Source organism: Microcebus murinus, chromosome 14 (genome assembly GCF_040939455.1).
Source record: "Microcebus murinus isolate Inina chromosome 14, M.murinus_Inina_mat1.0, whole genome shotgun sequence".
In the NCBI taxonomy this organism is placed as follows: Eukaryota; Metazoa; Chordata; class Mammalia; order Primates; family Cheirogaleidae; genus Microcebus; species Microcebus murinus.
This window is the reverse complement of record NC_134117.1, coordinates 65,473,771-65,543,514: the sequence shown is the minus strand read 5'-3', so window position 1 is coordinate 65,543,514 and position 69,744 is coordinate 65,473,771. Positions and strand designations below refer to the sequence as shown.

At 47.7% G+C, this 69,744-nt stretch overlaps 3 protein-coding genes and 1 non-coding gene across 5 annotated transcripts; 2 read left to right on the top strand and 2 right to left on the bottom strand.

Annotated features, from left to right (window-relative positions):
- Positions 1-7,113: 7,113 nt before the first annotated feature.
- On the bottom strand, positions 7,114-7,217 carry LOC142875830 (small nucleolar RNA U13). The gene has a single exon (XR_012923110.1). It is a non-coding gene; the product is annotated as a small nucleolar RNA U13 (small nucleolar RNA).
- A 29,366-nt stretch (positions 7,218-36,583) lies between these two features.
- On the bottom strand, positions 36,584-44,834 carry RGR (retinal G protein coupled receptor). Of its 2 annotated transcripts, XM_012764714.3 has the most exons (7): positions 44,719-44,834; positions 42,986-43,142; positions 41,855-41,976; positions 40,229-40,382; positions 38,753-38,870; positions 37,544-37,657; positions 36,584-37,075 (listed from the first exon to the last, which is right to left on the bottom strand). In XM_012764714.3, exons 1-7 carry the CDS (start codon positions 44,795-44,797, stop codon positions 36,944-36,946), a joined length of 876 nt encoding a protein of 291 aa, XP_012620168.2. In that variant the 5' UTR covers positions 44,798-44,834; the 3' UTR covers positions 36,584-36,943. The 2 variants fall into 2 exon arrangements, with proteins under 2 accessions (XP_012620168.2, XP_075866505.1); XM_076010390.1 differs by having other exon boundaries at positions 36,994-37,657.
- A 1,895-nt stretch (positions 44,835-46,729) lies between these two features.
- Positions 46,730-57,152, top strand: LRIT1 (leucine rich repeat, Ig-like and transmembrane domains 1). The gene is made up of 4 exons (XM_012764715.3): positions 46,730-46,934; positions 50,593-51,059; positions 53,341-53,646; positions 55,241-57,152. The coding sequence occupies exons 1-4, from the start codon at positions 46,813-46,815 to the stop codon at positions 56,215-56,217; spliced, it is 1,872 nt and encodes a 623-aa protein (XP_012620169.1). The 5' UTR covers positions 46,730-46,812; the 3' UTR covers positions 56,218-57,152.
- An 894-nt stretch (positions 57,153-58,046) lies between these two features.
- Positions 58,047-65,923, top strand: LRIT2 (leucine rich repeat, Ig-like and transmembrane domains 2). The gene is made up of 5 exons (XM_076009661.1): positions 58,047-58,105; positions 59,486-59,627; positions 59,738-59,838; positions 62,504-63,285; positions 64,859-65,923. The coding sequence occupies exons 1-5, from the start codon at positions 58,047-58,049 to the stop codon at positions 65,605-65,607; spliced, it is 1,833 nt and encodes a 610-aa protein (XP_075865776.1). The 3' UTR covers positions 65,608-65,923.
- Positions 65,924-69,744: the final 3,821 nt, after the last annotated feature.

Here is a 69,744-nt window from a genome sequence, read left to right as displayed (position 1 = left end):
AACGATGCTCATAAGATAAAGCCACACACAGAGCTGTGTGGACACGAGAGTCAACCTTACCTTCCCCAGTGAGGGCCGGCTTCTCCTCACCTGTGGAGGGAGAGAGAAGGTCCCAACCTGTGGTTCAGGAGGGGCCCTCTCGGCAGGGGGGTCCTCAGCATCAGGAGCTCTTCCCTGGCCATGACCTGCTGGACATCTGGTCTCTGCCAGGTCACCCGGGTCCTGGCTGCTGCTTGTCCTCCAAGGCAGCGTAGGGACAGTGGGGCAGTGCCGGAGGCCCCTTTCCTCCAACCCCTCTGCAATCCCCAGACTACGCACGAATATCACATAGTCTACCTGCAGCGGCCATGCAGGAAGACATGTTTTCATTTTTCAAATGGTTGGGTCAGGGATGTTTTCTTAGATTTACATTTTTTAAAAAAATGTTTTGCTTTTAGAGACAGGGTCTTGCTCTGTCACCCAGGCTGGAGCGCAGTGGTGTAATCATGATTTTCTGTAACTTCGAATTTCTGGGCTTAAGGGATCCGCTTGTATCAGCCTCCAAAGTAGCTGGGACTACAGGTGCACAGCACCATACCTGGATAATTTTTTAATTTTTTTGTAGAGACAGGGTCTCCTTGTGTTGCCCTGGCTGGTCTTAAACTCCTGGCCTCAAACAATCCTGCCTTGGCCTCCCAAAGTGCTGGGATTATAGGCGTGAGCCGCCATAGCTGGCTGATTTAAAATTTTTTAATAAAAATTGTACACAAACATGGCTAAGAGTACTAAGAGGATACATGATGATAATAATAAAGCATACCACCTCTGACCATACTCCTCATACCACCTCTGACCATACTCCATCTTTCTCAAAGTGACCACTTATAATTTATTAACTTTAGACACTGCTTCTTTACCTCCTAGAGATCATGGTTTAGCTCTCTTAAATCACCGCCCTTCCTTCACTCTCAGTATGGCTCTATTATTACTCTTGGTTACATTAATAAAAAAAGCTTTTTATGTCTGCACTGACAATGTTCTTTGTAGAGCAGGGGGAGTGTTTTGACTGCATTTCCTGTCTTGTAAAGCTTTGTGTTTTTCTTTCCTAGAACCCTAACAATCTTTCATTTCCTCCATTAAACAATAACCACAAAAACAAGGTGTCTGTGCTATCAAGTATAGGATTATCCACTTTTTTTCTGGGAAACAAAGCCCCTCTTCCCGTGGCATCTGTCTGCCTACTCTGAGCTGGGCCTGCTGCACTCCTGGCATCTCAGGGCTTTGAGCACAGCAGCTGAGGAAGATTTGCCTTGCAGAAGGTCGCAATTAGCACTTCTCCCCAGACTCCAAAGGGACTGCAGCGAGGAGACGGACCCCTCACGGAGGGGGCACCTGAGCGCACATCCCAGGTCCTGCCTCCCGGTGCTGATGCCTCTGCCTTTAACCCTCCACCCACCTTTTGGGCAGTAGAGCTGCCGCCTTGGAAACAGGATCTCATGCCCCACCCTCATATGGCTCCGGTGCCTTTCCCGAAGCCTGAGTCTTTCCTCCCAAGCAGCCCCCAGGCTTTGGCAGGATGGTGGGAGGCCTTCCGGGGACAAAGTCCCCTGTGCATCTGGGCCAGGAGGGGCTCCGGCGCTCAGACACACTGGTCCGGGTGGACACTGTCGTTGGCTCAGCTTCTGTTGGCAGCATCCCCGTCAATGTGAGCCTGGGGCTCTTCTGCTTCCTTAAATTATGCATCTGCTAAACCAAGCATAGACAGCCACCTCTCCCAAGGACAAACACTGATACTAATTGCCAGGGACCGTGCCCAAACCCACAATGAGGAAGGAGCTCTTTCCTTAACAACATCATAATTAGGAGCGCACCTCCCCTTGTCCTGGGAGTCAGTACACTGCATTGTTATGCTGTGTGTGTGTGTCCCGTTTGGCTTATTTCCTGCTTCTCCTGGGGGCCAGCCGGGAAAATAAAGGAGTCACATTACACTCGGGAGGAGGCTCCCTTGGTTACCCTGAAAGGGGCTGGGAAACGACCCTTCTAAAAAGACCTTCATTTCATCTTCAGCCAAGAGCCTTCATTCTCCCAAGCCCGTCTGAAGGAAAGGGAGGTAATGGCCAAGGACGTGTGGTGTGTTTCCAATTTTACATATATCGGGGAAAAAAAGAGGAAATATACCGGTATGTTAGCACTGGTTATCTCTGGATATGAGTGTAGAAATGGTCATTTTTCTTTTTTATACTTTTCTGCATTTTCCAATTTTTTTGGAAACTGTATCTACGTGAGATGCTATTTAGCAAATGTTTAAAAATATTTACATATTTTACATAGCAGGGGTAGGAGAGCCCATCTTGGGTCTGAACTGGAGCCAGGCCTTGGGGATGCCTGTGGCAGCTGCTGGGGGAAGCAGGGGCCTCCTTGGCAAGGATGGGCCCTCCAGGGTGGCACAGGCCACGCAGTCACCGCTGTGTCCCCAGCACCTGCAGCAGTGAACACCCCAAATATGTTTTTAAAATACACTTGTGAATGAATGAGGGGGAAGGAATTCCTGCAGGTTGAGCCTGATCCGGTCAGGAGCTTGGTGGTCAGGGAGGAGGCCAGACCAGGCGTCTCTGGGCTCTGACTCCCAGCCAGCCTTTAATGTGCTGGGAGAACAGGATGTTTTAAGTGAAAACGGAAACCGCTGTCATTCTAGCAACAAGCAATCTTGCTTTAGAACTGCACCAAGAAAATGCAGCCCAGAAGGTGGGGAGAGTATATTCACCACTCCTCTGCCTCTTTGTAGACCACCCACCGTCTTTGGCCCAGGAGACTTCCCCGTGGGACAGGAGAGGAAGCCCGTCGCCGTGGCCGTGGTGGCACTGAGGTGCCTCCCCAAGCAGCAGCAGCATCACCAGTTTACACGGAGCCTGCGGGAGGCAGCCACTCGCACTAAAATTCATCAGAGCACAAGATGCTCTCTTAAAATTTCGTATTTGGGAAGAAAGAGGATAGCGGCAGTTTCTATCGGTGTTTCTTCCCCACTCTGTCAAGTCTAAGACTAACTCTTGAGAGGCAGGAGACAGCAGCACAGTGGGAAGTGGGACTCTCCAGGGACCCTTGAGCGTCAGGTCTGTGGCACAGTCCTTCCTTGTTCTTGCCTCCAAATTAGCCTCGCAGTGCCCATGGCGGGTGTTCCTAGCATTTTTGCCAAACCCTAGTTTCTCTGGGACTGAGACGCTCCTTCCCGGTCCAGGTGACTGTTGTTTTCTCTCTTTGCTGATGCACACGTGTGGAATGCTGCAACGCACCCTTGCTAGCAGTCAGAAACCGAGGGAGGCGGCTGTTCCCAGTCCAGTGGGTCTCTGGGTAGAAGTTGTTCACTCGGAGTACAGGATCAAATGTTTTCTACCTCATTTTTGTCTCTTGGTTAGAATAAGAGGAGTTGTATGGTGGGGGGGGGTTCTCTGCATTGTCTCCCCTAACAATGGGATCGGGCGGGGAGGGCTGTGAGCATCCCTCAGAAATGAAAGTGGACTGAACATGTCCCGCTGGGCTTTCACACACTCTCCTCGGATCCTGTGATGGCTGATTTTGCGCGTCAACTCGGCTAGACTCTGGTGACTGGTTGTCTGGTCAAACACCAGTCTAGATATTGTTAGGAAGGTATTTTGTAGATGTGATTAACATTTACAGTTGGTGGACTTTAAGTAGATTACCCTCTGGGAGATGGGTGGGCCTCATCCAATCAGTTGAAGGCCTGAAGAGCAAAAACTGAGATCTTCCAGAGGAGAAGACATCCATTCTGCCTCAAGCCTGTAACATAGAAATCTAGTCTAGATTTCCAGCCTGCTGGACTCGTGTCTGAAATCCCAGCTCATGGTCCTGCCCTGTGGATTTCAGACTTGCCAACTTCCACAATGATATGAGTTAATTCCTTGAGATCTCTCTCTCTCTCTCTCTCATTGCTTCTGTTTCTCTGGGGAACCCTGAATGATGGTGACAAAGACTCCCTCCTTGACCAGACTTCAGTCAGGCTCCTCTGAGCCCTCTTCTTGACTAGGCCTCATCCTTGGCCAGCTGAGACCAGTTTTAGCAAAGAATTCTGCTGAGGTAGTTTATTGAGAATTCCTCCCACCCTTGATATGTAATAAAATTCTTCTCCCTGACCCCAAGTTCCTCTTAGTAATCTTCTGTCCTCTCCCTTACTGGGCCCACTGGCTATAAATCTCACTAGTCCCTGTTTGTATTTGGAGTTGAATTCAGTCTCTCTCCCTGTCTTAGTCTGTTCAGGCTGCTGTAACAAGTTGCCATCAACTGGGTAGCTTGTAAACAAAAGAAATTTATTCCTCACAGTCCTGGAGGCTGGGAAGTCCATGATCAAGACACCAGCAGATTCAGTGTCTGGTGAGGGCTGATTTTCTGGTTCATGGCTGATACCTCCACACCGCATCCTCACATGGTGGAAGGGGTGTGGGGACTCTCCCAAGGCCTCTTTTGTAAGGGCACTAACCCCATTCATGAGGCCTCTAGCCTCATGACCTAATCACGCCCCAAGGGCCCCACCTCCCAATACCATAATCTTGGAAGTTGAGTTTCAACATATGAATTTTGGGGGTACACAACATTTAGTGCTTCCCTATTGCAACAGTCTTGAATAAAATCTGCCTTGTCATTTTTAGCAATGTCTGGTGAATAATTTCTTTTTAACAATACAGACCTTATATCTAAGGCCAGAAACTAAAAGGTCTTTATAATATTCTGGAGTCAAATTCAATGTCTCATGTGGCTTCTGTTTCCTGTGTTCCTATAGCAATCAGAAATGCTGAAATCAAGAATAATAGTACGTGGGCTTTCCTGGGGTGCAGCAAGAGGGGGGAGGGAAGAGATTGCCTTTTACTGTGTTCCACTTGGGGGTGTGGTACGGAACGGAGGGTGCAGCTCTAATGGGTGAGAAAGCTTCGGAATCCCTATGGCCTGAGTGGGGAAACCAGAGAGCTGGCAGCAGTCTGGGGTGAGCGGGGCCCAGGAGCTGAAGAGCAGGATGGTTCCATGACAAGGAGCTTCTTTTGTCATAGGAGGCCCTTAGCAAGTTTATCTGCAAGATCCATAAGGACCTCAGCAATACCAAATTGTGCGGTAGATTGGGGAGCCAGATTAGCCATCACAGGGCTGGAGTGTCTCTCTAAGAAGCAGCTGGTGCTCCATGGGGGTGTGACAAGTGCTCATCTGGGTGAGAAAGGCACAGTGACAACTGGCACATTAAACAGATTGCACTGTCATTTTCCTGACAGCACACTCACAAAGGACTGAGCTCAGCTGTCATTTCAGAGCATGGGGGCGGCTTGCCCCCAACTCTGGGCATTAGGTCGCAAGATCCAGGTAGGGATCCAGCCCCAGACAAGTCTCTGCAGAGGAAACTAGTCAGAAACCAGGTCAGATGGGTAAGGACAACAGGGCAGAGGAGGGGAGGCCTGGTGGATACCCAAAAGAGGCTTGACTGTGGCACCGCGTGTGGGCTGAGGTCACGCTGTCCCCTGTCCAGGCGAGGAGTGGTTCAGGACGTGGGTGGAGCTGCTTCTGCAGAGGAATGTCTCTGGGACTCAACAAGGAGAGCCTGGGGCAGTGAGGTCAAGTCTGTCCTGTCTTTCCAGCTCCCACTTAGGGAAGATGGAGATATCCTAAGGACTGTCTCCCTTTTATTGTGGAAAATCTTCCCCTTTTCCTTCAGTGACCTGCATCACTGCACAGTAATGATAATGATAATAATAAAACTAGCTAAACTCTGTTGCATATTTTCCTTAGGCCAAGCACATGACATGCATAATTGCATACAATCAATCCTATAATTCCTATTTTGAAGATGGGAAAACTGAGGTTTATGGAGCTAAGTAAATGCCACCAAATTACACAGTTATTGGAAACTTAATGTGAACACCGACAATCTGAGTCAACACCTAACCACCATGCTACTCTCTCAGTATAAAAGTTCATTCCAAAGTATGGTTATTGCTGACCTGATGGTATCTCAGGCATAGCCTCAGGAGGAGCTCCTAGTCTTAGTGTGGGAGGCCCATGCTGTTCATTTGGGACCAGATCACACACTAGGCCATCTGTAGGTTGCTGTCATGTTTTGGGACTCTTTGGCATAGTCACTGACTCAGTGCATTGCCAGCCCAAGTCCTCATCTTCTGGGATTGTCTCACTTTCCCCCACTGAGAAGAAATGTAGCAACATGCAATGAAGAGAAGGTATGGAGGCATCAGCATTACTTGGATTCGAGAAGAGCACCTACAATAATAAATCACAAAAATTTGTATTACCTATAAATGCTTTCTTAGATAGGTTGAGGGTCTGGAAATAGCAGCACCCAAAGTGTAAAGATCTGGGGCTTTGGACAGAGAGATCTGAAATTAAATTAATTAAATTATTTCCCCACTGTTGATTAGCTGGGTGACCTTCAGTGAGTTACTTAAATTCTCTGTGCTTCAGTTTCTTCATCAACAGGGTCGTGCTGTATATGGCTGTGAGGACTAAAAGAAATAATGTTTATAAAGCCACCAGCCAAGTGATGAACATAGAGTATAAATTCTACCAATGCCCATTCTTTTCTTTCTCATTGTTAAAAAGGTGTGTGGGTGTAAAGGCAGCTCCCATCAGGCTAGAAGGCCTTGGCTGATGTCAGGTGCATTTCATTTTGTTTTAACAAACTTCTTGTTCCTAGGATGTCTCTCTCCACTAGACAGTGTTCCCTGTGGTCCCTAGGAGGGAGCTGAGTCCACATGCTGCTAGTGGGCATAAGTCAGCCCCCTTTTAAGGGGACCAGTGGCATCATTCAGCACTGAGGACCGGGACAGCACCCACTCCATGGGTTACTTTATTCCAATTCGGAGTACAGCTTCTGGCCATGGTGCTGAAGGACACCGTTCTTGATTCCCTGCCTACTGTCCCTTCTCTCCACTTCCTTCAGTCCCATGGTGGCTCATTGTCTTGTGGGCAGCCTGGGCCTGGCCCCTGGTCAGTCCCCATAGGTAGATAAGCTTCACAGCTCTTCACTGGAGGCATTTGCCCAACTCAGGAATATGCTGAATCAGGTTGGAAATTAGGATACAGGCCATTTCCAACACCTTCCTTTTTTTTTTTTTTTAAAGTTCACATCAGATGGGTAATGTGCTGACATCGTAACAAAGATTGAGGGAGGCACATCTCACATATGTGCATGAAAACCCAATCATCATGCTTTCCAACACTTTCTGGTTTAGTCTTCATCCTAATGAACAGCTCTCTGCCCAGAAATGAAATAAGAATAACAATGCTGCTAACTAGCATTTGCTGAGCCCTGACTACTTTGCCTGTGTTATTAAATTAGGTAATGACATATTATAAGCAACCTGGGCCTGATACACAGTAAGCACTCAACAGCTTTGCTTTTGCTATTGTTATTTTCATTTAAGCCTCTAAAAACTCTGATGAGCAGATATTGCCATCTTCATTTTCCAGATAAAGAAATCTGACACTTACAATCAATAAATAGTACATATTGAGCCACTCAGTCAGAAAAAAGCAGAGTCAAAATTAGACCCCAGGTCATTTGGTCCTAAAGCTATTTTCAAAACATTACTCTACATCTTAAGATGCCCCTGGCTGCATGGACAGAGGTCAGCATGACTACTTGATCCAATCCATTTCTTCTGGGTTCAATCCAGTGGTGCTTGGGAGTTGGCTCATATGAGCTTGCAAGAGCCGACTGTCTGCATCTCTTCTCAACTCCATGTTCAGTAACAGCACATGGGTAGTGTGAGATTAGCCATGGTGTGAAAATTTGCACATAACTAGTAAACGCTACAAATCAGGGCTTTCCAAATTTTTCTAGAGATGTGGCTTACCAGTACCCCACTGGCCCACTGTGTTAGGATAAGATATGGGCAATGTCAAGTACCATCCTTTATGCCTGTGGGGTTTTTTTTGCTACATACATTCTGTGAAAAAGAAATAGGAATGAACACACCTGGTGTATTAATTATCATATCTAATTACCCTGGGCTGGTCCAAAGGTAGAGAGTTATCTCAATTGATGGTTCACCTTCAGGTACAGATCTAGCTCCTTTTTTTTTTTTTTTTTTTTTTGGTGACAGAATCTCACTCTGTTGCCTGGGCTAGAGTGCCATGGCATCAGCTTAGCTCACAGCAACCTCAAACTCCTGGGCTCAAGCGATCCTCCTGCCTCAGCCTCCTGAGTAGCTGGGACTACAGGCATGTGCCACCGTGCCCGGCTAAATTTTTCTAGATATTTTTAGTTGTCCAGCTAATTTCTTTTTTTTTTTTTTTTTTTTTTTGAGACAGAGTCTCACTTTGTTGCCTAGGCTAGAGTGAGTGCCGTGGCGTCAGCCTAGCTCACAGCAACCTCAGACTCCTGGGCTCAAGCGATCCTTCTGTCTCAGCCTCCCAAGTAGCTGGGACTACAGGCATGCGCCACCATGCCCGGCTAATTTTTTCTATATATATTAGTTGGCCAATTAGTTTCTTTCTATTTATAGTAGAGACGGGGTCTCGCTCTTGCTCAGGCTGGTTTTGAACTCCCGACCTCGAGCAATCCGCCCGCCTCGGCCTCCCAGAGAGCTAGGATTACAGGCGTGAGCCACCGCGCCCGGCCTGTCCAGCTAATTTCTTTCTATTTTTAGTAGAGACGGTGTCTCGCTTTTGCTCAGGCTGGTCTCAAACTCCTGAGCTCAAACGATCCGCCTGCCTCGGCCTCCCTGAGTGCTAGGATTACAGGCATGAGCCACCATGCCCAGCCTGCAATGTCTTTTGTGACCTTGCTTCATAAGTCAAATTCTGCTATTTCCACAAGGGCATGAATAGCAGGAGGTGGGGATCGTGGGAGGGATCGTAAAAGCTGGCTACCAGAGTTACACAGAGAAATTGTCATTTGTTCATCCTTCAGGGCTGGTAGCAAATCGTTTTCTCCTAAATCCCTTGGCCACCTGCCTGATATCTGTGGCGAACAGTGTTTCCTAAGCAACAAAGACGGATGGCTGCTGGGTAAGCAAACAAACGGTAGTGTCTGCCCCAACATTACTCACTCCCCAGACAAGAAACTCCTCTTGTGTTCAGCATACAATTAGCCTCTACATGTTTTCTCCCAGTTTATTAAGCAGAATAAATTGCTCTTGTATCTTTTATGCTTGGTTTGCACAAGCCAACTTTGTGTCTCTCCGAATAGACAGCCTTTTCACGGGGTGGGGCTGAAACCAAGAATCGATCTCTTGGGCAGTGAGTGAGGGGAGAAAAACAAGGCTGATGTGGAAAACAGAGTTACTTCCTTTGGCTCGGAGGAGACAAGGGTAGATAATGCCTCTATGCCACTTGGCCTGATCGCAGGTGCATAACTCTGAAGCTGCTACTTGCTGGGTTAATATCCAGGTTGAAGGAGAGTGTTGTGCGACTGCTCCCAAGGCAGTTGGTTTTGGAAGCACATGAAACATTTTCATAGCAGGGCACAAAGAAGGAAAGAGAGGGGAAAGCAGTTTTTGTAACAACGTGTTTATGATTATTAACATTCAACTCCTTTACAATATAAATGGCACAACAAATGAGTTCAAGGAAGGAAGATCTTGTTGCCTTGACATAACAGACTGTGGTTTTCATTCAAAACCTTAAGATGAACAGGGCAAAACAATAAGTAGTTAACACATCTTCACTTTGTGAAAAGGTTGAATAAAGCAGACACCAGAAACTCCTCTTTTCATTCTCTCCTAATTGAAGGCTTAAATCCAAGGGCTCTAAAATAGGAAATGTATTTTCCTCCTAACTGAGATAGGTGGATCTGGACTGAATGCTTTGAATGTAGCTTTCCTTACTAATTAGACCAACTGTGCTGACCACCTGCATTATGTGTTCTGTGTAGAAACTCACAACAAGCCCGAGGCATGCCAGACTCAACTGAGCCGCTTGTGAGGGGCTCACTAGACTGGCAGATTAAAGAACTACTTAGACAGTGTATCTGGACTTCGGCAAGGCACACGCTGAAAACCTTAATTACCATGAGGACAAAAGTAAAGGATGGAGGCTGGATGGCAATAGTGTACAGAGTCAGAGCTGGGTGTTTTGGAGGGGTGTAGCAATGTAATAGAGTGTAGTTTTACATTTTACATTTATATCCATGGTCTATTTTGAGTTAAATTTTTTATAAGGTATAAGACTTGGCCGGGTGCGGTGGCTCATGGCTGTAACCCTAGCACCCTGGGAGGCTGAGGTGGATGGATTGTTTGAGCACAGGAGTTCGAGACCAGCCTGAGCAAGAGCGAGACCCCGTCTCTACTAAATATAGAAAAAATTAATTGGCCAACTAAAAATAGGAAAAAAATAAAGAAACTATATATATATATATATGTATATATATATATATAATGAGACTTAAGTCAAAGTTCATTTTTCTTTGATTTATTCATTTGTTTATTTATTTGTGCCTATGTGTGTACAATTATGTCATTTGCCGAAAAGGTTATCCTTCCTCCATTGAATTGCTTCTGTATCTTTGTCAAAAATTACTTGGGTATTTTGTTATAGGTTTACTTCTGGGTTCTCTGCATTGTTCCACTGATCTATGTGACTGTCCGGCCAATACTACACAGTCTTGATTGCTATAGCTCTATAAGTCTTGAAATCAGGTAGAGAGATTCCTTCTTCTTAATTTTTCTTGTTCAAAAATTTTAAGGTATTCTAGCAACTTTGCCTTTCTGTATATATTTTAGAATAATCTATAGCTACAAAAGTTTTGCTAGGATTTAATAGTAATTGCTTTATACCTGTATATCAATTTGGGGAGAACGGACATCTACTGTGTTGGGTGTTCCAATTCATGAACATAATTTGTCTTTCTGTTTACTTATACCTTTGATTTATTTTATCAGCATTGCATAGTTTTCAGCATACAAGTCCTGTAGCTCTTATTTTAGATTTGTACCTAGGTATTTAATTTTCTTTGAACAATTGTAAATGGTATTGTATTTTTTTTTATTTTTTGAGACAGAGTCTCATTTTGTTGCCCAGGCTAGAGTGAGTGCCATGGCGGCAGCCTAGCTCACAGCAACCTCAAACTCCTGGGCTCAAGCGATCCTTCTGCCTCAGCCTCCCGAGTAGCTGGGACTACAGGCATGCGCCACCATGCCCGGCTAGTTTTTTCTATATATATAGTTGGCCAATTAATTTCTTTCTATTTATAGTAGAGTCTTGCTCTCGCTCAGGCTGGTTTCAAACTCCTGACCTTGAGCAATCCGCCGGCCTCGGCCTCCCAGTGAGCTGGGATTACAGGTGTGAGCCACCGTGCCCGGCCTGTATTTTTAATTCTGGTTTCTATATGTTAGTTGCTAGTATACAGAAAAACAATTACTTTTTATATGTTTATCTTATATCTTGCATTGATGAATTAGTCCTAGGAGCTAGATTTGTATGCAAGATTATTGGGATTTTCTATGTAGACGATCATTTCATCTTCAAATAAAGGGAGTTTTATTTATTCTTTTCAAATCTGTATGCATTTTATTTCTGTTCTTTGCCTTAGTTACACTGGCTAGAACTTCCAGCACATATTGAATAAGATTGGCAAGACATGACATTCTGCTTTGCTCCTGATCTCAGGGGAAAGCATTCGGTTTTTTACCATTAAATACAATGTTAACTTTAAGTTTTTGTAGATGCTCTTTATCAAGTTAAGGAAGTTTCCTTCTATTTGTATATTTCTGAGAGCTTTTATTATGAATGGGTGCTGAATTTTGCCAAATGCTATTTTTACATCTATTAATATGATCATGTGATTTTGATAATATGTCAGTATGGTGCATTACACTAATTGATTTTCCCATATTGAATCAGCCTTGTATCCCTGGGAATAATTCCTACTTGATAATGGTATATAATTCTTTTTCTTCTTATATATTATTGATTTATTTTCTTTTTCTTTTTTTGAAACAGAGTCTTGCTCTGTCACCTGGGCTAGAGTGCTGTGGCATCAGCCTAGCTCACAGTGACCTCAAACTCCTGGGCTCAAGAGATCCTCCTTCCTCAGCCTTCCTAGTAGCTGGGACTATAAGCATGCACCAGCATGTCCAGCTAATTTTTCTATTTTTAGTAGAGATAGATCATGCTCTTCCTCATGCTGGATATATTGTTGATTTCTATTTGATAATATTCTGTGAAGGGTTTTTGTATTTTCATTCATGAAGCATATTAGTCTGTAGTTTTATTTTCTTGTCATATTTGGTTTGGTATCAGGGCAATACTAACTTCATAAAATGAATTAAGAAGTATTTCCTTCTCTTCTATTTTCTAGAAGAGATAGTGCAGAATGTGTGTTAATTCTTCTTTAAACATTTGATAGAATTCTCTAGTGAAACCGTCTGAGGTCTGGAGATATCTTTTTCAGGAGTTCTGAAAATATAAGTTCAATTTCCTTAATAGTTGTTGGACTATTTAAATCATCTATTTCATATTGGGTGAGTCATGGTAGTTGGTACTTTTTGAGGAATTCATCCATTTCATCTAAGCTGTGAAATTTATGTGTGTAGGGTTGTTTGTAGTTTATCTATGTTATTCTTTTCTTGTTTGAAGGATCTGTAAAGATATCTCAGTTTCATTCTGATATTGGTCATTTGTGTCTTCTCTCTTTTTTCTTTGTCCTTTTTTTTTCTTTTACTATTATTATTTTTTTAAGCAGGAATGGAACATGAATCTTTGTCCTTTTTACAAGAGTTTTGTCAATTTTATTTACCTTTTCAAAAAAATAACTGTTTTATTGATTTTCTGTATATTTTGTTTTCAATTTCATTGATTTTTGCTTTTATCTTTATTTTCCTTTTCTTCTGCTTGCTTTGAGTTTATTTTGCTCTTGTTTTGTAGAGCCTTGAGATGTGAGAGCTTAGATAATTGAGTTTTGATCTTTCCCATTTTCTTTTTCTTTCTTTTTTAATGGTGGGGTCGTGCATGCTCACACACACCTACGCTGTGGCCCATGCTCCCTCCTCTTTTCTAATGAATAGCTTTCGTGCTATCAATTTCTCTCTCAGTGGTGCTTTAGCTGTGTCTCATACATTTTCATTCATTTTTATTTTAATTCAGTTAGATGCATTTTGAAAGTTTCTCTTTCACTCATGAATCATTTAGAAGTATTTTGTTTGGTTTCCAAGTATTCGGAGGTTTTCCTGTTATCTTTTAGCTATTGATTTCTAGTTTGATTCCATTGTGATTAGAGAACATACTGTATACCATTTTAGTTATTTTAAACTTATCAGGCTTGTTTTATGGCTCAAGGTATGATCTATCTCGGTATATGTTCTGTTGGCACTCAGAAAGAATACGTATTCTGCTGTTGGTGGATGGGAGGTTAAGATAGGTTGATTAGATATGGTTGGTTGCTGGTATTGCTGAGTTCTTCCATGTCCTGGATGATTTTTTGTCTAGTTGTTCTCACAATTACAGAGAAGAAGGTGTTGAAGTTTCCAACTATAGTTGTGTATTTGTTTAGTTCTCTTTTCAATTCTATCAGTTTTTGCTTCACATATTTTATAGCTCCTGTGCTTGGTGCATACACATTGAGGATTACTGTGTCCTCCTGAAGGATTTATGCTTCATCATTGTATAAGGTTCTTCTGTTTCTGGCAGCTTTTCTTGCTGTGAAGTCTCATTTTTCTGACATTAATATAGCTACTTCTGATCTCCTGTGTTTAATGTTTGCTCTGTCCCCTCTGTGTGGAGTACAACCACTGCGCATTTTATTTTGGTTATTGTACTTTTCAGTTCTAAAATTTCCATTTGTTTTTTCTTTCTATCATTTATTTTTTTTGACAAGTTTTTCTAACTCTTTTAATTTGTTTCGACCATGTTCGAAATTGCTCGTTAAAATATTTTTTATCATGGCTGCTTTAAAGTCTTTTTCAGATCATTCTAAACTCTTTCTCGTCCTGGGTGTTGGCATCTATTAATTGTCTTTTTTATTCAGTTTGAGATCTTCCTGGTTCTTCGTATGATGAGTTATTTTTCAACTGAAACCTGGACATTTTCATATAATATGAGTCGGTGGATCTTATTTAAATCTTCAGTTTTAGCTGGCAGTCCCTGGCACTGCTCTGGCAAGGGAAGGGGGTCACTTCCTTGTTACTTCCTGGTGCAGGTAGAAGTCCAGGTTCTCTACCTGGCCCCTGTTGACATCTGAGACACAGGAGGGCCTGTCATTACTGCCAGGGAGAAAGGGAAGTCCAATTTCTGCATGTGGTACCCATTGACAATCTGGGACAGGCTCGATTACTGGTTGTGAGGATGAAAGTCTCAGGTCCCTGCTTGAACTTGCCTGACACCATCTCAGCCAGGGTTTTGGGGTCCCTTGTTACAGCCTGGCAAGAGTAGAGGTCTAGTCTCCTCATTCAGTCCTTGCTGCGTGGTGGGTGTTGGGGCAACAGTCTTTCCCGTGGCGTTTGGCTGGAGTCGGGGAGATTTATTGTCTAAAATAACTTGCTTGCTAGCCTTGCTAGGCTGCTCCTTTCCTGTACATTTGGCTAAAGACATCAGGCTTTTATGGGGCTACATTTCTTTTTTTGTCTCAATGGCTTTTTCAGTTTCCCATGTGGAATATATGAGGCAAAAAGAAAACCCAGGGAGCTCACCACTGTGCCATTCCTCTGTCCTGAGGTCTCCAGGAAGTCTTCCTTCTCTCTACTTTTTAGTTTGCTATGTTTGTTTTAAATATAAAATGACTGGGGATTTTAGTTGCACTTAGCAGGAAGAATAGGGAAAAGCACATCCATTCCTTTCTCCTGGAAGCAGTTCTCTAGAGATGGTTTTAATTTGCATTTCCCTGATGCCTAATGATGTTGAATATCTTTTCATGTGCTTATGTTCCATCTGTATCCTCTTCAGTAAAATTCAATTATTATTTGAAATCTTTATTCTTCTCAACCTCCTGACCCATATTACTTCCTCCCTTGCTAACAGCAGATTTTCTTCTTCTCAAAAAAATTGAAATCATCAAATGGGAATTTCCTCAAATTTCTGCCACAAAATTCCTCAAATTTCTGCCTCAAAATTCCACCAACAAATTCAAACCTGTCTTCTCCTTCTCCATCCCTTCTCTCCTCCAGCATGGGGTCAGGTCTTAATCCCTCCTCTCTCAGGACCCTATACCATTAAGTATTGCTTTTCTTTATTTTTTTATTTTTTATCATTTTTTTTATTTCGGCATATTATGGGGGTACAGATTTTAAAGTTTCAATAAATGCCCATTTCTCCCCCTAAGTATTGCTTTTCTTCTTCGTATATTCAGTTGCTCCTTCTCAGAGATCTTTCCCATTAACAGTGAAACTTACTCAAGGTTCACTTTGTTAGACAAAAGCACACAGGCTGGGTGCGGTGGCTCATGCCTGTAATCCTAGCACTCTGGGAGGCCGAGGTGGATTGTTTGAGCTCATGAGTTCAAGACCAGCCTGAGCAAGAGCGAGACGCCATCTATACCAAAAATAGAAAAAAATTAGCCGGGCATGGTGGCGCATGCCTATAGTCCCAGCTCCTCAGGAGGCTGAGACAGAAGGATTGCTCGAGCCCAGGAGTTTGAGGTTGCTGTGAGCCAGGCTGATGCCACGGCACTCAGCATTCTAGCTGGGGCAACAGAGTGAGGCTCTGTCTCAAAAAACAAACAAACAAACAAACAAACAAACAAACAAACAAACAAACAACACACAGAAATCCCCCCTCCCTTATATTACCTTATTTCTTTCCAATCTCACAGTCAAAATTCCTAAAACAATCACTTTTACTTCCAGTCTGGCTTCTACTCTCTTTCCTTCACTGAAGTAGCCCTTGTTCAGGTCAGCAGTGGCCGTCCAGCCACCAAGTCCAGGGGGAACTTTCCCATTCTTACCTCACTCCACCATCCTTTCCTTCTTGAAATCCCCTCTTCTCTGTACTTCTGAACACCCCCACCCCAGGTTTTCTTCCCACTGCTCTGGGTGACTCCTTCTTTGTCTCCTTTGCTGACTCTTCCTCCCAGTCTGGTCATTGAGTATGTTGGAGTTCCTCAAGGCTCAGCCCAGACTCCCTTCTCTCCTCATCTATAACTTCTCCCTGGGGAATCTCATTAACCAAAGCTTCAGCTGTCAACTCTACAGCCAAGACTTGCATATCCACATCCCTCTCCAGGCTTCTCTGAGCTCCAAACTCTTATTCGAGTACCTTCTCTAAATCTCCACTAGGCTGTCACAAAGACACATTGACCACAGCCATCTCAGACCCCTGTCTTCCCCCATAAACCCAGTCACCTCCAAGTGCTCTTTTCTTCATTCCCACCGCCACCACTGCAGCCCGAGCGACCACCACCTTTCCCCCAGATGTTACTGATCTCCCCGCATCCACTCTACTTAACTAAGACTGTTCTTCGTGCCAGAATGCCAGAACGTTAGTTGGATTATTTCTCTGCTTAAACCCCTTTGATGCTTTCTGATTGTGCTTAGCATCAAGCCCCAAATCCTCAACCTGGCCTCTGAGGGTTTATGTGGTCTGGCCCCTGCCTCCTGTCTAGTCTCAGCTCATACCATTCCCTCCCTTTCATTTATTATGGAAGCCCCAGTGGCCTTCAATCTGTGCTTTTACCCTTATCTCGAAAGCATCCCAGCTAAACAGGTACTGCGACCCTAGCGGTACCAAGGTCCATCAAGCCAGAGGGGGCCACTTCCCGTTCTCAAGATGAGTGCTCGAAACTCCAGGACCTTGAATTAGGACCCTGCTCCTCCCAGCACTGCCTGTTGGCAAATCTGTCCCTCTGTCCCTTTTCCATGGTGTCCCTTGAATGCTTCTACCACTGCTTACCTCTGTCTGCTACTTAGAGCAATACACAATCTAATGGACCCTGGCATTGGGCCATGGCTTCCTTATCAGCAGCTTCTACAGCACAATCATGCTGAAGCACAGTGCTTGGTAAAACATGATACAAGTCACAGGATACTGCCCCTTACACCCGACATTCAGCCCCGAGCACCCGCCTGCCCTGCAGCCCCATGGGCAGCCTCTCTCCCACGCAGCTCCAACCTTGAACACAGGGAAGATGTGGGCATTTTCATGCAAGATTTCCACTAGAAATTGAAATTCCACAACTAGGAAAAAATGTATTTAGGTGTAGGAGAAGCTTCTAGTGAGAGATGGGTAGACAGATGGGCCTTGGAAGATTTTGTGAATATTATATAAAACCTGCACAGGGGAGAGGAAGGCACTAGAAAGGAGTATCAGGGTGTGAGGTGGGACCTTCCTGTTTGGCTGATACATTACTTTGGAAGATGATCGCAAGCTCACTTTGTTTCAGAGCCTTGAGGACTAGGAAGAGGAACTAGTATCAGCTCCTCAGAGAAACCTTTCTGAATCTCCCCGTTACTTTAAAATTTTACATCCCTGAGTTCCTAGTGCACTTTGAATTAATTATTAATAATTTTATTGAGATATTTCAATACATGCAGAATTCACCCTTTTAAAATGTACCAGCCAGTGTTTTTTAGTATATTCACAAAGTTGTGCAATCATTACCACCACTTAATTTCAGAACATTTTTAATATCCCAAAAAGAAGCCTGATACCCACTAGCAGTCACCTCCCAGTGCCCTCTTCCCCTCAGCCCCTACTCTACTTTCTGTCTCTCTGGATTTTCCTATTCTAAACATTTCATATACATGGAATCACACATGTAATCTTTTCTGTCTGGCTTCTTAGCATAATGTTTCAAGATTTGTCCATTTGGTAGCATATGTCAGCACTTCATTCCTTTTTATGGCTGAATAATATTTCATTGTATGAATAAGCTATGTTTTGTTTATCCATTCATTCATCAGTTGATTGGCGTTTGGGTTGTTACATTTTTTCCTATTACAAATAATGTTGCTATGAACATTGATGTGCAAGATTTTGTGTAGAAATATGTTTTCAATTCTCTTGAGAATATACCTAGGAGTGTAATTTCTGGGCACATGATAACTAAATTTTTAATCTTTGGAAGAACTTCCAAATTGCTTTCCAAAGTGCTATACCATTTAACATTCCCGCTAGCAATGTATGACGGTTCCAATATCTCCACATCCTTGCCAGTGTTGTTATTATTGATCTTTTTTGTTGATTTATTGATCCTTTATTATTATTGATCTTTTTGATTCCAGCCATCCTAGTGGCTTTGATTTGCATTTTGCTAATAACTAATGATGTTGAACATTTTTCATGGGCTTTTTGGCTACTTGTATAACCTCTCTGAAGAAATGTCTACACAAATTCTTTGACTATTTTTAAAAATTGGATTATTTGTTCTTTTACTGTTGAATTACAAGAGTTTTAAAATATATTCTGGATACTCATGATTTATGAGATATATGATTTGCAAATGTTTCTCCCAGTCTCTGAGTTGTCTTTTCACTTTATTATGTGTTCTTTGAAGCAGAAATGTTTTCAGTTTTGAAAAAGTTCAATTTAACCATTTTTGTTGTTATTGCTTTAGCTTTTGTTGTTCTAAGAAACCACTGCCTAATCCAAGGACATAGAGATTTATGCCTATGGTTTCTTGTTGAGAGAGTTTTATAGATTTAGTTCTTCATTTAGGTCTACAACCAATTTCAACTTATTTTTTGTATATAAAGTAGAGGCCCAGCTTTATTCTTTTGCACATGGGTATCCAGCTGTCCCAACACCATCTGTTGAAGAGACTGTTCTTCCCTTGTTCAATTGTCTTGGCATCCTTGCAGAAAATCATTTGGTCACAATTGTAGGAGCTTATTTCTATACTCTTAATTCCATTTGTTGATTTATATGCATATCTTTATGCCAGTAGCACACTGTTCCAGTTATCATAGGTCTGCATGAGAAGTTTGAGTCACTCGACTTTGTTCTTTTTCAAGATCATTTTGGTTATTCTGTATCCTTTGCATTTCCATATACATTATAGAATCAAATTGTCAGTTTCTGCAAAAAATCCAGCTGGGATTTTGACAGGAATTACATTGAATCTATAGATCAATTTGGGGCCAGTTTAACAATATTAAGTTTTTCAATCAAGGATCAGGAGTTGTCTTTTTCTTTATTTAGGTCTTTAATTTCTTTCAACAATGTTTTATAGTTTTTAGTTTTCCGTGTACAAATCTTGCACTTATTTTGATAAATTATTTCTAACTTAAAAATTTTTTTGATGATATTATAAATAAAATTGTTTTCTTAATTTCATTTCCAGACTACTCATTGTTATTGTTCAGAAACACAATTGTTATTGATAGTTTGACTTTTATGCTACAATCTTCCTGTTCGCTTAATACCTCTAATAGTTCTTTGTGGACTCCTTAAAATTTTTTTATATATAAGATTATGTCATTTACAAATAGAGAATTTTACTTTTCCCTTTCTAATCTTTTTCCTGCCTAATTTCCCTCCTGTGCAATGTTTAGAAAAGTGGCAAGAGTGCACATCCTTGTCTTGTTCTCGATCATAGATGGAAAACTTCCAGCTTTTTACCATTAAATATGATGTTAGCTGTGGGTTTCTCACAGATTCCCTTTATCAGTTTGAGGAAGTTCCTGTGTATTCCTAGTTCCTTGAGTGCTTTTGTCATGATAGGATGTTGGCTTTTGTTAAATGCTTTTTAAATGTATATTAAGATTATAATGTGGGTTTTGTCTTATATTCTATAAAGATGGTATGTTACATTGATTTTCATGTGTTGAACCAAACTTGCATTCCTGGGATAAATCCAATTTAGTCGTGGTGTATAATTCATTACATATGTGAGTAGACTCAGTTTGCTAGTATTTTGTTGAGATTTTTGCATCTATGTCATAAAAATATTGGTCTGTAGTTTTGTTTTCTTGTGATGTCTTTGTTTGGTTTTGCTTATTGTTTGAGGGTAATTCTGGCCTTATAGAATGAGTTGAAAAGTGCTCCCTCTTATTTTGGGGGGAGAGTTTGTAAAGGAGTGGTGTTAATTATCCTTTAAATGTTTGATAGAATTAGTCAGTGAAACTATCTGGGCCTGGGCTTTTTATGGTGGGTTTCGATTATCAATTTAATTTATTATAGTATATTCAGATTTTCCATTTTTTATTAAATTACTTTCAGTAGTTTGTGTCTTTCTTAGAATTTGTCCAGTTTATCTAAATTATCTAATTTGTTGACACCTAATTATTAATAATATTTCCTTATCACCCTTTTATTCCTGTAAGGTCAATAGTAATGTTCCTGTCTTTCATTCTTGGTTTTAGTCATTTGAATCTTCTCTTTTTTTCCTTGACCAATTCAAGTAAAGTCATTCCAATTTGATGATATTTTTAAAGGAACAATTTTTGGTTTCCTTGATTCTCTCTACTGCTTTTAATTCTCAATTTGGTGTATTTCCTCCATAATCATCATTACTTTCTTCTCTCTTCTTGCTTTGAGTTTATTTTTGCTCCTCTTTTTTTAGTTTCTTAAGGTAGAAGGTTAGGTAATTAATATGAGATCTTTCTTTTTTCATATAGGTGTTTGTAGATATAAATTCTCTCTGAACATTGCTTTTACCACATTCCATGAATTTTATAATTTTTTGTTTTCATTTTCATTTATCTCAAAGTATTTTTTTATTCTTTTATTTATTTATTTATTTACTTTTTAGCTCTCAAGTCTGAGGGATTCTGTGATACTGTGATATCAAAGTTTTTTTTTTTTTTTTTTGAGACAAGGTCTTAGTATGGTATTCCGGTTGGACTCATACTCCTGAGCTCAAGCACTCCTACCACCTTAGCTTCCAAAGTAGCTTGGATTACAAGTGTGCACTACCAGGCCTGGCTCTTCAAAGTATTTTTAAATATATCATTGTAATTTCTTGTTTGACCCATTGTTTATTTAAGAATATGTTGTTTATTTTCCACATATTTGTGAATTTCCCAAATTTATTCATGCCGTCAATTTTTCATTTCATTTTGTTGTGATCAGAGAACGCACTGTATAATTTCATCCTTTTAAATTTATTGAGACTTGTTTTATGGCCTAACATAAAGTCTATCATAGAGAATGGTCCATGTGCACTAGGGAAGAATGTCTATTTTACTGTTCTTAGGTGGACTATTCTATAGATGCCTATTAGGTTTAGTTAGTTTGTGGTGTTGTTCAAATCATCGATTTCCCTAATCTTCTCTCTAGTTATTTTATCTGTTCTCAAAAGCAGAGTCTTGAAGTCTCTAACTATTATTGTTGAATTGTCTATTTCTCTCTCCAATTATGCTAGTTTTTACTTTCTCTATTTGGTAACTTTGTTGTTAGATATATATATTTATAATTGTTATATCTTCTTGATGGATTAACACTTTTATCATTATAAGTGTTTTCATTGTGTCTAGAAAAGATTTTTGCCATAAAATCTATTTTCTCTGTTATTAGTACATTCATGCCAGTTCTCTTTGATTACTGTTTTTTATGGTATACCTTTTTCCATCATTTTACCTTCAATCCTCATTGTAAAGTGTGTCTGTTGTGATATTAAATAGTTGTCATGTTTTTTTAATCCATTCTACAATCCCTACCTTTTGATTGGATTACTTAATTCATTTATATTTAATGTAGGATTTACAATTTATTATCCTACTAATCCTACTAATACTATAGGATTTACAACTTCCATTTTGTTATTTGTTTTCTATATGTGCTGCATCTTTTTTGTTCCTTTTTTCCTTTCTTGTTGCCTTCTTTTGTGCTAAGTATGTATTTTCTGGTGTGTCATTCTCATTCCCTTGTCATTTCTTTTGCTATGTATTTTTAAGTTATTTTCTAAATAGTTGCCAAGGGGTCACAATTAACATCTAATTTATAATGAGTACTTCAGATTAATGTCAACTTAATTTTATAGTTTGTAAAATTTTTGCTTCTACATAGCTCCCTCCTCTACCTCCTCCATTGTGCTATTATTGTTTTAAAAATAGCATATCTTGGATATCCATCAACACAGATTTACTATTATTTCTCTATGCAATTGCCTTTTAAATCACATAGAATAAAAAGTTACAAACACAACACACATTTACATTGTTTTTTATATTTGTTTATGTAGTTGCATTTATTGGTTGCTATGGACTGATTGCAATACTCCTGCATCCAAATTCATATGTTGAAGCTCTAACTCTCAGTGTGACAGTATTTGGAGATAAGACCTTTAGGAGGTAATTAAGGTTAAATGAGGTCATAAATGTGAAGTCCTAATCTGATAGTATTGTTGGCCTTATAAGAAGAGAGAGGAAGGGAGGGAGGGAGGGAAGGAGGGAGGGAGGGAAGGAGAGAGAGAGAGAAAGAGAGAGAGAGGCCATTCTTTCTTTCTGCCATGTGAGGACATAGCAAGAAGGTAGTAGCCATCTGCAAACCAGGAAGAGAGTCCTCACCAGAAACCAAACCTGACCATGCTGACACCCCAATCTTGAAATTCCAGCCTCCAGAACCATGAGAAAATAAATTTCAATTGCTTAAGCACCTAGTTTGTGGGATTCTACTGGCAGTCCAAGCCAAGTAAGATATCTGTGCTCCTTTTGTGTTTCTGTGGATTCTGGTCACTGTGTCATGTCCTTTTATTTCTGCCTGAAGAACTCCTTTAACATTTCTTGTAGGGAAGTTGTAGGGAAGGTCAGCTGGCAATGAATTCTGGTTTTTTGTTTGTTTTTTCTTTCTAATTTTGTAATGTCTTAATTTCTCCTTTATTTTTTTTTTATTTTTTTTTTTTTGAGACAGAGTCTCGCTTTGTTGCCCAGGCTAGAGTGAGTGCCGTGGCGTCAGCCTAGCTCACAGCAACCTCAATCTCCTGGGCTCAAGCGATCCTCCTGCCTCAGCCTCCCGAGTAGCTGGGACTACAGGCACAAGCCACCATGCCCGGCTGATTTACATATATATATATATATATATATATATATATATATATTAGTTGGCCAATTTGTTTTTTTCTATTTTTATGGTAGAGACGGGGTCTCTCTCAGGCTGGTTTTGAACTCCTGACCTTGAGCAATCCGCCCGCCTCGGCCTCCCAGAGTGCTAGGATTACAGGCGTGAGCCACCGCGCCCGGCCTCTCCTTTATTTTTGAAGGATAATTTTGCTGGATATAGATATCTTGGTTGATAACCTTTTTTTCCATCACTTTGAGTATGTCATTTCACTATCTTATGGTCTCCATAGTTTTCATTGAGACATCAGCTCCTAATATAATCGAGGATCCCTTTTATGTGACAAGTTGTTTATCTCTTGCTTCTGTCAAGATTCTTTTTCTTTGGACTTTGACAAAGAATGGTTTGATTTGTTTAGATGTGAATCTCTCAGTTTTCCCTACTTGGGTGTTCACTGAGCTTTTTGGATGTGAAGATTAGTGTTTCTTATCAAAGTTGGAAAATTGTCAGTCATTACAGTCAGACTCCCATATCTGTGGGCTCCACATCCATGGATTTAACCAACCACAGATTAAAAGTATTTGGGAAAAAAATTGTGTCTGAACTGAATATGTACAGACTTTTTTCCTTGTCATTATTTCCTAAACAATACAGTATGACAACTATTACATAGCATTTACATTGTGTTGGGTTTTATAAATAATCTAGAGATGATTTGAAGTATATGGAAGAATATGTGTTGGTTATATGCAAATACCATGTCATTTTTTATCAGGCGCTTGAGCATCCATGGGTTTTGGTATCTGTGGAAGGTCCTAGAACCAGCCCCCCATGGATACTAGGGACAAATGTTGTTTTTTCAAATATTCTTTCTGCTTTCCTATCTTCTGTCTTTTGGGACTCTGATTATGTGTATGTTGGTATGCTTGATGGTGTTCCACAGGTCTCTGAGGCTCTGTTAATTCTTTTCATTTTCTTTCTTTCTGTTCTTCACACTGGAAAGTCTCCAATGACCTGTCTTCAAGTTCATTGATTTCTTTTTTCTGCCTGATCTGTTTTGCTGTTGAGCCTCGTTAGTAAAATTTTTATTTTTATTATTGTACTTTTTAACCCCAGAATTTCTATTTGGTTCTTTTTATAATTTCTCTTTATTAATATTCTATACCTGGTGAAACTATCTTATAGTTTCCTTTGGTTCTTTGCATGCTTTCCTTTAGTTCTTTGTGTCTGTTTAAATTGCTGATTTAAAGTCTTTTCTAGTAAGTCCAGGGTCTGGAGCTTCCTTAAGAAGTTTCTATTTACTACTTTTTTTTCTGTATATGGGACTATTTTTTGTTTCTTTGTATATCTCATTTTTTTGTTGTTTTAAATAAGATTTAGTAATTTTCTTGAATAAGCACCTCCAACATTGTTGCAAGCTTTTTTGGTTAATTTCCAGGGTTATGAAAACATTGATTTTGAAAACTCTTAACAGTATTCTCATTGATTTTATGGAAAAGAAGATTTTCAGAGGTCCTTACTCGGTCATTCCAGCTGATACTCCATAGTAGTTTGAATCAACCTCTAATATGTCGGTTGTAACAAATGGCAATGCATGACCTCTCTTATTCCCTGCCAGACTGTGAGCTCTTACAGCAAAGGGACTGTGTCTAATTCACCTCCTTTTCCTCACCTTTTAAAACAAAGCCATATGCTTGGTAAACAAGGGCTATTATTAAAGGAATAAGTGATTAAACCCCCAAAACACAATTGAGGAAGAGTTTATGTCTTGGGATGCTATGGCTTTTCCTCTTAATCCTAGAGAATCCTGAAAAAGACTATTCTTTCATTTGTATCTAGATGGTCCTGGGGAGTTTTATCTCAACTGTGTCACTTATTCATAGGGAGCCCCTTATTCATATGGAGCAGTTTTCATAAGCATTCAGAGCCTTGGTTTCCTCATGTATGCAATGCAGATAATAAAACTCAAAATCTGCCGGGCGCGGTGGCTCACGCCTGTAATCCTAGCTCTCTGGGAGGCTGAGACGGGCAGATTGCTTAAGGTCAGGAGTTCGAAACCAGCCTGAGCAAGAGCGAGACCTCGTCTCTACTATAAATAGAAAGAAATTAATTGGCCAACTAATATATATAGAAAAAATTAGCCGGGCATGGTGGCACATGCCTGTAGTCCCAGCTACTCGGGAGGCTGAGGCAGGAGGATCGCTTGAGCCCAGGAGTTTGAGGTTGCTGTGAGCTAGGCTGACGCCACGGCACTCACTCTAGCCTGGGCAACAAGTGAGACTCTGTCTCAAAAAAAACAAAACAAAACAAAAAAAACTTAAAATCTTAATATTGTGATCCTAGAATTGTTCAGAGGATTAGACATGCTAAACATAAAGACTATAACAAAGTATTAGGCACTACTGGTTCATAATTATGAGTGTTTTTTCTTCTTGCCTCTCCTAACTTCAGGGAGTCCTTTAATCACTTCCTGTTCCACTTGAGCGAGGGTTTGATAAATGCACCTGCCAACAGTAACTGATGAACAATGCTGTCTGTATTTTTCTAATGCCTGGGATTCCACAAAGGCTTACTTTAAACCCGGGCAGGCTGAACAAACAAGGTGCTGCATGTAGGGGGCTCAAGCACTAATAGAGCTATGAACAGAGGATACCCGCTGCCCGTGGCACCGGCCAGGTGTGAGAGAAAGACTGTGAAGCAGCTTTCCTGGAGCAGGTGGGGCATCAGAACTAGGGGGAGGTAGGCAATTCCAGCATTTACCTAGAAAGGGAAATAAACCAAAGACTCCTGGAAAGCAAGGCAGAGAGGCAATGAGATCTTGCAGGTTGGTGATCCTAGGGGAGGAAGCTTCTCCCTATTCCCCAACTTAAACATGTGATAAAGAAGTTGTGCTGGGACTTCTCTTATTTATACTTTATGCTGTGATTTTTCTCAAAGAAAATGCTTTAGGGTTTTCTTTTTAAAGTTTAAAAACAACTGATCTAATCCAACCATTGTTAGTTAAATGAAAATGCAGCCCAGAAGAACTGCGTGACTCACCTAAGGTCAGACAAGAGGGAGCTGATGGCTGGAACTCTAAGGTGGGTGTCCGTTCTGACCGGGAGTCCAGGGTTCTTTCCACCTCACCTGCTGCCTTTCCTGTTAAGTCACCTCCCACAGCATGTGCGTAAACATCTTTAGCATGTGCTGACTTCAGTTATCTATCATCTTTGGTAGATATCTTGTTTCCAAGAATAGGTTTACCTGACCATCAATGTTTGGATCTGCAGAGCTTGGGGACTGGATTTAAAGGGTGGGGGTTTCAAATACAGGCTCTGGTGTGATCTGGGGTGGCACTTAACCTGTGTGTATGTCAGTTTTTTCATCTGAAAAATGGGGCTACAGTTCCTCTTCCTGCATCTTGTCTTTTGTTGTTTTGAAGATCACTGAAGTAAAAGAAGTGAAAGAGATTTTTTTTTTTTTTTTTGAGACAGAGTCTCACTTTGTTGCCCAGGCTAGAGTGAGTGCCGTGGCGTCAACCTAGCTCACAGCAACCTCAAACTCCTGGGCTCAAACAATCCTGCTGCCTCAGCCTCCCGAGTATCTGGGACTACAGGCATGCGCCACCATGCCCGGCTAGTTTTTTCTATATATATATTAGTTGGCCAATTAATTTCTTTCTATTTATAGTAGAGACGGGGTCTTGCTCTTGCTCAGGCTGGTTTCGAACTCCTGACCTCGAGCAATCCGCCCGCCTCGGCCTCCCAGAGTGCTAGGATTACAGGCGTGAGCCACCATGCCCGGCCCTGAAAGAGATTTTTAATTGTAATTTTCTTCAATTCACATGTTCATGAATATCCTCATTTATTCTTTTAGTAGCAGAATACTGATGTTCATGGCTTTATCTGGGTTTAGAGAATCACTAACCCCAAGCATCTCATCAGAGGGTTATTCTCATTCTGATTCCTGGTCTGTGCCAGTGGCTGGAAGTTTGTCCCTGTGTCCCACACCTACAGGGTGCCATGTGATGGGGTGACTCTACCTGGGACAGCTCCCTTCAGTGCCTATTCCTATCTCCAAATGCTCACTGGATTCAAATACCTGTATATCTAAGAGACATCCATATTTACTGTTCTCTAAGCCTGGTTTGTCTTCCTCATCTTGGCATTTGGTGCCTCCAAAAACCTAGGTGCCATCCTGATGTTCTCCCACATCCTCAAGCCACATCTGGTTTACAAATGGAAATGGAAATTTTCTTCTCAACATGCATGCCCCCCTCCCCCACTATTTAGCACCCAGGCCATTTGGGTAGGACTGATTGCACCCCTACTTTCACGGGTCAAAGCAAAATAAGATGATTTCATCCCTTTATCCACGGTGACTGTTTCCAGTAATTCCCTTCTATGCTAATCAGTCTATCGGCAGCTGGGGATTAGGGGGAGTATTAAGCCAACTATCATATTTATTTTCCTGGCAACAGGATTTGTTCAGAGATGGTCCAGTCAAGCCCAAGCTTAAAAGTTTTGTTTTACGGTTGTGGGAAATGACACTTGCTTCTCCTACGTGCGAATGGAGCCAGCTCACAGTCATGTATGCACACTGCTCTCACCTTGCAGCCATTAATGAAGTCAGCATGAGGACAAATGGGTACAGTGAGGGTGAGAGAGAAGGGGCAAGCCAGAGAATCACAGAAAATAAGCCTAATCGAATTTGGCCTGGAGTCTACCCCTTACCACACTTTTTATTTGTGTGAGTCTGTAAGTTGCCCTTATTTTTTAAAGACAGTTAATATTGGGTTTCCCGTTACCTGAAATCAAAAGCATCTACACTGATAAACTTATTCAAACCACTAGTGAGTCATGCAGTATCCGTTTCCAAAACTGTGTGCCAAACGTGTCCGCAGCTCACTGGGACCATCACCGCCACCTGGTTCAAGGCGGTTGCACCTTTGGCCTGGCGTCTATTGTAATAGCCCCTGTTTCACCTTCCTACCCCGCTATTGGGCCTTCCCATGTAGCGCCAGAGCAATCTGTTAAAAATGGAAACCAGATTTGGTTATTTTCCAGATTAAAACCATTGAAAGATTTTCATTTCTCTTTTTTAAAATTATATTATATTATTCTATTTTTATTTTTTTGAGACAGAGTCTCGCTTTGTTGCCCAGGCTAGAGTGAGTGCCATGGTGGCAGCCTAGCTCACAGCAACCTCAAACTCCTGGGCTCAAGCTATCCTGCTGCCTCAGCCTCCAGAGTAGCTGGGACTATAGGCATGCGCCACTGTGCCCGGCTAATTTTTTTTTCTATATATATTAGTTGGCCAATTACTTTCTTTCTACTTATAGTAGAGACAGGGTCTCACTCTTGCTCAGGCTGGTTTCAAACTCCTGACCTCGAGCAATCTGCCCGCCTCGGCCTCCCAGAGTGCTAGGATTACAGGCGTGAGCCACCAAGCCTGGCGTATTTGCTCTTAAAATAAAGCCCAACTACTCTTCTCTATCTCTCCTGCCATTGCATCTTGCTGCACCAACATGGCCCTCACATCTTCTATTGTTTCTCTTCCACTCTCCCTGCCCAGCCTCATGCCTCTTCGTGTCCTTGAATGGCAGTGCCCTTTCCCAGTTGCTGTCCCGCTGCCTGACATGCTTTCCTCATTCCCTTCATCAACTGCCTCATCCTCGTCCTTGAAGTCCCAGCTCAAATATCACCTCCTTGGAGATGTCCTTCCTGACCACCTGTCCCAGTATGTCCTGTCTTACCCAGTGTTCATATCCTCCAGAGCATTTATCACAATGTGTCATGATCTTTTTTTTAATACACTAGACTCGTAAGCCCCTCATGAGGGCCTTGTCTGTCCTGTTCAGACTGTGTCCCTGACTTACAGTTAGGCTCAATGAATACTTGTTCGATTGTTGTTGAACAGGGAATCCCACCGCGGGGTGTTTCCAGAACGCCACCCAGTGGCGGCTGAGGCCTGGCAGGGAGGTCTACAGATCTCAGGCAGCCAATGACACAGCTAGAAACTGGTCTGAGTTAGGTGGCAGGTGAGAGAGACGGAATGAACAGCCGAGTCGGCTGCTGGGAAGTGAAGCAGCAGCAGCTGGAATCACAGTCTGTTGTTTTGGCCAAAGACGCTATAACTTCATAACATCAGCTTCACTTTGGAGCTTGTTGGAAATGCTGACTCTGGGCCCCGCCCCAGACCTAGTGATTCAGCGTCTGCATGTAACACGATTCTGAGTGATTCATCTGCACGGGAGGGGGTGAGAAGTGCTGCTCTCTGCCTCCCTGGACACGTACTGCCTGCGTCTCTCAAAGTCCCTGGGCCAGGAATTAGGAGCCAAGTTCCTCAGCCACTGCACCACGGAAGCAGTGTTTTCAACCTCTTTATGCGTTAGTGTCTCCATTACCTGACCATCACCTGACCCTATTGTCTTGTAGATGATATCACAGTGATAAAATGAAAACCTAGGGCGGAAAGCTCTCCAACGGACCTATGGTCATTGGAATTTGGGGAATTAGTAAGAGAAAGATGAGAGCAAGCCGCAGGATAAGATGAGGGTGAGAGAAAAAGAATGAGCTTCCAGAGAGAAATATATATATTCACATAAAACAGCAGAGAGTGGCCTCAGAGTAAATCCCAGCTAAATCACTTCATGAAATTGAAGTGTTCATAACACCCCCCAAAAGGAGTGGTTCTCAATCCCGGTGACATAGTAGAATCACCCTGGAGCTTTGAAAACCCCTCCAGGCCCGCCAGCCCTTCAAACCTCTGCCTGGGGCGCTGGGGCTCGTTCCTGTAATGCCAGCATTTTGGGAGGTAGGAGGAGCACTTGAGGGCAGGAGTTTAGACCTGCCTGAGCAGCGTAGCAAGACTTTTCCCTGCCCCCACCCACAGCCCATCTCTACAAAAATTTAGCAGGGGAGTGGTGGCCCATGCCTGTAGCCGCAGCTACTTGGGAGACTGAGGCAGAGGGATCACTTGAGCCCAGGAGTTTGAGGTTGCTGTGAGCTGTGATCGTGCCATGGTGGGACAGAGACAGAGTGAGACCCACCCCCCACCAAAAAAAGAATCTCCGTGTGCATACAAACCACCTGGGGGCTTGTTAAAATGCAGATTCAGGAGGTCCGGGTGGGGCCTGAGCCTCTGCATTTCCACCAGGCTCCCAGTCGAGGTGGGGGCTGCTGGTGCAGACACAACATTTTGAGCTGCCAGACCTGGCAATTCACATGTGCAGGCAAGGTTGAACACCGCGCTTCTGAGGGTGTTGTGGGATTAAATGAGGAGCTAGATGGGGAGCATTTATAGAAGTTGTGTGTAACTGCCACTCAATATTCATAATTCTCCTATGCACCCTTTTCTTGAGTGACTATTAAAAAAAAAATCAGAAGACAGCAAGGAGTAGATGATAAGGTCCTGACAGAGAGAACCTAGTATTTACTGAGCACCCACCATGCACCGTGTGCTTTAAAATATGCCACTGTAATGAGCCCATTCTTGTGGGAGTGGAGCAAGCTCAGAAATAAGAAATTTGCTCAAACTTGGGTCAGACATTTGTCTAAAAAAAAAAAACCCTATTCCATGACACTTGCTAAAGCATAATAAGAAAGACGTTATTCAGGGCGTGGCTGTAAGTGTGGGGACCACCGCGATGGGATGTCACATTGGGGAGACACAGCGTGAGCAAGTGGGAATGACAGCCAAGGGCAGGGTGGGGTCCGCGATGGAAGGGCACCAAGACGGAAGGGGATTCTGGCTAACCTGACCTCCGGGATTCGTGCTGAAGCAGCCCAGGGGGGTCAGACACCGCCTGGGGGGTGATGCAGGCCGAGGAACCTGATCAGATACTGGGGGAGGGGGCGGTTCTCACTAAACTGAATTAGCAGGGTTCTTTGCTAAAACTGGATTTTACAAGGAAGTGCAAAAACAGGCCCAAGAGAAGGTTCTAGAGCCTGACTCCAGTTTGGCCAAGCATAGAATCTTCGTCTCATTGAGTAAGTGGTAAATCCTGGATTCATGCCCAGGACTTTCCGACACCAAAACCTTTCCAAGCTGCCACGCTGGCTGTCCTCTAGAAGGGTGCAGGGGTGCATGTGCCCGACAGCTGCAGAGGGAAGGGCAGCTGAGCCGAGGATGCCGTGCAGAGACAAGGGAGCCCGTTGTCAGAGCAGCCAGATGGACAGAGGGAAGAACAGGTGTGTGGTGCTGGGTCCAGGGAGCAGCTTAGGAGGGGAGCAGCAAGATACCTCAACAGGAAGGGGAGGGGAGCCTTGGGGATTATGTCTTTGGCTGCCACCCAGGGCTTTCCCAGCACTCGTTACCTTAGAAACACTGCCCACCACGGCCAAATGCCATTCAGCGCGCATCTGCCCGAGGCATGGGCTGCCTCTGCACGCTGTACTTGCAATGCACTCGCTCCCGTGCCAGTCCCATAGCTCACAGGGCACTCCCACGTGTGATTTCAGCCTTAGAGGGGCTTATCACCTCCGGTTTACTGATGAACACCCCAAGGTCAGAGAGATCTACAAGGAACCCGCCCAACCTCTCACAGACAAAAGCAAAACCCAGACCCAGACCTCCTCACCAAATCCTGTGGTGTGCGGGAAGACTTTGAAGGTTTACATCTGGCTAGACAGTCAGTGGCTGTTTTGTAGACGGAGAACAGGGGACTCCATGGAGCCATCTCACACCCCTCTGGCCAATGAGTATGCAATTCTGTTTCTTTTACGAGAGATGTGCAATCATATCATCGTTTGAGGTAGAAACAGCCAAGCAGCAGGTTCCATATAAAGGCAGGCAAAGGAAAGCTTGTTGGAGATCCTGCAGGAATCAGTAACCCACCCAAGCGGCCTTGCTAGGGGACTGCAGGCTCTTCAGAAAGACGGTCCAGGGCTGGCGGCCGGGATGAATTTATCATTGAGAGGGCCCTGCCACCTTGTGGTGCCATGCAGGTACTGCGCCACCATCACCTCCTGCCCGGTGAGTATTTATGTACAAGTCCCTGCTTTTTCTCTCTTTTCCTCTTCCTTTACTTTATGTGACAGGGCGACAGGAATGATATTTACCTAGATAAGGAACATAAGAAGGGAGGCAGTTGTAGTGCGAAGGAGAGTCAGCTCGTATTTGAGCAAATTGAACTAGCAGTGCTCTGACAGGAAAAACAGCAGAAATCCTATCAATTTGTGGCAGGGAGAAAGACATAAATAAATTAGGCCAACTTCCTTGCCATTAAATTTATTTATCTATGTAGAATATTTGCAGAATCTCCTTTACCTTCAGGAGGGAGTGTAGATACTGTGTAGTTTAGGTGACGTCTAATCGATATTTACTTTTTTGCTAATCAATCAGGTGCACGGCCTCTCCCTCTGCAGGAAAATTGTCTCAGTGGAGGTCTTGGGGAGGGGCCCCTCCTGTATCGTGGAGACAACCTGCTACTTTATTTGTGACTTTAATTTAAGTCCATTTGGCAACAGGCAGAGCCGTCTTTCCTAGTAAGAAGATGACAGGGTATGGAAGATATTATCCTGCTGTGCTTATATTTCTTTGCTAAAGAACTTAAATAAATTCTAGAATCAACGAATCTCAGGATGGGAGGAGATCTTAGAAGGCAAATTGAGTGCCTTGTAAATTGGGTTTCATACAACCCTGGGCTTCTGAAGTGGCACTGGGTGTTCCATGGGGTGGTGTCACCAGCAGGGCTGTTGGCCCCCTTCACTGTCCTCTGTTTAGACAATGAGGTTTGGTATAACATTGTATTAGTTTGTTTGAGCTGCTGTAACAAAATACCATAGATTGGGTGGCTTAACAGACATTTGGTTTTTCACACTTCTGGAGGCTAGAAGCCCAAGAGGAAGGGCTGGTGTTTGGTGAGGGCTCTTGGTGCAGACGGCTGCCTTCTCACTGGATGCTCTCGTGGTCTTTCCTCGCTGTACCTGTGGGGCAGGGGCGAGAGAGCTCACTCAGGCTCTGGTGCCTCTTCTTGTACGGATACTACCCCCGTGGGATCAGGGCTCCACCCTCATGACCTTACTTAACTTTGCTTCCTTAGAGACTCCCCCTCTGAATACAGCCACGCTGGATGTCAGGACGTCAACATATGAATTTCAAGGGACACAAACACTCAGTCCACAACAAGCGTCTTGTTTGGAAAAGAGCATTTTGACAGTGCTTGAAAACCTTCTGCCCTTGTCAGAGCCTCCTGAGACTGAGAAGACGGAGGGGACGGGTCAGAGAGAGTGCTCAACTCTTAAGGGTGACAACCCTGCGAGGGATGGTCACACCCCACGAGTGCACGCACAGGGCCTTCCTCCTCTGGGGGTTTCATCGCAGGGAAAACTGTCCTTAGAAATAATGGTGGCACTTAGGCTCCCAAGCCAAACCGCAGAAATTTCTAAAAATGCAGAATGAGGCTAAAACGGGCTTCAGTGGGTGGACAACTCTGTTGAAACATGTGATTAAACCAAGTGTGCGGTGCAGCTCAGAGTGCGTGCTTAACTCACGTAGAAAGAGGGAAAGGGGTTTAGTTTTGAGGATACGGACTTTTAGAGATTCTGAAGGAAACTTCTGGGCTGTCTTGATAACCTTATTATTATGCCTGATTCCACATGGCTGTACCATAATTTGTACTTGTAATTTCCTAGTCACTGTCAGCACCTATATTTTATTCACAAATGCCGCGAAGACACAAAGGGGCGATGAGCATTTCCCGAATAACCTGGAAAGGGCCTTGGCCTGCGTCGTCACTTCGAGCCCCGTGTCTGGCGCGCAGCAGTGGTTCACCGTTTACACACTGGGTGCAAAGTCGGACGTGTCAGAGCTAAATGACAGAGACAGGGACTCAGGAGGTCAAACGGATGCTGCCTTACAAATGAGGAGGTGATGGCTTGAGGTGGCGTTTTCTGGCGCCTGGCGGTTGCCTGGTCCCGGATGTGCACCTGCCTCCTGGCGGCCTCTTCCAAGTCCATTCTGTTCTCTTGGTGGAGCAGTCTGGGCGGAGGCCTGCGGAGGAAGGGGGCTGGTCCCCCAGGCCTCCCATGAGGATGATCTGAGCCGTCAAGCTCTGCGGATGAGGCTCCGGCCTAGTCTCTGTTGCTTTCACTCTTCTTTCCTGACTTCCCGGGGCTCAGACTTCTCACACGGGCCCTTTCTGCAACGTGGCCTCAGCTCTCCCGGGCTGCAGGGAACTTGGAGAGAGCACAGTGGTGCCAGTGATGGATAGTGTGGGCCGGGGACCTTGTTGGCATGTCCCCACCCCCAAAAAACGCATTGTATCTGGGGCAAGCAGGACACCGTGCCTACTAGGTGGCATTACAGGGACACATAAGGGACTTTGCTCCCCAGGAGCAGGGGTAGGGGTGGGGGGAGGCGGAGAGTGAGGGTGGAGGGGAGAAACTTTCACCAAGATCAGAGGAATGGTAGCAGCTAAGGAGGTAGAAGTAAGTTCTTTCTTTACATATGTTTTTCTTTTCTTTTCTTGCCTTTTTTTTTTTTTTTTTTGTTTTTTGTTTTTTTGAGACAGAGTCTCACTTTGTTGCCTGGGCTAGAGTGCTGTGGTGTCAGCCTAGCTCACAGCAACCTCAAACTCCTGGGCACAAGTGATCCTTCTGCCTCAGCCTCCTGAGTAGCTGGGGCTACAGGCATGCGCCACCATGCCTGGCTAATTTTTTCTATTTTTAGTAGAGACAGGGTCTTGTTCTTGCTCAGGTTGGTCTCAAATTCCTGAGCTCCAGGGATCCCCCCACCTCAGCCTCCCAGGCTGCTAGATCTACAGGCCTGAGCCACTGCACCAGGCCAACATATGTTTTCTGATTGCAGAAGTGATACATGTTCACTGTGGAAAATTAGCAGAAGTTCGAGGGCTGTGACTCTACCCTGGAGGTGGGCAGAGCAAAGACAGCATTAGGCACCTGGTGGCTGGGGTGTAACTTCTGTCGGGTCCTGGCTGCATGCTAGGGGGGGCCGGGCTTTGATTCTCGTGAGCTCAGTGACCATGCTGAGGGCCCGCAGGGAGGTGGGCTTGAGACTGGACTCAGCCAGCTCTGTCATCCTCTTCCCCCCCGAGGCAGCTGAGTTGCTGCAAGGAAGGCCGTGGGGTTGCCACAGGGCTGGAGGGACGGAGGGCAGACAGTGTCTGTCCGCAGGGGACCAAGATCCCAAAAGTGCCCGGGGACATGGGCAGAAAAGCCCGACGCTGATGAGGCTCTGTAAGCCCATTCTGGGGGTGGAATTTGGGGGTGCGGGCAGACTTGGGGCTCCTGAAGTGAGTCACCTAAAATGGGCCTTTGCTCATTTATGGCTGGGCACTGCTTCAGCCCTCCCATCTCCTGGCAAGCCAGTCAGGCAGAGATGCCGGAGCCCCCCCCACTCCAGGAAGCCCAGGGGGGGCAGGGCCTGAGGTTAGGGCGTCCCTGACCACAGCCTGGCCCTCCTGCTCCTCCCTGCCTCCCCTCTGAGTGCAGGTGAGGACACCGATGCGTTTGGCCTTTCCTTCTTCACTGGGACACCAGGGATGGCTCCTAGACAGGGCTGACACCAGCCACTCTTGCCTTCCACTCCTCCTCTCTTTGAGCTTGGAGGTCACTTCCCTTCCCTTCTCCCGGTGTTCCCCCTTCTCCCTTAGCGAGTTAGTGTCTCTAATGATGGAGTGAGGGCGGATCCCGAGTAAAAGACCTTTTGAGGATTGATGGGGCAAAGTCAGCATCTCTGGACGCTGGACCCCTGGCTTTCTGGTCACCCGCTCAGCCTGTGTGCGAGCCCAGCGCTGGCTCAGGCACCAGGGGTTCCCTGCCCCTCCGAAACGCCAGGACAACGGGACAATGAAAAGGCTGCCTCCTTCCCCACTCCTCCTGCTTTTACAAATGACAGAACAGACCCCTGCTTTGTGAGAACATCTTGTGAGCTCTGCAAGTGTGGCCTGATTTTCTGCATCTGCAAAACTGAGAGGCAGGTCCTGGTCCATGGCAGCCCGGGATGCCATTTACACTACACCCCTCACCTGCAGCCCAGGGACTTGTCCCTTCCTCCCTCCCTCATATCCATGGGATGGGGCCCTCTCCCCAGCCTCCACAGAGCCTGGGCCAGGCCCTTCCACTGGCAGACTTCCCTCGTGGGCCTGGGCTGCCAACCCGCCCACCTCCCTCTAGGGCCACAGGTCCCACCTAGGACCGTGCACCTGCCACACACCTGGCCCCCACGTGCTGACTCTGTGGGAGCTGCAGTTGTACATCCAGGGATGGGACCCCTGCATCAGTGTCACAACCCTGAGGTCCAGGGGATCTGCAGGGAACACGTGTACTACAGCTGACAGAGGAGCACGTGTCCCGGGCAAAGGCAGAGCCACCCTGAGCTCTGCAAACTGCCACCACGGAGGAGGAAGGCAGGCTGCTGGAGCCTCAGCTTCCGACATCTGGAGTTTTAAATAAAGTGTCCTGATTTTCAAATGTTGGCCACTAATCCCAAAACATTTTTAAGCAATGTGCAGGCCAAGTCCCACATAGCCTGGGGCGTGCTGGTGACTAACGCTCAGTGAGCACTGAACACGACAGGTAATGTTCTGGTCCTTTCTGTGTGATCAAGTCACCATTACTGTCATGTCACCTCACAAGCTGCGAGGCGATGCACAGGTGGAGTAAGTCGCTGGCACCAGACCATGATTTCATAAGTGCTGTTTGAACGCCGGCAGCCTGGGTCTAGTTCCTACAAGTAAACCCTGGGGCTTTGACCCCTTCCTACGTGAGACCGAGTCCCTGAAGGGTATGGCCAAGTCTTAGCTAATGGCTGTTTTAATGAATATTTTCTACGTGCTTGGTGAGTGCGTGTTATCTCATTCAAGCCTCACAACACCCCTGTGAAGTCCGCATTAACATCCTTACATTACAGGTTAGAACGTTAAGGAGGGACTTAGCCCAGGTCTCCCAGCCCCCATGCAGACGGCTGGTTCCAAAGCTCCAGCTCTTCTCATGCAGCCTGGGGCCTCTGAGTCTTGTGTCCAGCCCGGGGCCAGGCACAGCGGGGCCACTGGGGATGGGTGCGTGTCTGGGGCTTGGCTTCGGAGGCTCCTGGGCAGGCATGCTGGGGCCGCCCCCGGCGTGGGGCTCAGTCCAGGGCGGCAGGCTCACTTGGCTCGGTCCTGCTCGCTCCTCTGCGGCGAGAGGCACTGCCAGATTCCCCTGCACACCGTCTCGCTGCCCAGGGCATAGTTGATGGCGTTGATCGTGGGCACCGTTTTGGCAATGAGGGCAGGCACCTGTCGTGGCAGAAAAGTGCAGGAAAGAAGCTTCAAAGCCACTGCTTCTCTCCCTGCTCCCTAGAGGTGACCCGAGCCCCCTCCCCCTGCAGCTGCTAATCATTTGGTTCTGCAGCCTCTGCGCCACCCCTGACCGGGTGGTGCGAGCTGTGCGCTGGCTCGTGGAGCCCCGTGGAAGCACACTCCCATCCGGAGCCACATGCTCCCGTCTGGGCACCGATCTCAGCCTCTGGTCACCGCGTGTGCATGTGCACCACCTGGCGGGCTGCCCCTGTCATTGCACATGAGGCTTAGGCAATGTCCAGCAGCAGCCTGGTGTGGCCCAGGAGCGTGAAGGGACAACCTAATTCTCTGTGCATTGTGAGTGCTCAAAGGAAGAAAGGGGCTGACACGGAGGCTGTAAATCCAGAGAGAGAGATGAGGAGAGACAGAGAGGGTTCTAGCTTTGGCTACTGGAGGCATCAGTACCATCTGCAGTTTGGGGGAGATGGAGGTCACGTCGGCGACCGTTGCGTACAGATACAGGAGGGCATAGGGGCCCCAGCCGAGCAGCAGCGTCCTGGCCGGCAGAGTGGTGTTCACCTGCGGAGAAATCGGCACAGGAGGCGTCAGCTTGCTCCAGGTGGCCTGCAGCCCCCCACAGCTGGGAACCGGCTGCAGGGAGGGGCGGGGCCTGCAGGAACTTGGGACCAGAGGAGCCGCCCTGCTGTTAAGGCCCTGTGCCCCTAAGCTTGTTATTTAAGCTGAGTTGACCTCAGTTGCCTTTTCTGTAAACTCAGAAATGGCCATGACGGCTTATTGTGAAGTGATGTTTTCCCTGGACAAATGTGCTTGCAGGTGTGAATTTTTATGTTGGGGGTCTCAGGCGGGCCCAGGGAGTGGGTGACGCCCTGGCACCACCCAGGGCCACAAGGGGGTGCACAGTGTGGTTTGGCTTCAGCTCTGCTATGGTTACCAGGTGTGTGGCTTTTGCTGAGTCGCTCAGCTAACCCCGCTCAGCCTCAATTTTCTAGTCTGTGACACAGGGTAATAAAACCTCCTTCCTCAGAGCGTGGTTGCAAAGATGAAATGACAATGCACATAAAGGAATATTAATATCTGGTTTTGTTCTAATCTTTGCTGCTTGTTATGACTCATTTGCTAGAGGATGTCTAGGTGACAAAGTTAAAAGAAAATTATGGTTAGGAAATATTAATGTAGAAATTCAAAAATGGCCAGGATGGTTTATTTTGAAGTATTGCTTTTCTTGGACAAATGTGCTTGCAGGTATGATTTTTTTATGTTGTGGGTAATGGTCTGAGACTGTGATTAAACTAAACATCTAAAGGTAATTTAAAAGTAGCATTTAAAAGCCTGTAATTTTGTGCCAAATCTCAATGCCTGCGGAAGAATGAAGTGCAACAGTACAGACCATGCCCAGCAGGCAGCCCTCGCTCTCGGGTTGCAGGGTCTGGGTAAACCTGAGCAGTCCTGACCCGGCTGCCCAGGCCTGGTGATCCAAGCAAGGGGAGGGCGGTTTCCAGGCCTAACATCCTGTGCTGCACACTGGGTAGATTTTCCTCCTGATCACTGAAAACACAGAAAACCCCTGGTTGCTGTCTGTCACAGTGTTCATGTTCCCTGGTGTCCCCGAGAGGGACCGAGAAATCTCTGCTGCTCCCGGAGGCAGGTCCTTACCTGCAGATGGCCGCTCTTCTTGAGTTTCTGCTCCATGAGCTGGTAGGACGTGTGCGTGATGAAGAGGGGGATGAGGAAGTTGAAGAAGGCCATGGTGAAGAGAAAACTGGTGACATTTCTACAACAGGGGGTTAGAAGAATGAGGCTGGCTCTCAGGATGGTCAGCTGCCCCCATAGGCCCACCGGCCTGCTCTGGATGGCCAGATGTGGGGAGCCACCCCCGTCAGACACGTGCTCAGAGTGTGTTTGCTCCTGGGTCCTGGGTGAACTCCCTTTAGGAGCCAGGGAGCTACGAGGTCCTCCTAGAGCTGCCTTTGGGAGCCGGGGGCTGAGAGAAGGAAGAGGCCTCCTTCAAGCTCAAGTGCTCAGCCCTGCTCTCTGGTTTGCCCCACAAAGAATGGGACTCTTTAGATTGGGACATGTGTTCACCCAGTGGTGGGGATGTCAGTGGACCTACAGGAAGGAACTTTCAAGGAATGTTTTAGGAACAGGGATTTGAAAGGAACCTGCAGAGGACAAGGAAATTGGATACTGTGTCACTGAAGGAGGGACCACAGAAGAGTCTGGGATCCCAGAAATCAGTCACAGGGAGGCAGGAGGGCTGGCAGGAACAGGTGCGAGTGACAGGGAGGCAGATTCCCATTTTGTGAAGGGAAGACCCGTCACCTTGGAGCTGTCTACTGAAGAGGGGTGGGAGGAAGGGCTACCACAGGGATTGGGTGGACCCCGGCTGGGGACTGCACTGCAGGGACACTTGAACCAGGCCCAGGGAACTCGAGTCGGCTTCACCTGGGAAGCCTGCCATGAGGACAGATGCTTCGTGAGGAAACACCTTGGGTAAAGCAGGTAAATGCAATATGGAAGCAAGGGGGGCTGGAGCCCATGACCACTCCTCAAGGAAGCCCCCAGAAGGTCTGCTTAAGCCCCGGTCTTCCTGGAGCCACCTGGATGGGACAGTACCAGAACATGGGCCCCCATGGGGATGGGGATCTTCCTGCCTTCAGTGCTATCTCTCCAGGGATTGGCTCACGGAGTCGATTTCCATGCCAGGGAGCCCCTCCCAATGCAAAGACCTTAATGTTCTTTGAATCTATTGTACTGCGGGCCTGCATCCCTCTGGGAATGGATGAGGTCAGAGCCGGGACAGCTGACTGTGCTGAAGATGGCAAAGGGATGGCGGGGCTCCGTGACTGCTGTGACCAACACAGGCCAAGGCTCATCATATGATGGCTCCTCTTGGGCTCAACTCTGGGCCCCAATTTGCATACAATTCCCATCACTCGGCCAGTCTTCAGAACAGGCTTTTCCCAGTCCCACTGTCAACCCAGTGGTGGGTATCATGACCAAGGTGTTGAGATTCTCTGGCAAACAGTGACATTCCCCATTTGGATTTTCAGCTGGGGAACCCTTTCTATGGGGGGGTCAAAGCCAAGACTCTTGTGGAAAGGAGCCTCAAAGCTGCTCTTCCCACCTCACCTGTCCCCTCTGGAGTAGTCCAAGGTGCAGCATGTCCCCAGTGGCTCGTAGTTATAGTGGCCCCAACCCAGGAGGGGCAGGGCTGCCCAGAAGGCAGAAGACAGCCACACAAACAGCACCAGAGAGATGGCCGTGCTCCATGCCAGCGGGCTGCCTGTGTGGGACAGAGGAGGAAGAGGAGGTTGTGATGAAGAGGTCACGTGGCAGAGTGAAAAAGAATGGACTTCAGGGTCACGAAGAGCATCCCTAAATCCCAGCTCTATGCTTAATGGCTGGGCCTCAGTGTTCTCTCCCACAGTATGATAATCTCTGCCTTAGAGTATTGTTATGAAGAATAAAAGAAGAAGAAGAATGGAAGGTGCAGGTCTCTGAGCAGACACTATTCCATCTTCTCCAGAGGACAGAGAGAGGAGGGGGTGGCGAAGAGGCAGATGTGTTTCCCAAGGCCAAGGTTAGGGAAGAGGCATGGGCGGGGGTGCAGGTGAGAGTGGTAGGGGAGGGAGGTGGAAGTCTGGACTGTCCACCATCCTTGGCTCTTGCTCAGAAGTGGGCCACTGTCTCTGCTCCCAGGAGACATCTGAGAAGCCTTGACTTGGGCTTGGGGCCCCACCTCCATGCCAGTGGCAGAGTCTGAGTCCCAGAAGCCTCTTTTGGTGTGATCCAGCCCCACCAGCCTGACCTCCTCTGTCCCCTCCCCATACGCCCTCCCTGCTGCTGCATGTGACAGTGGCCAGGACAGGTCTGTGGATTCCAAAGGGGCCACGCCCAGGGCTTGAGGCCGTGCTGGCCACGGACCCCCAGCAGCCCCCATGCTGGACAAATCCATCACTCAGGACTTGGAAGCGTCCAGGCCATGCCCAATTACAGCTCTGCCCTCTCTACCTGTGCAACCCTGGGCAAGTTCCTTAACTTCTCTGTGCCTCTGCAACCCAGGCAGCAAGCTGGGGATTTGCTGTGAGACTTAGCTGAGCCACAGCTCCCTGAAGCATGTTTACACGCCCCTGGAGGAGCGCTGGATCCTAGACAATCTCTGGATGAACATGTTTTTATTTTGATGTATATTAAACTGATAAGAACATTAAACCTGTGATAGCACAGATATTGTTTCGAATGAAAGTAAAGCAGGTGTTTAAGTTTTTGCAAGTAAGTCACTTTTAAGAAAAGAATATCAAGTAAAAACAGAGCAGGTGGTACACTGGTGGTACACAGCCAGTTATGAGGATGGTGCTTGGGACTGCAGCTTGGGAAATCTAGACCTGGACCAGTCTCCGAATCCCCAGCAGAGGCCCCGTGGGAGTGGGAGGTGCCAGGGCCCATGCCCAGCTGCACACATTCACACGGCCTTTCTGCCCCCAGAAGTGCCCGTCTGCAAGGGCATTTTCTGAATCCATGACCTCATTTGATTTTCAAAACAAAACTGAGGTTGGTTATTAAAATCATCTCACAGAGGAAGAGACTAAGAGAGGATTCCGGACTTGCCCGACTGTCTGGACTGCAAGAGGCAGTCCCGATAGGGCCCCTGCCACTCATGCCACCCGTGCTCCCTGCACTGAGCAGCCCTTGTCCCTACCACCCCCGCCCGCCCCTTATCCTCCCCACGTGCCACCGGGGCAGCCGGAGACATACGGGTGCAGTAGTGGTGATAGCGCCCCCAGGCGATGGCCGCGCTGCTGCAGATGCTGGCCAGCACCGTCACGCAGCCCTGGAAGCCGTGAGCCTGGCAGCCATCCGAGCCGTAGGGCCAGCGCCTGTGGGAGACACGGGGCACCAGTGACCCTTTCCCTCTGTCCCTCCCGCCTCCCACGACTGCCCAGCACAGCTTGGCGGGCGTGTTCCTGAACGTTGTCCCCAGCCCTCCAGAGAGGGCCTTACTGTCTGTGTTTTTCCTATGAGGAAACTGAGGCCTTAGAGCTCAAGTCACCGGGCAGAGGTGTGGAGCCAACACACCCTCTGCAGGTTTATCGACTCTGACAGCGACTGTCACTGGGCCGAAGGATCTCTCTGAGAGATCGGATGCCTCTGTTGCAGAACAGCTCATGCCTTCACTCTACAGGTGGGGAAACTGAGGCTCAAATAGGAGAAGGTCCCAAAGCCAATGTCACACAGCAGGTGAAGGCACAGGCGGAGGGCAGAACCCAGGTCCCCCAGCTCTCAGCTACATGGGCCAAGTAAAGGTCAAAGCTTCAGTTCATTGTGGCAGAGGAATCCTCGCTGACTCAGACCCCTAGGCTGCCCAGCCCTGAGCACTCACACCCGGGGGGCTCCAGCCTCCATAGGCAGCACCCCCAAACCAGAATGGAATGTTCAGTCTGCTTCAGAAAACAATCGTATAAACATTCCCAGGCCGAGCTGGAAGACCCTGGCTTGGACACCAGTCCAAATCCTGTTTGCTTTCACAAACACTTATTCAGGGCACCCTGCCAAGCATTGCTTTCAGTTATTTACAAATAATAAAAGTCAATACTTCTACCCACCCCTATGAGTGAGGCAATAATATTCAATTTACAAAAGAGGCTCAGAATGAGAAATGACGAAGCCACGTCTCAAACCCAGGCCGCCTGGTTACAGCCTGCCATCTCTTTGTCTCCCAGAAATTGGCCATGGTTCTTTAGGGTAATCTGGAGTTGGGATTTAGCCTAGTTTGGTGGGTCCCCTCTGCCCTTGGTCAGTTTTCTATAGTTTGGAAGAACCCTCAGGCCTGGCTGCCCAGCGCCCAGAGGCGCGGCCCCAGGCAGGGCCCGGGAAGGAGGCTGGTACCGGAGGAGGCTGGACGTGGCTGCGATGAGGGCGTTCAGGCTGATCCCGCTGTCCGCGAGGGCCAAGCTCAGCACCAGCAGGTGGCTGGGAGTGCGCAGCGCCGGGGTCTTGCAGAAAGAGAAGATGGTCAGGCCATTGAGGCTGAGACCGGAGAGAGCTGAAAGGAAGGGCGGGGCTGGCATTGGGGCCACTGAGGCCCAGCGGGGATGGAAATAGGACTGGGAGGCGAGTGCAGCCTCAGCACCCTCCCAGACCACCAAGGAGGAAGATCCCCACATGCAGCACGTTCATGCTATTAGCAGTCACCACCAGGGACACCCGCCAAGCACTTGTCACACACCAGGCTCCACGACATGGCTTCATCTCATTCATCCTTCACTCGGATACTCTCTTCCATTGACCGCCGGGATCCTGAGTCTCAGAGATGCTAGCTAACTTGCCTAAGTACACAGCTAGTAAGTGGTGGAGTTGGAACTCGAACTCAGGTCTTTTGCTGGAGGAGGCAAGATGCCTCCTCCAAGGGCTGAGGAGCAATGGTGGGAGAGCCTCAGAGAGGAGGAATTGATATTAGAGCTGGGAGCCGCCTGGCAAGCCAGGCAGGAGGTGAACTTGAGGGGAGAGTTCTCAGGAGGCAGAGAGTCCCGTCCTTAAATTTCATCTTGGTCACTCACTTGCTGCCCTTCAAGCCCTCTGAGCCTCAGCTTCCCCCATCCAAGGTGAGGGACAGGAAGGAATCCTGCCTTCAAAACTGTAAGTGTTTACTTGGAGGACAGTGCATGGAAGAGCATTCCAGAAAGGGACTAGCATGTGCAAATACATAAAGTGGTAAAATTTCATGGCATGTTTGAGGACCTGGAAGGGTGCTAGATTGTAGGGCTCTCAGAAAACAGAGAAACAGGCTGGGATCACCAGACAATTGTGTCCAGGGCCTAGAGGACCAGGCTAGTGGCTACCGTCCCCTCTCCACTGTCAGTTCTTAGGTGAGAAAATGCGCTGGTTACTGCTCTGATCTGCTGTGAACAAGGGCTGTGTCCCCTCCAGTCCAGCTTGGGCCGGCTCCGCTCCAGGATCGACACTGCCTCTAGCTCCAGCCACAGTGAGCCCTTGGGGATTCCAGGTTGAGGCAGGCCCCTCAGGGACCCAAGCACCCCGAGAGGGGAAATGTTAGGGTCACGGTGGAAGCAGTGGTGGGGCTGCAGAGGATGGCAGTGGATGAACTTAAATGTCCCTGGTGTCTGTCTAGGCTGGCACTTTGTACCCACTTTCCCACTCGCGACCACCCGTGTGGAATGTCAAGGCATTTGGAGGTAGGAAGCGAAAGGGACTTGGTTACAATCACACAAGAGCAGGTGGCAGAGTTGTCTGTCTCCAGAGCCTTTCGGGGGCCTGATCTTACACGAGGTTCTTATCAGGATTTCCAGGGAGTGGATTAAATTTTCTCCCAGCCGGAAGGATATAAAAAACCTCAAAGCCTGCTTCTTGGTCATCTCCTGGGCAGATGTCCCCCTCTCAAAGTCCCTCCCTCCCTGGCTTTGCCTGGCTTCTCTGTCTTGGCTCCCAGCTGGCGTGCAGCCGTCGGAAGACCCTCTGGGTCCAGGCACCGAGGAGCAGGCAACCAAGGGGACCTGACACCCTGCTGGGTTTGGGGACCTCTTCTTGCCGGCTGCACAGCGGCGGCTTGGGTCCTGAGAACCCACTGGGCCCCTGCTGCACCCCAGGTCCTCCTGGCTCACCTTCCACCAGCAGCACGGTCCCCACAGCCAGCACCTCGAGCTCCCTGAAGCCGGTGGGCAGGGTGCCGGGCTCTGCCATCCTCACTGTCCCTCCCCGTGGCCCAGCTGTCTCTGGCTTCCCACAGCCAGGCCCCTCCCTTTTAAAGGGCCATCCCGCGTGAGGGCACATGCGGGTTATTATGCTAGACGTTGGGCTCCTTCTTGCTGTCTGCCCCCGCTCTAACTGATCCTCTTGGCCCCAGCAGAAGGAACCCCTTCACCGTTGGACAGTGCAGCCTTTGTGAAGCCAGGATGGAGCTGTCTCATTCATTCCAGCCCCGCTGCGCGGGATTAAGCTTGGGGAATCCAAATGGTGTGTGGCTGGGAGCCGAATTGGAAGAGAGTTGCATAACCAAGGGAGGGGAGCCAAAGGACAGATTTGAGCCGCAGCTGTTCCTGAGACTTGGAGAGGGGCCAGGCCCTTCCTTGTTTGTAGCGCTGACAAGCTGAGCGCCTGTGTGCATGTGCGTGCATGTGTGTGTGCGTGCGCCCATGGGCTCACATGCGTGTGCTCACAAGCACTGGGAAAAGGATGAGGTTTGGGAAGTTACCTGCTGTCAGAGGAGAAACCCCAACTGGGACTAGAGACTGGGGTTCTGGATCTGAATCTGCCACTAACTAGCTAGGTGCCCTGAAGTGGGACCATTGGGCTTTTCCCAGGCTCCCCCTTTGCAATGTTAAGTGTCTGTTGCCCATAGCCTGTCTAGGTCCTAGTTAGAAGAATGCACTGTGGATATAGATGTCAGGGTGCATGTCCTGTCTCCCACAGAGCACTTGAGCCAGACAAGCACAGAAAGTCTCCCAGGACACTGGCTTGGAATAGAGAGCTGCTCTCTTTGGTAAGTGGCCCCTGGCCCCAGGCTAAGAGCTTTGGCTTCTCCAAATGACCTCTTGGAACGCTGGCGCATTATACACTGTTATGTGCTGGCTCGAGGTAAAATATAAATCGGGAAACACTGATCTAGGGCAACTTAACTCATTATCACGTGAAGAAGCCAAGCCCCAGAGCACTACTGGCAATACAGCTAATGTTTATTGAGGCCAGGCACTGTGCTAAACAATCTTCTAACAAGTCTACAAACAACCCCATGAATTAGATATCATTATCCATTTCAGAGGAGAAAACTGAGGCTAAGAGCAGTTATGAACCACCAGCCTGAGGTCATGCAGTGATCCATGGATGGAGCTGGAACCAAAGCCCCAACACCCCTGGGCTCCGAGCACTTGTCATTGGCATCTTGTAATTCACTCTGGGGGAGCAACTCATTCTATGTCCTGCCTTCCCTAGTTTCTATCTGAGTTTGTTGGTTAATACGTATGTCAGTCCTTCTTCCATGCCTGCAAGATCGCCAAAGATGGGAAGCAGGACAGAGCGGGAACAGAGGGTAGAGTTCAGCTAGGTGAGGACAGAAGGAGGAAGAGGCAGAGGTGAGGGAATGGACACGCCGGTCGCTGGGTTGGGGAGGAGGAAGAACAGGTGGGGAGCATTGGGAGAACCCTATTGGCTGGACTGGAAGAGAGTAAGGGATGAACACCAACAGCAACTGGAAGCCAGTGTTGTTAGAACAGGCCTGGCACAGAGCTGGGCATCTTAGGTGTGCGCTGGGGCCTGGGTATCTCCCTAGGTCATATCTCACTGGTCTAGACCTGCCCAGGCCCAGGGGCATGAGGGACTGGGGCCATGAAGCCAGATTGCAACGCCCAGCACCTATTCCCAAAGGCCTTTATTAGAAGCCAGGTTCTGTCTCCATCTTCCCTGAGCCCAGGCACCCCAGGGGGGTCTGTGCTGTCCACAGCCTGGTTGGCGTGGGGTGCTCTGACTACAGAAGAGGCCCCCCTCCCCCTCAGGACCGGGTGATTCAGGAAGCAATAAGCCGCTGAGTGCTGTGGCTGGGACTCCCCTCTAATCCCCGGCCTGTCCGTGTTTATCCCGTGGCCTCAGGGGCGGGTGTCGGGGGCCGATGAGCAAGTGGGCTGCTGCTGGGCTTGCTGGGCTGGCAGGACGGAGCAGTCCAGGGACAGGCCCCTGCCCGGACCAGAAAGGAGCGGGGAGCCATGAGGCTGGCAGTGGGCATGCTCTGGCTCTTGGCCCTTGGGTGGCCCCCCCAGGCCCGGGGCTCCTGCCCATCTCTGTGCAGCTGCAGCCTCCATATTCTGGGCGATGGCAGCAAGGCCAGGTACGGCACCGGGTATGCAGGGTGGGTGGCTCAGCCCCCTTCGAGTTTCCAGCTAGGCTGGGTTGGGAGGGGGTGGAGGTGGGGCCCTCAGACAGAGGCTGGGTGAGATCCCAGGGTCCTGTGGGGGTGGTCCTCGCTGCATTCTCTCCCAGCAAGCAAGGGGATGGCTCTGTCCAAGAGGTAGCAGGCACCTTTACACATGGGGCGGGGGTGGGGCACAGGTGTGCCAGTTCCAGGAAGTCCTTCCTGAGTCCTCTTCCAGGCTCCCAGTTGAGAGGCGTCCTCCCCAAAGACCTCTTTCTTTTCCTCTCCTTGCTTCCTGCCGTTCCGTCTTCCTGTCCCTTCTTTCCTGTCCCACCTTCCAGCCCCTTCTTTCCCAGGCCTCTTCCATTCTCCTTCCTGGCCTCCCAGGGATACCTAGTCACACTGCAGGTGTTTCCTGCCACCCCTTCATGATGGGACACCTGCCTCCTCTCGCTCCTCCCCTGTGGGTCTCCTCTGGCCACCCTGGGAGCCTCAGCCCCGACCCCTTTCCACGGGCGCTCCGAAAGGCCAGGAGTGACCACCCTGTGGCAGGTGTGCCCTCTCCACCCCAGCCTCCTCCTGACTTCCACCCAGCCTCCGTCTGCTCCCTCAGAACACCTCCATCCTCTGCTGCTCCTTTTCCACGGGGCCAGCCAAGGCCCTGTGCTTTGTGGACCCTTGCTCTTCCTCTACGGTGCATCTTCTTCTTCTCTTCAGCTGTCTTTAAACCATCTCTTCTCCATCTTCGTCAGCTTATCCATTTATGACCTCTGCGTTTCCCATCTTGCTCAGAGATTTTGGCCCCTGGCTCATCGTCTTTCCTATCATCTTTCCAACCTTCTGGAATTTCATCCTTTCTTTCTCCCTTGTCTTAGATAACTGGTGGGAGCCACTGATGGTCTCTGACCAGGGGAACAATGTTACCAGGGCTACCCTTCCAGTGGTCTGGGCAATGGGTGTCGAGTTGGCTGGATGATTAGGGGACCAGAGGATGGAGAGGGGACCACCAGGAAAGGACACCCTGTGTGGTTTGAGGAAGAGGAAGGGCTCCACTTGGGCCAAGTGTCTGAGGCTCCAACCCGGATGGAAGGCAAGGAGCCTCTCCCCAGGGGAAGCCAGGCTGAGCCCTGAGCAGGCTGGGAAATAGCCCATGGCCAAGGGAAGTGTGACTAAGAGCCTTCCCCACGACCCACAGAGAGCACAGGGCTCAAAGTCACCCAGCATCACTGACGGAACTGGTCCTGCAACCCAGGCGCTCTGATTCCATTTCCAGAACTCTTCCCATCTGTCATGCTGCTGTGAGTCAGGAACAAGGGAGAGTTCCAGGCAGTAGAGTCAGTGTTAGGATGGAAGATGAAATTCCAATGGCAGTTTCAAAGGCCTCTATCAGTCAGTGGCCGTTTCCTTCTCTGGAGTCCGAGCTTTTACAACTGGTTCTACCTGCCCGACTGTCCCATGGCCGATGTGCACCAGCCCATCTGCATGGAGTGTCCTGTGAGGGAAATGAAGCCATGAAAGACTGCAAGGGACCCTGAGGTCCCAGTGGCCAGGGCCACAGACTGTGTATTAAACCAAGGCTTCCTTCTGCATCTCAGATGCCTTCCTCAGACCCCAGCCAGGGCCTCTCAGGGAGCCCAGCCTTTACGTCGGAGCAGCCTGGGCAACCTGCCCGCCTCCACATTCCCCAGTCATGAACAGAGTGTGTGTACCCTTGGGAGAGCCCAGGGTACCTGGACAGATGTGTCCCCATCCTCTTTGTGCCCAGTTTGCCCCAAGAGGAGGAGTTGTGCTGTAGATTTGCACTGAGCTCTTCTTTTTCTCTTTTAGAGGCAGGGTCTCACTTTGTCACCCTGGTTGGAATGCAGTGGCACAATCATAGCTCACTGCAGCCTCAAACTCCTGAGCTCAAATGATCCTCCTGCCTCAGCCTCCCAAGTAGCTGAGACTACAGGCATGTGCCACTATACCCAGCTAATTTAAAAATATATAGTTTTAGAGGCAGAGTCTTGCTATGTTGCCCAGGCTGGTCTCAAACTACTGGCCTCAAGTGATCCTTCCACCCCAGCCTCCCTAGTAGCTGGGATTACAGGCTTGAACCACCACAGCATGGTGGATTCTTATTGGTTTCCCTTAATACCTCTCCTGACCATTTTCTCTCCCATCCAAGATGTGTTTTCCCATCAACTCCCTTCTTCCCACCTATATCCACACCTTCCTCCCTGCAACACCCAAATTGCATTATTAGCCAAAAATATCATTGCTTTAAGTGCTCTTCCTGAGCTAGATTACAAGCTGTACAGGGACAGGGGCTGTGAGTCTGACTCTCTTCTAAATCTCCCGTCACTTAGTAGGATTTCCATGTATATGTGAGCAACATGAGCGGGTGGGAATGTCTGTGCCGGTCGTGGGCACTGTTTAGAAGGAAAAACAAGCCAGCCCAGCCGCCTTTAAGTAGAGCGTGTGAGTGAAGAAGAGCCATGACAGTGGGGGGTGGGGTTGTCATCAGGAAGGCCCGATGTGACCAGTATGCCGTGTTATTCCAAGAGAACAACCTCCCTTAACAAAACAAAACTCGACCAACCCCTGTCCCCCGCAGTGTGAGCAGAGGAGCCCTCCACTCCGGATGAAACCGAGGCTGCGCAAGGGCTTGTCCTTGGTGCCCAGCCTGCAGGCTTTACTTCCTGGGAATTGTCCCCTTTCCATCTTACCTTATAGGAGCCTGTGGCTGACATTGGTGCCACAAAACACAGCCCTGTAGTGTCGGTTCCTCGGGGCAGGGGCTGCCTCCTGTTATCTCGCTGTCCTTAGCTTTAGTCTCAAACTTAGCAGAACAAGGTTTCAGAAGTCACGGTTTGGGCAGAAGGAGCTGACACGGCCTTACTCAATCTACTCGCAGGGCTGAGATGCAGAATTTACCGCAGTGATCAGCAGCCCTGGGCTTGTTTGGGACGACAGGCAGCATGCTGGGCTTGTAGGTACATTATCGCATTTAAACCCATAACTGCTCCGTGAGGTGGGGTCTTTTATGATGGCAGAACTGAGGAAAAGAGAGGTTCCTTAATGTAGTCTAGGACACACAGCCAGCCAGCAAGGAGCCCGGATGTGGACCCAGCTGGGTGGCTGCCAAGTCCCAGCTTTCACGCACCTTGGTCATCTCACAGCCCCTCAGGGTCAGGAGAGACTTGGGCTGCTCCCAGTTTCGATGCCCCTGGTATGTTTTTTAAAAATATGATGAAAAGCCAAAACAGTTACAAAAATTGAGGTGTAATTTAACAAACACTTTTAGCACATATGCGGCGTGCCAGTGCACAAGGCGAAGGCAGGCTTTATTACTGCTGCTCACTGTCCCTGCACTGCAGCCGCTGTGGGCTGTCGTGGCCCTAACGGCTGTGACAGCAAGTGTGGGTCTCGCAGGCCAGTGAGACCGCATGGCTCTCCTGGGACGCTTGTGACTCCCAAAGGGAAAAAGCGAGGCTGTTTGTTCCCCACCCGTCCCCAGAGCCTCCCAGGGCTTGGGGCCCGGTGTTGGTGTCCCGTGGAAACAGGCAGACCCGGAGGCCTCGTGACGGGAGGTGGCGGTGGGCGACCCCGGCCCGGGGACCCTGGCTCAACTATCCCCCATTTCTGTGACCAGGACGGTGCTGTGCAACGACCCCGACATGACCCTGCCCCCCGCGTCCATCCCCCCGGACACCTCCAGACTGCGCCTGGAGCGGACGGCCATTCGCAAGGTGCCCGGCGAGGCCTTCCGGTCGCTGGGCCGCCTGGAGCAGCTGTGGCTGCCTCACAACGCCCTGGGCGAGCTCAGCGCGCTCGTGCTGCGGGGCCTGCGCCGCCTGCGGGAGCTGCGGCTGCCCGGGAACCGCCTGGCCGCCTTCCCCTGGGCGGCGCTCAGGGACGCCCCCCAGCTGCGGCTGCTGGACCTGCAGGCCAACCGCCTGGCGGCCGTGCCGCCCGAGGCCGCGCGCTTCCTGGGCAACCTCACCTTCCTCGACCTCTCCAGCAACCAGCTGCTGAGGCTCCCGCAGGAGCTGCTGGGCACCTGGGCTCACCTGAAGACGGGCCTCTTCGTCCCCGGCCACCCCACCAGACTGGTCCTAGGTAAGAGGCGGCATCCTTTCCCTGGGGTCGTAGGCAAGTTACCCAGCCCCTCTGCGGTTCCATCCTTTGTCTGGAAAAGCGACACCATACCCGCTTTCCCGCCTGTGTGAAAACCGAGTGAGATCCACGGGAGTGGCAGGTTTAGAGCTCGAGCCCCAAGCCAGACTGTGGCAGCTCAAATCCCAGTGTGATGGAAGTCTTCTGGGTCATACTACTGGGTCACACCGGAGAAGGTACCCTGAGACTCAATTTCCCTGCTCAGGTCGAATGGGTTGGCACACACGCCAGCTGGCGCTGTATTTCGCGGATTCTCTCCCGTTCATAACAAACCAATGGCTTACCGGGGGAACCAGATCCCCCTCTCCTGCCCAAGGCACCTGCCTGACTGAGGAGGACAGATGGAGGCATAATGCACTCTGGATAATTAATTTGAATTATGCAACTCATCCACAAGTATATGTAAACATTTAAAACCTCACAGAAAGTGCTAAAGGCCCTCTTGTCCTCTCTTCCTATTCCAAACCCTCCCCCAAAGGTAGATACTCTTATACATGTTTGCAAATCTTTTTAGATATATTTACATATGCATACATGTATACACACATACATACATGCACACAGAAAAGTTTTGTGTGTTTTACATAAGATTTTGTCATATGCATTAAACAGTAACTTTTTGACCCAACAATATATCTTGGAGATCTTTCTAAATGACTACAAATGGATCAAGTTCATTTGTTTAAACTACTGTACAATATTCCATAGTATACTATGTTTATAGGCTAAACATAATCATACTATAGTATATCTAGCCATTGCCCCCATTAGTGGACTTTTAGATTGTTCCCATTATTTTGTTAAAACCTATGATGCCACAGAGAAAGAACATTCTTGGCAATGCAGCCTTGTGCACACGTACAAATGTTTTTCTAGGATAGGAGTGGAGAAGTGGAATTGCTAGGTCACAGAGTGTGCATATTAGACATTTAAAAATCAATCTGGTAGTTTCTAAAGTGGGGGAGGCAATTCTCACTCCACCCAGTAGATGTGTAAGACCACAAATTCATATTTTTCATCCACCAAGTATTTTTCAGTGTGTTCCAATTCTAAGGTGCTGCGGAAACAGCAGAGAACAAAATAGATGAAAATCTATTTACTTATGGAGCTAACAACTAAAATGGCCAAAATGTTTAACTTTTGCAATCTGACAGGTGAAAATTTCACTGTCCCATAACTTTCCTTTTTGCATTGATTCTTTTCGACCCTGTTGTGATAAAATGACAGCCAGGTAGCTCACCACCAGAGCTGGGCACTGATGAGTCTTGGGTAGCTGATGTATCATTAAATGCATTTAACCAGTGACACAAGGCCACAGCCACTGGTAAGATGGGGTGAAGGGGAGGTGGGAGAAGCAACTGGCACCCTGAGTTAGTGCTCAAAGGGACCTGGGAGTCATGAATCAGGTCTGAATTAATTCTCCCCAACTCTTTGACATTCCCCCTTCCAAATATATGCATGTAAATGTACAAGATGCCATTTATTATTAGACTATCAAATTTAATAACTGTCTTTGGAGGATGAAAGGGACATCACATCAAATGCATTTATCTCGCATTTCAGAAATGTAAGCCTATAAAAAGGAATTGTGCCTTAGAATTGAGACATGCATGGTACCACTCTCTCTTTATAAGGTCCCTTGACAGGGTGGGTGCAGCGACCTGCTTTTAGCTCTATAAAAATGTTCAATTTTAGAATAAAAAGGCTGGGGATATACCCTAGGATTTGATTTTTTTGCCTCTTCACTCCATTATTTATCCCCATTTGAGCCTATGTCAAAGGGACTATGGCTCAGAGCAGCCACCTTCATTGCTGGGGTGATGCTGAAGGTGTCACTTGTCCTAGGAGGATGGGGATCAGGGGGCCAGCGAAGCAGTTCTAGAATTGGATTTTGGCGTATTGTAATTATTGCAGAAATATCGCCTGGCCAGCGGCCTGAAAAGTTCAGTCTGAGAATGGCAAAAGTAATTGCCAATTTTGTCAGTATGCTGTATGGCCTACCCAGTGCTTAGTATGATTTATCTTTGTTTATGCTTATAGCAACCCTGAAGGGGAATTAATGTTGTCATTCAAGATGAAGAATCAGATTTCAGTCGTAAAGCCAGCAAGGGCCAGGGGCCGGCGCTGCAGACTCTGAGCTGAGGACCTGCCTTGTCCTCCCTGAGGAAGAGGAGTGGGCCTGCTGATCTATCTGAATATCTTGTCTTCTCTGTCACCCCTGCAGGGCTGCAGGACAACCCCTGGGTGTGTGACTGCCGACTCTATGACCTGGTCCATTTCCTGGATGGCTGGGCCCCAAACTTGGCCTTCATTGAGAGCCGGGTGAGGTGTGGCAGTCCACGCAGCCTGGCCGGAGTGGCCTTCAGCCAGCTGGAACTGAGGAAGTGCCAGGGCCCGGAGCTCCGTCCGGGGGCGGCCAGCGTCAAGTCCTCTTTGGGCAGCACCGTGCTGCTACGCTGTGGAGCCACCGGGGTCCCTGGGCCTGAGATGAGCTGGAGGAGGGCCAGTGGCAGCCCCTTCAACGGCACAGGTGTGTGAGTGACAGGGATGCTGCACCGAGACCCAGATGGGGGCAGGCAGGGTGTCCCAGTGCGGAGTGGGCGGGCCAGAGGACGCTGTCTGAGCAAGGCTGGGCTCCCGTCTGTCCGAGTGGGCTGGGACAGGATCTGCCCAGGGACAGGGGATGGGGGCAGCAGGTTCAGTGATGCCGATGGCTCTCACCCTGTCTTGTCATTTCCACCAGCCACTGTATCAGAGACTCCGGCCCGTTCTGAGAGGAGCAAAAAGCTGACTTTTTGGTAGAAGACACCCTCTTAGTGTATTTAATATTTATAGTAAGATTCCCAGTTCTTGGCTGGGCGCAGTGGCTCACACCTGTAATCCTAGCATTCTGGGAGGCTGAGGCAGGCGGATTGCTCCAGGTCAGGAGTTCGAAACCAGCCTGAGCAAGAGCAAGACCCATCTCTACTATAAATAGAAAGAAATTAGCTGGACAACTAAAAATATATAGAAAAAAATAGCCGGGCATGGTGGTGCATGCCTGTAGTCCCAGCTATTCAGGAGGCTGAGGCAGCAGGATTCTTGAGCCCAGGAGTTTGAGGTTGCTGTGAGCTAGGCTGACGCCACGGCACTCACTCTAGCCTGGGCAACAAGCGAGACTCTGTCTCAAAAAAAAAAAAAAAAAAAAAATCCCAGTTGTAAATATTAAGCCAGACTCACCTGGAGTAATTAATGATAAGAATTACCATCTATTGAGCTCCTGGAGTGAGTCTAGCACTGCACTAAGTGTTTTATGCTCACAATGTCATTGAACTTTTAAGAGCAGCCTGATTATCCTTCTTATTCTGTACATAAGTAAACTGAGGCTCTGGGAGGCTCAATGCATGGACTCATCATACAGCCCATACAATGCAGCTGACCACACGGTGTGCGCTCTTTCTGCGACGCTGTGTGGGGGGAGACGGCTTGTCTCTGTCGTGGCAGGGGTGGGGGTCGTTTGCAGGAGTCCTGGCCATCCACAGGCAGAAAGAAAGTTGAGGAGGAATGACAGAAAAGAGGAGGATTTCTTAGCACTGGACCTCCTATCCCTCCCAGTTTTCTTTTGTGTCTCTCTCAACAAGGTTGGTGATCGCTGCTCTAGGGCAGTGGGTTTGAAATCAGTTTGTAAGCACAATGTATGAGGGACTCCACTACGTAAAACAGGAGGGTGAAGACGCTCTAGCTGCAGCAGCAGAGGGGCCGGGCAGGGTGGCAGGGCGTGTCCAGCTGGCCTTGGCCCCACGTTCACCCAGATCCACCTTTCCCCAGTGCACCTGCCTGCCGCCCTGAGGCGTCACCTCTGCAGAGCTCCAGGGCCCCGGTGAACACAATTTAAACATGTCAGATTTGGAAGGGATCTCACTCTTAGCTTCTGCCTCAGTCCGGGGCTCCAGGGGCTCCCCAAATTTGAGCTCAAGGTAATCGTGATCCCCTTGGCTGGTCTAAGAAAAGTCGAATGAGTTTTCTCAGGGTGACAGGGTCTTCAGTAGGGCGTTCGCAGCCCAGCGGCTGTGAACTTGGCCCTGGAAGGGAGCATGGGGCAGATGGGCTCGTTCATTCTCCCACTTGTGCCTCTTTTCTCCCAGTGCGCCAGGAAGTCTCCAGTGACGGCACGAGCTGGAGCCTGCTGGGCCTGCCTGCGGTGACCTACCCCGACTCCGGAGACTACGTCTGCCAGGCCAAGAACTTCCTGGGGGCCTCCGAGGCTGTCATCTCCCTGATTGTCACTGACCCCCAGACTTCCCCAGAGCACAGCGGGAGCCCAGGGATGCTGTGGGCAAGGACAGGCGAGGGGGCAGAAGCTGCTGTCCTCAACAACAAGCTGGTGGCCAGGCATGTGCCCCATATCCCGGAACCTGCTGTCCTGGCCACCGGGCCCTCCGTGCCCAGCGTGAAGGAGGAACTGAGCCTCCAGCACCTCCAGATGGGTGCGCTGGGAGAGCCCTCCGCCGGGCAGGCGGAACCCCAGGAGGCCCGCTTGGTGAGGTCGCTCAAGGTGGTGGGGGACACTTACCACAGCGTGTCCTTGGTGTGGAAGGCCCCCCAGGCCAAAAACACAACTGCCTTCAGCGTGCTCTATGCCGTCTTTGGGCAGCGCAACATGCGGCGGGTGGTCGTGCAGCCTGGGAAGACCAGCGTCACCATCCATGGGCTGGTGCCCAAGACTAAGTACGTGGCATGTGTCTGCGTGCGGGGCCTGGTGCCCCGGAAGGAGCAGTGCGTCATCTTCTCGACCAACGAGGTGGTGGACGCCGAGGGCACCCAGCGGCTCATCAACGTGGTGGTGATCAGCGTGGCCGCGGTCATCGCCGTGCCGCTCACGCTGCTGGTCTGCTGCGGTGCGCTCCAGAGACGTTGCCGCAAGTGCCGCACCAGGGGCTCCAGCGAGGCCACGGGCACCTATGTCAACCTGGAGAGGCTGGGCCACAGCGATGACGGCTTGGAGGAGCTGTCCCGGCACAGCCTCAGCGAGGCCGACAGGCTCCTCTCGGCCCGTTCCAGCCTGGACTCTCAGGCCTTGGGGGGCAGGGGGGGCAGACGGATGAACGAGTACTTCTGCTGAGGGGCGAGCTCCTGCCACTCGCACACCCGCCCCGTCCACTCTCCTTTGACTCTCACACATCCACTGTGACACCTGAATACATGCTCACCCACTCTTATCCGCCTGGGTACCTGCTTACTCAGACACTCACAAGCACAGCGGCAGCAGCTAATGCTTATTAAGCACCTACTATGTGCCAGGAAGTGTTGTAAGTGCTTAGTATGCATTAGCTCATTGAATTATTATAGCAACCATTTGCAGCAGGCAGCACTGTTCTCTCCATTTTCCTGGGGGGACTAAGTCCCTTGCCCATATCAGTCAATTTTTGCTCTGTTAACAAATAAAAGCAAAATCTCAGTGGTATCCAATGACAAACACTTATTTTCACATTCACAGGTCTGAGGGTTGAGTGAGGTGGTTCTGCCCTGTGTCTCATTTGGAGCCCAGGCTGGAGAGAGCAGTGGCTTCTTTCCTGGTGAGGTCACACGGTATCAGAGGCATGAGCAAAATCATGCAATGCGTCTTAAGTTCTCAGTTCAGAATTGGAGCACTACCACTTCTGACCATATTCTATCTGCCAAAGCAAGTCTCATGGCCAAACGCAATTTTAATGGGCCAAGTAAGGACACTTCCTCCATGAAGGTGAGGGTGGGGAAAGGCAGATTTGCTGAACAGCAATCTCATCTACCGTATTGCCCACAGTTACGTAGCTAGACAACGGTAGCTCTGGAATTTGGACCAGGCAGTTGGGCTCCATGGTCAATGGTCCTTCCCACCCTCCTATGCTGTATCTTGATTACATGTGTGCTAACTCGTAGTCACTCACACACACACACTCTCTATGCATTAGTCATATTTGTGGTCACTCATTTTCACTAACACACACAGATATATACACCCCACACTTGTACACACTGTTCCCAGTGGATTCTAACATTTGTTCTCTGGGTGCTATTCTGCCCAGGGACAATCATTTGATTTCCAATAAATTCTAGAGTTTTGGATGATGCCCAAGAGATCACTGCTCATTTGCTTTCAGAATGTCCGACTGGAGGGATCTGAGAGACCCTCTCCCACCCAAAGCTGTGAGCTGGCACACAGCTCACCTCTGCCCCTGCATAGCAGCCTTTGTGATTCTCACCGAAACTTATCTGGTTTCCCGAGGGCGTCTCGAAGCCTTCCTGGTTGCTCAGCGAGCAGCTTCAAAGGAGGATTTCTGTTCAGTTTTTCTTAAAGCTGGGAAACCACTGAGACGCTTGTTGTCTCTGTGCACTGGAGTGGATCTGGGTTGTCAACGTTCTCAACAGAAGGTGCAAGTTGTTTCTTGTTAACAGAGCTGAGCTCTGGTGAGGGGAACATCCAGGGTGCCTGTGCCAAGCTTTTAGGTAACAACTGAGGGAATTTGGGGACAGCAAATGATCCAAGAAAATTATTTGTCTAGTATCATGCAAAAGACTCCAAATCATGGTGAATATTTTCTAGATATAAACCAGTGTGGTGCCATGATTTCTAAAATCACTCCCCTCACATTTACAAAAGCCTTAGCATATATTAATATTTCCCCCAGTCTCCTCACATTGGATACTCATGACACCTGCTGTGGAGGCTGGGCTATTTGATTTTACAGATGAGAAACCTTGAGAGCCAAAGAGTTGGATGATTTATACAGGAGAGTGATGGATTTTCTTTTGGAATCCAGTTCTTTGACAACTTTCTGGCCAGGCAGAGGGTCCGTATTCAGTATCATTCCCTGCAGTGCAGTTCACAACAGGATAACTATGGAAATGGATTTTTTATTTTGAGCCACTGAACCTGGGATCAGAACCGTAAGAGCATCTGTGCACGTGAGCATGGCGTTCCCATCACCTGGAGGGTGCATCCGACTACCATTTGAGGGCCACAGCCACGGGTAAGAGAAAGAATTTGGTTGGAAGAATTCAAAGACACTGTCTACATCAGGGGTCAGCAAATTTCTTCCATAAAGAAAGCCACATAGTAAATGCTTTAGGTTCTGTCGCTACTACACATCTGCTGATGGGGTACGAAAGCAGCTGTAGACATTATATGAGTTAATGGATGTGCTTCGCATAAAATGTTATTTACAAAAACAAGTGACTGTTTTGGCCCTCAGGCTGCAGTTTGCCAGCCCCTTATCTATATTTGTAAAACTGTTTCTGCTGTGTCTTTGGAGACCCAAGAGTCAATTCTGAGTGTGTGATCTATGAGAGTGACAGATACTCCCCGAAATTAGAACAACTATAAGTGCAGTGGAGGAAAGCAGCCATGTGTTGAAATAATCAAGATGTCTTTGATGACTGAGCTAACCAAGATTGAATAATTATTGGTCTAAGGACAGCTAACATTCAGCCAGTTTTTCTGAACCTTGTTTGGAGAAAAATAAGGAATTTGAAAGTGAGGATTTGTTAGTATTTATTGACAGACAGACACAGAGAAAGAAAATTCAAACTTTCCTATGATTCATTAGGGTCTATCCTCACGATCTAGATGGAAAGGCCTCTAAGATGTTTAGCCTACCAATACCAATACCCAAATACCCGATGCCCATCTGTCAACCTTCCTTTGTGTGTTCTGTCTTTCCTGGTTTGCTCTTGAAAGGAAGAATCATCATGGATTGTGCTTATGAATATATTCAAGTCACTGTAAAAAACAAATTCCCATTGTAAAAAATAAAATGAAGTCTGGCTTATATATTAATCTTTTAATATAATAGTCTTATTAGTGTGAGTCAGACCCTGAAGACTGAATTCCCTCTGAGTGTCCTGGAGAAAGAATTTGTGGCCTTCCAGTGCTGACGATCAGCTTGTGCTGTAGTGACCCTGCAGGATGCTGGCCTTGGAAGCCTGGCTGGGAGGTTGGTTGGAATCATGGCATCTCCAACACGTCCTTTTCTGACTACAACATGATTATATTCCTCTTAACCAGACAGAGAGTATGTTTGAGGTCACTTATCTGTGGTTTCCTGTCTAGGCTGCAGGGTACAAAAACGCAAATAACAGAAATTGTATCCTGGCAAGTGGACATGGGTTATCAAACCTAGGCTGTCAATCAAACAACTCCAGGAGCAATTTGTCCAGAGGACTGAGCTGGAAAGTTTTAACTTGCATATAATCTAGCAAAGACAAAAATCAATTTTCAAGCACTTCTGTATATTTTGTTGGCTGCAAGGGCATTGTAGTCAGGGTAAGTTGGGCTTGTGCTATGGTAACCATTCCCAAATTTCAGTGGTTTAACACATTAACCACATTAACGTGTATTCCTGTTCCCACAGAGACTACGTGAGTCAGTGGGAAAGGTGCGTGGAAGAGGGCTCTGCCTTGCTCACTTACTCAGCGGCTCAGGCTGGCGAAGGCTCCACCACCTGGAATGTCAACAGTTGCCACAACAAGGACCAAGAGAAACTGGAGGATCATGTCAGAGCTTTTCAAATACCATTTCCTCTAACATTTCATTAGAACACGAGTCACACAGCCCATCTGTTTCCAGGAGGTTGGAAAAGTAGTCTTATGTGTGTCTGCCGCAGGTAGCCAAGGAGGCCATTTCAGACATGGCTGGGTGCAGATGGACAGAGTGGGAAAGAGCCTATAGCTTGAAAGAGAGGGAGGACAGCGTGTCTGCTACCTGGTAGGTTGCCTAATTCTCTGTCTGAGCTATCCCAAAGTTCCGCTAATATTGGGGAGGTGAATGGGGTTTTCTAGTTGAATAGCGGGGACACTCTCTTATTAAGATCCTATAAAAACATGCCAGGGAGCTGCTGCCCCACAGCTATTTATATCTAACTATTTTATAAGCACAGTGTAACTCCACATTCTGTAACTCTGTCTCAACAAAGAACTCTAAGAGTCAAGTTCCAAAAGGCATCCTGCAGGAGGGGACATGGGTTGTAAGATGCTTAGACCCCCTCTCCTTGGGTGTCAAGGTCTCTAGAGTTTTGGGACTACACTTAACCACAGGTTAGGATAAACAACATGACCCAAGCTGACTTAAATTGTCCTAGTGTCCTGTTTGAACTGTCCACAGAGCTACTCCCTACGTCCATCTGCCAAATAAGGAAACCAGAGGACGAGGAGGTCAGGAGAGGAGAAGGGGCAGTGGAGATGTGGCCTAGATGATTTCATAGATGGCATGGCAGTGGGTGTTCTTCATGGGCTTTTAGCAAACTTCTGGACAGTCAGGTGGAGCTAGATTCATTTGAAAAGGCTGGCATGGGATGGAAAGAGTGGAAATTGTAGGGAATGGAGGCTCTTTAGGCCTTTATATTTGGGGTAAGGGGAGAGAAAGAATCCACTAGTGGTTTAGGACACCTATATGTTGAATCATATCCTTTCACAAAGCAGGTCTGACAATGTCTTGGCGAACCTGGCAGGGTACTCTGGAGTGAGACTTGCTCGCCAGAGTAGACCCCATCAGGCCAAATTGTCCAGGCCCTCACCACCTTCAGTCCCTGGGTGTGGGCTCCCTTGGGAAGGGCATGACCTCAGGCAAGCACTCCTTGCAGCGTCAGCATCAACTCATTCCTTGAAGAGTGATCTAGTGGCATGTCTCCTTGTCTGCCACAAACTTTGTAGCCACAGCACTCCCCTTGTTTTGGATTTTTACCTTGAGAGGAGCTCCAGAGACCTAGCCAGATTTTAGTTAGACTGTCTGGAAATTCCAGCAAATATATCTGGCTTGAATGGAAAGCCTGGAGTGTAATCAGCTTAGTTGGTGACCCATTTCCGCCATCGCTGGTTAGCTACTAAGAGGATTTTCATTGCTGAGGCCTTTTGTAGGGTACAATTTATATCATGCATCTTACAGGAACCCATGGAATTTCAGTATTCATCTGGAAGTGCCCCAATTAATAGGGATGCAGACTTATCTCCTCTTCAAGAGTCTCTTGGTGGGAGGTAAATCATTGGGTACCAACTACATGCAAGGTGCTGTATTTAACACAATCTCAAAATTTCCTAGAAACACTATCAAGTATTTATTAATATTCTTGCCTTACAGAGATTAAATGACATTCCAAAGATCTCAAGACTCAAAAGCATAAGCAAGAGAGAAGACTCCATGGGACAGGGTCTGTAACAGTTTTTCCCCCCTACCCCATTCCTTTCACTTAGCAAGAGTGCAGCTGAGAGCTAATGAGCAACAAATATTTGTGGAATGAATGAAGAGCAGCAGAGCAAGTGTCTAAAATCGCACATATGTCTTTCATTTTGATGATGAAAAATGCACAGAATTCAGGAAAAATTTTGAGGTCCAAGGAAAGAAAAAAGCTTTGGTTTAATCAGAAAACACCACCTTGTGTTTGAAACTGCACCATGTTGCTTCTCAGACTGTAGTCATCCGAGCTGCAGATGCAGCTGCCTTGATGCAGGAGAGGAATGACCACACCACCCCGTGTGCTGGGGAAAGAACAAGTTATAGGAGCGAGCACAGAATCACTTTGTTGCTCATATGTACTTTCACTTTGGGAAAATGGTTGAAAATTCTAGGTTTCAGGAACCAATTGTGAATGTCTTGAAGTATAGATTCTGGCCAAATCTCGTGAACAATGGTGCTCAGAATGGCATTACCTCCTTGTTTCTTAGACTTCTTTAGAAGAGACTGAGGAAATTCCAGTATGGACTTGTACAATTGACTTAGAGTTTGCTTTCCAGACTCAAGAATTAGACAAGTGGTAAATTCTCTGGCCTTTGTTAAAGGACATTGTTTGCTCTTTGTGGATTCTGACTGAGCCTGTGATCTAGGCTGCGACAGAGTTCAGAGCCTCCAGGGGCTTGGCCGCTGCTGTGCCGCCCTACATCATCAAGGATTACCAATAATAGGATTTGCCACTCGGAAGCTGGGACTATACTTATTCAATACTCACAAGGTATTTTCTTGCAGAGGAATATGGCTTCAGTTTTTCGCTATTTCCTATTAGTTCTGGCTTTTCTGGATACATGCGCAGCTCAGTCTTTCTGCCTGCCAGGATGCACCTGCTCAGAGGAGAGTTTTGGCAGGTGCGCTGAGCTGGCAAGATGTCAGAGGGTTGCAGGGGATGGGCCTTCTTTGGGGATTATGTGGAGTGGAAGCAGGCCTAGAACTGGCAGGAAACCAGCAAAATCTCTAGGAGACTCATTCTAGTTGGTTCTGTACTTTGCTGAACTGTACATTTTACCAACAATGGGTCTAATCCTTTTATTTCAAGTGAATAATATTTTTTTTCTTCTAATTCACACGTTAATGCCAGGGTCAGCCTGATCCCACTTTCCAAATCCCTGATGTTCATCTTAAAGTTCTTTTCTGGTTTCTCGTACAGGGCTCTGCAGTGCATGTCTACGTCTTTGGGAAAGATCCCAGGGAACCTTCCTGAAGAGTTCAAGCAAGTGAGAATTGAAAACTCACCCTTATTTGAGCTGCCCCGAGGGTCTTTTATCAACATGAGCACGTTGGAGTACCTTTGGCTCAACTTTAACAATGTCACTGTGATCCACCTAGGAGCCCTGGAGCACCTGCCGGAACTGAGAGAGCTGAGGCTGGAGGGGAACAAACTCCGTTCAGTACCGTGGACAGCGTTCCGCGCCACGCCTCTCCTGAGCGTCTTGGATCTCAAACACAACAAGATTGACCTGCTCCCTGAGCTGGCTCTTCAGTTCTTGGCCAACCTGACCTACCTTGACCTATCTTCCAACAGACTTACAGTTGTGTCCAAGAGTGTCTTCTTGAACTGGCCAGCCTACCAGAAACGCCGGCAGCCTGGATGTGGGGCTGAGGTTCCCTCCAGCCTGGTGGTGGCGCTGCACAGCAATCCCTGGGTATGTGACTGCCGCCTAAGGAGACTTGTCCAGTTTGTCAAGTCCGTCACCCTCCCAGTCATCCTGGTGAATTCCTACCTGATATGCCAGGGCCCTCCCTCCAAGGCAGGGCAGCTTTTTCACGAAACTGAGCTCAGTGCTTGCATGAAGCCACAGATCTCAACCCCCAGTGCCAATGTCACCATCTGGGTGGGACAGAATGTGACCCTGCGATGCTTGGCACAGGCCAGCCCCTCACCAACCATCGCATGGACTTATCCCCTGAGCATGTGGAGAGAATTTGATGGTAAGCCACATGCACCCTCTCAGCTATCTAGGGCGGAATGGAGAGGTCTGTAGCAACCCCATCCTCATTGGAAAGGTTCTAAACTGGGTCAGTCATGAACGATGGGTTCAAGTAAGGTAGAGATAGATCTGAATTATGCTCAGCAGAACAGAAAAGATTCCAAGATAGTGTTCTACTAATGGCATTATTTTAAATGGTTGTGTATAGATCTCTCTATGACATACGTACATATGTAAATACATATATTGGGGCTGATTCAACAACTTGCATAAATATTATAAAATTGTATATGAACAAATATATTCTTTAAGAGTCGTCTGAATGGAAAACACTATACTGTGCATTTTAGAATTCTAGAATTTCTAAGATCGATTCAAGAGATGATCTTCTATTTCCTAAACTTGCCTGAGCAGAATCACCTGGGGTGCTTGTTTGAAATAAGATTGATAAGATATTATTGGCTTGAAACTGTAATACTGGGGCCTAGAGAGAGGAAGTGAGCTCGTGGGCCCCAGGACTGGGATTTAAACCTGTTTCTCCTTTCCTGGACCCCCTTGCTCTGTTTTCATACCCCAGCTGGAATTACCTTTAATGCCACTCTCTAGGGTTGGACATGTCACAAAGCCAGAGAGGGCCTTCCCAGGGGTATCTTGAAGCTGAAAGGACTTTTGCAGATTCCCATATGCTCCCCTGTGCTCTGTCTAGAAGACAACTAGAAATGTCTGTGTAAAACTCGAGAAATGTACTCAGTTGTCCGGATATTTGTTATGTATGGTGAAAAAACTTTGGATGGTTAAAAAAAACAAAAACAATTAACTGAAATGTTCACTTTTCCCCAGCATTTCGGTCATACCTGATTGGCTCAAGGTTCAATACCGACAAAGGGGAAATACAGAATTTATTATCGTAGCCTCTTTGAAAACTGGGAAATGAGTCCAGATGTTGTTTGTTAGGATGCTCTGTAATCACTCTTTAGCACGGTTGTATCCGTTTTGTCAGTGATAATAGAAGCTTAGACTTACTGAATGCTTACTATCAAACTTACGGGGTGAGTGCCATTATCATCCCGTTTTACTGACAAATTGATGCCAAGAGAATTTAAGCAACTTGCCCAGGACCATATACTTAGTAAGGAATGGAAGTCTGGGTGTTTGGCTCCAGTCTCTGTGGATCTGAAAAGTAAGAAGGGACTTCTTGAATCTCACAATACCGCACAGTCACGCCGTTTTAAGAGATCTCCTGAAAGCCTAGTCAGCGAGGCCAAGGTGGTTCGGTGGGAGCAGCTAGTGAAGTTGAAAGAATGTGGTCACCATCGGTAGAAGGACTGGGTCCTAGAGCAGTTGTGGCATCTGAAGAACTCTCACTGTGGGCAAGTTGACTGCTCCAATCCTCAACGTCCCATGTGTAAAAACCAGTTACTCACAGGGTTGCTGTGAGGCAAACACCTTACACCAGGTACAAGCTTAGTAAGTGGGGACCACTTTTTTTTAAAAACCAAAAGCTGGCGTTGCTGGACACTCTCCAGCGGTCTGTCAGAGGAATGCACAGCTGTTTTGCTCTTCTCTTTTCCCAGTGTTGACCTCTCCTACGGCAGAGGGCGCTGCCCGGTCGGAGCTGACCATACCGGCTGCCCACCTGGTAGACAGCGGCAACTACACCTGCGTGGCCTCCAACCTCATCGGCAGGAGCGCCCTTGTCATCTCCCTCCGCGTGCAGCCTGCCCCAGCCCTGCCTGCGCCCCGTTCTCTGTCCCCGCCCTCGGAGGCCAGTGCCTACGTTGACCTGCGGGTGGCCAAGCAGACGGTGCACGGGATCTTGCTGGAGTGGCTCGCGGTGGCCGACACCCCGCAGGAAGAGTGGTTCACCCTCTACGTTGCGTCCGATGAAGCCCTCAGGAAAGAAGTGGTCCACATCGGCCCCGGGGTCAACACCTACGCCGTGGACGACCTCCTTCCTGCCACCAAGTACGAGGCCTGCCTCAGCCTGGGTGCACAGCCCCCGAGCCAGGGCCAGTGTGTGGTCTTCGTGACCGGCAGAGACGGCGGCGGGCTGGAGGCCCGCGAGCGCCTGCTGCACGTCACCGTGGTCCTGTGCGCCGTGCTGCTCGCGGTGCCCGTGGGCGCCTACGCCTGGGCGGCCCAGAGCCCCTGCAGCTGCAGCGAGTGGGGCCTGCGCTGCTGTCCCCGTCGCAGGAAAGCCCCCAGGTGCCCCCGTGCAGCCCCACAGTGCAGGGACCTCCCGGCTGTCTGTGAGGACAGCGAGGGGCACGTGGACCCCGAGGAGGGGGACGAGGAGAAAGAAGGAGAGGGAGACAGCAGCTGAGCAGCCGGGGCCATGGGCTGCAGATGGTGTGCGCCTCTAGCCCTGCAGCCCGCCCCCCACCGAAGCCCGCTGGGCCCCCTCCATTTGCTCGGCAAGTATTTATTGAGTACCTACTGTGTTCCAGGCGCTGCACTCAACACAGGGTTCAACAGAGAAAAAGGAAACACAGTCCTTATGTTGATGGAGCTAAGGCTGGCGGAGGCCTAGCTAATTACTCATTTTATTGTTCGTGGTGACTGGAAATTAATCAGTGTTACTCTTTGCACATACACAGCCCCGGGACACTGACGTTTGCAGGTAACATTTACGTATGACATTTCCCATGGGTTATCCTGTAAAGGAAGGTAGACTTCGGCCCCTTTTTCCAGGTGAGGAGACTGCAGTGCTTTGCCCGACATCTGGCAGCTGGCGGGGCACCCCTGAGCAGAGCCCCCAGTCCCGTTGTCTCCTCAGATGTCGGCTGGGCCGCGTTCTTGTGTCTCTGTTCAGAAAGTGCGACTCTCCCTCTTCATGACAAACTCCTGGTGAGACCATGGAAGTTTGATGTTCCGAAGAGCCGACCTTCAGGGCGGGTGATGTGAGTCTCTTCTCGTGGGTGTCTTTGCTCCTGTGAGCAACCTCTGGGGCTGCCGAGCAGGCTGGCGCCCTGAGCACCGAGGACAGAGGACTGGCCGAACCCGGCCCAGGCTCCAGGGGCTGCTGGGAAAGCGGAGTCTTGAGAGGCACAGGCAGAAGGGACAGCATCCGTGTGAAGTCACGTGATCTACCACCTGTCTGTCTGTCTAACTATCATCTTTTTTTTTTTAACAAAGAGGAGGCTACTCAGTCCTGATTCTCACCTAGTCCCGTAGGATTTTGAGCTTTGGGTTTATTTCTTTCAGCCCCATGTCCCTCACACCTTGGTGTCATTTAAGAAACACAACAAATGTTTGTTACGAGAATAAGAGAATAACCTGCCCTTGGCCCCTAGGCACTATGTCGCAGACCCTCCTGTGGAATCCGTGGGAGGTAGTCGGTTCCTCTCAGCCGGGCACAGGTGGAGTGGAGGAGCCCCCAGAACCCCAAAGTCAGCTCGGTGCCCCTCTGGGCAGCCCGGCGGGGGGGCGAACTTTCCCAGGATTTAGACCCGCATCTGCCTCCCTGCAGCTTCTCCCACTGGCCACAGGGAACTCCCCTAAGGATGTGAATATAAGGTGACCTCATTGTGACATCCCCATCCCCAGGGAGGTGTTTTCTCCCTCCTTCCCACCCCCTCACCAGTTCCTACTCATCCTATAGCACCTTCAAGTGTGTATATCACCGCCTCCAGGCAGCCCTCCTTGACGGCACATGTCTGGGCGAGAGAGGTGAGAGCAGTGTCTCTGTTCGTTGTGAGCCCTTTGGGGGCAGGGCTGGCCTTCCTCGCCACGGCCCTGAGCCCACCCAGTACCTGGCCCGTGCTGGTTACAATATATTTTAAAAAGTTGAAGATAGCTCTCAGATTCCGACCAACAGCCAGAATTTCTTTAGATTCTACTCGTTTATTTTCTTCTGGGCGTTAGAACAAAACCCACGTTTTCATGGAAATTTTTAGTCATATCAAAAATAGAGATGATCTCATTCTTCCCCTCAGTCCGCTTCAACAAGTTTTAACATTTTCAGTCTTATTTCATCTGGTCCTTGCCCTCAACTTTTTTTTTTTAAACTGGCGTATTTTAAAACAAATACAAAGCTTCATACCAGTTTACCTGTAAGTATTAATATCATTTTAGTTTGAACTCTAATAGATGAAGAAGGTTTTAAAAACATAACTACAATGCTATCATCGTTTTTAAGAACATATATTTTTAAATTATATGAACACACATATTTTTAGATATGCACATGTGTACAACACACACACATACATGTAATGTAGTAGAGAATCTGTTTATGAGAAATTTTTGAAGGAAAGTGGTTGGTGCAAGCCCAGAACTTGAATTTCCACTGGCCTCTGTGTGCTTCCTTCCACGCGGGGCAAGGGTGGTCTTCGGGTCTGAGAGGGTGCAGCACGTAGCAGTGGCCTGGGCTACATGAAGGTGGGGTGCACATTCTGACCTTCACTTGCAGCAAGGGGAGCTGAGTGGTGCCCATGGGGCAGAGGGCTCAGGAGGAGAGGAGTGGGCAGAGCAGGAAGAGTCAGGAGCATGTCATGGGCACGGTGGGTTTAGCTGCTTCTGTGAACATGGAAATTTAGGGAGAGGAGATATGGTCTAGAGATGATTTCTGGGAATCTAATACTTTTTAGATTGGGCTGCCCCTTTAAAAATCCTTGAGTAAAGATTCACATTACTCAGATTGAGTAGGCAATTTGACAGGAAGAATAAAAGAATAGATTCTGGAACCCAGTTTCCTGGGCTTAAATTTTGGCTTTGCTTCCTACTGGCTTTGTGACATCTGGGAAGTCACTCACTTTCTTTGTGCCTTAGTGTTCTCAGCTGTAAAATGGGGATGATAATAATAGTACCTATTTCTTAGGGTTGTTCTGATCATTATATGTTTTTTTTTTTTTTTTATGTGTAAAGCTCTTGTAACAGTGTCTGTGGTACATAGTAAACTCTCAATAAATGTCACAATAATAAATGCTACCATCACTTAAGGTGTCTATGTCAGTTTGTGCTTTCTTTAAATGTGATTCAGCATAAATTTGGGGCCATTTGTAACATCAGATCTTATTAGGGCCACATATATGTGTGTATATTTATAAATACATGGGCAAGGACATGGTATCTATGCTGATGTCCTTTACATGTTCTGTTTAATTCATGCTGAAAAGATGCTACAGTTTTAGATTTAGTTGTCATGCTCTTGAAACCTTATCTATTTAGAGTTTAGATCATGTAATTGTAAGGCAAGTGCCTTTGATTCAGAAGACATTTGTAAACAGGGCTACTTGTTTTTAGAATGAAGCCATCTCTAGTCCCAGGACTCTGCTATTAGCAATTCAAGGGGAAAATGTTGTTCTTTTTATCTTTTCTTCTTTTCTTTGTCTTGTTAGAGCTTGTATACCTATCACCTAGAGGAGAGCCTAACACAGATGATATACTCTGAACATGTGCCACCATAGGAATGACAGAGTGAATTATTGAGTAGTGAATAAATGACTGGACCTCATTCAGCCAACAAGGTCCATTTGCACAATTTCATAATGTCCCACAGATGTCCCCAACATCAGTCTGTTGCTATGCTACTTCATTGATCAAATGATGACAGCTTAAGCCATGAGCACCTTATTCTGGAAACTAGGCAAGTTAATTCTGAGTCTCCTAAGGGGTCCTACATGTGCCCACATACCATCTGCTTGCCTTAGTTCTCATGCAGCATCTTCTCCATTCTCCCCGTCCATCCTGCCGTGGCCAGGGCCCTTGAAGACTGTCAGAGAAGCGTCGCTGCCTGCCGACAGATGCCAGCACCCGTGCCAGGTGTGCTGGCCCCAGATTCTCTCGATGCCTCCAGTCCCCACAGAGAGAACCACTGAAGTCCTTAGAGAAGCAGGGCACAGCGGCTTCTGCCTAGCTCTTGCCACACTTTGCAGCTGGACTTGGAGGGAAAGCTGCTTCGTGACAGAGGCTCTTGGGTTCTCTTAGGGACAGCTCATCTCTCTTCACTCCCTTGGAGCATGGATGCCCAGGTGCAGGCGCAGGCTGCACGGCCACAGATGCTGTGGCTTCTGCCCTGCTGTCCTCCACTTCCCTGCGGCCACTCTCCCCTCTTCTCCTTGCACAAAGTGAAGACTCTGAGCCTATCGATGGGGGTGAGGATGCTTGGAGGGGTCCCATCCTCTGGGACATGGTGCCACATGTGGGCCATGTGGGCCACAGTCCGAGCAGGTGTCTACTGACTTCGTGTCAGTAGATACGAAGCCAGCACCAGGTGCTTTACACACAGTAGCTCCTGTAATCCTCGCAGCAGCCATTCTTTGCACCTTGTAGTGATGAGGAAAGCAGAGCCCAGAGAGACTTGCTTTCTTGCCCAAAGTCACACTTAAGTGGTGGAACTAGAATTCAGACCTATGGCTGTCCAACTGTAAAGCACTTCAGTATTTCATATGATTAGAGGGGCTGAGCTCAGCCATGGGAGGAAAATGATTCTGTGGCGTTTCCTGAGTCACATCTGTAG

Coding starts and splice junctions, on each gene's coding strand:
- RGR (XM_076010390.1), bottom strand. CDS start 44,797: ATGGCAGAGCCCGGCACCCTGCCCACCGGCTTCAGGGAGCTCGAGGTG. Junction 40,383..41,854: donor CTATCACCACTACTGCACCC/GTATGTCTCCGG, acceptor TGTCCCACACAG/GCAGCCCGCTGGCATGGAGC. Junction 38,871..40,228: donor GACTACTCCAGAGGGGACAG/GTGAGGTGGGAA, acceptor CCCCTGTTGTAG/AAATGTCACCAGTTTTCTCT.
- LRIT1 (XM_012764715.3), top strand. CDS start 46,813: ATGAGGCTGGCAGTGGGCATGCTCTGGCTCTTGGCCCTTGGGTGGCCC. Junction 46,935..50,592: donor GGCGATGGCAGCAAGGCCAG/GTACGGCACCGG, acceptor TTCTGTGACCAG/GACGGTGCTGTGCAACGACC. Junction 53,647..55,240: donor CAGCCCCTTCAACGGCACAG/GTGTGTGAGTGA, acceptor CTTTTCTCCCAG/TGCGCCAGGAAGTCTCCAGT.
- LRIT2 (XM_076009661.1), top strand. CDS start 58,047: ATGGCGTTCCCATCACCTGGAGGGTGCATCCGACTACCATTTGAGGGC. Junction 58,106..59,485: donor TTTGAGGGCCACAGCCACGG/GTAAGAGAAAGA, acceptor CTGTTCCCACAG/AGACTACGTGAGTCAGTGGG. Junction 63,286..64,858: donor CATGTGGAGAGAATTTGATG/GTAAGCCACATG, acceptor CTCTTTTCCCAG/TGTTGACCTCTCCTACGGCA.